Source organism: Amblyomma maculatum, chromosome 10 (genome assembly GCF_055883805.1).
Source record: "Amblyomma maculatum isolate TAMU_Amacu chromosome 10, ASM5588380v1, whole genome shotgun sequence".
Lineage (NCBI taxonomy): Eukaryota > Metazoa > Arthropoda > Arachnida > Ixodida > Ixodidae > Amblyomma > Amblyomma maculatum.
The window spans coordinates 139,790,707-139,862,795 of NC_139353.1; the positions used below are offsets into that span (position 1 = coordinate 139,790,707).

At 47.0% G+C, this 72,089-nt stretch overlaps 2 pseudogenes; both read left to right on the forward strand.

Annotated features, from left to right (window-relative positions):
- The first annotated feature begins 7,137 nt into the window (after nt 1-7,137).
- Nucleotides 7,138-31,655, forward strand: LOC146177565 (uncharacterized; annotated as a pseudogene).
- A 40,135-nt stretch (nt 31,656-71,790) lies between these two features.
- Nucleotides 71,791-72,089, forward strand: part of LOC146177566 (uncharacterized) — an 8,620-nt pseudogene continuing 8,321 nt past the window's right edge.

Here is a 72,089-nt window from a genome sequence, read left to right on the forward strand (position 1 = left end):
AGATGCGTTACAAGAAATTTGATCAGTATTTTGTCGTATTTCATACTGTTTAGGGTTAGAATCGGGATATAGCGTGACTGTACTCTCCTAAAGTTGCAATTGAATTACCCCCCCCCCTCACAATCATTTGCGGTGAAATAACATGCAGAAAATATGCATGAAAGCCGTTTAATTTAGCTGAATATGCGATATGTGTAAGGGAAATGCATGGCATTACCGCACAGCACACATATGCGCTTAATTTTGCAGCAGTGTAGGGTTCATTTGCACTGGCAACTGCACGGCAACGTTTTGCCAGTTTGTGATTGCATTTTTAGTATAGAATGTTCTTGTTCGTGTAGTGGTTTAAAGCTTTTCTGATCTGCCAGACACGTACCAAATAGCGCCATAAGGTGGCTGTAAACAGAAATGGCAAGCGTGAATGGTTTTCACGTCATTGATATAGGGCTAATTTGAATATGGTTCTTATGTTGCCGCCGTCACTTGAATGCTATAAATTGTAACACGAAGTTAAGTTGCTCTATCGAGCGAGTCTTAACGTAATGCCATTAGCGACATTTTGTATAACTGGCAGGCGGGCAGCTTGGTTCAAGTTCATCAGAAACCCAGCCTTACTTGGAAAGACATCGGAAAATCTACGATTGAACACAATCTGCTTGCTTCTTTTTTGACAAATCTGTCTTATTGCGGCCAGGATGGCTGCACTCCTTAGCTGTTCCCACTAACTTCTGTTCAGGTAAATAAAGCATATTGCCGCGAAACCTTCAAAACAGTATTTGTTGTATTTTTAACAGCCGCCGGCATACAGGCTTATCACTCTGATTCTAGACCGCGTATCAGTTCCGTAATCTTTGTTTGTTAATGCTCGATGTCGCCAGTCACACCTTTATCAGTTTTGTTGTAGCGAAAGATGCACCGAGATCTGTCTCGAAGGTTCCGGCCACTCGGGTGTCTTTCCATAATGTTCCAGCCCGTGCTGGTAGCTGTTTGCGACGTTATCTAGATTGTTCTGTGCAGCCTTTAAATTGAGCGTTGACAAGTGTGACGGGCGTTCTTTGTTCGACGATCGACGAGCACGTTTGTTTCTATCGCCGCCGCCGAGTTGCTTAGTTCTTTTGCGGGCGCAAGTCAGCCTAAATAAAGTTTCTTTAGTGCAATCATCGACCCTTCAATTGTGTCGTCGACCTCGTCACCACTACGTGACATCTGGTGGAGGTGCTGCCTTTGGTCCTTCAAGCGAAGACCCAAGCCGTGTTCCTGTCGCTCTGGAAGACCAGCCTACAGGTCACCGAGCCAGCCGCCGACTTCAAGGCCTACAACCCGAACACGGTCTGCTGCCTGACCCCATTCGATCTCGGAAGGCACCGACGCTGACAATGGCCCAGCCTACAGCACCGGTTGTTTTCTTTCAACCCCGGGAGCCCCCCTGCTTCCATGGACTACCGGATGAAGATGCGGGAGATTGGATGGACCTTTTCGACCGTGTGGCAGATTTCAACGGCTCGAATGACGCCGCGAAACTTAGGCAAGTCTACTTTGTTCTTCAAGGACATGCCCGAGTTTGGTTCGAAAATCATGAGGTAACTATAAAGGATTGGGAGACTTTCAAGGAAGCGTTTCTGACTGCCTTTTCAAGCATCGTCCGAAAGGAAAGAGCCCAGGCCCTCCTTCAGTCAAGACTGCAACTTCCTAACGAGTCTGTCCTGGCGTACGTTGAGGAGATGAAGCGTCTCTTTCGCCGCGCCGACCCTAACATGACTGAAGGTGAGAGAGTCAAACTTTTAATGCGAGGCGTCAAAGAATCGCTTTTTGGAAATCTTGTCCGAAATCCACCAAAAACAGTGGCGGAATTTGAAACGGAAGCGTCTGCCATTGTACACCCGGATGCGCCACTACGAGCGGCCACTTCAGCCAGACTACTCAAGCCACTACCCCAGCGCATCTGCAAGTGGAGAGAACCTTCGTGACCTCATCCGGGAGATCGTGGGAGAAGAGCTCCGCAGAATGCAGCCATCATCGCAACAACCCCAGGTGGCGACGCTCGCGGACGTCGTCCGTGAAGAAGTCCAGCAGGCGCTGGGCGTTCCTGAAGCGACGGCTGCGACTGTTCCAGCTCAAGAGGCAACAGCCATGAACTACGCTGGTGCATTACGTCGCCCTCCGCCCCGACGTGATGACTATCCGAGCTCTCGCCGCTACCGGCCTGTTCCTGAAAACCGCCCCTTGGCTCCCGCCCGCCAAGCCTACCAACAACCAACAAGCCCCAGGAAGTGCGACGCATGGAGGACAGCGAACAACCGGCCATTATGCTTCCACTGCGGTGAGGCCGGCCACATTCTGCGGCACTGCCCGTACCGACGAATCGGTCTCCGCGGATTTGCAGTCGACGCTCCACGACCACGCCCAGGTGAGCGACCGCAAGAAATCGACAACTATCTGCGTAGCGGCGAGATTGCGCCACCAAGCCGTCGATTCAGGTCTCCATCGCCGTACGAGGGCCCGCTTTGCGTCGCCAGGGCGTAACTATGATGATAGTGTGCGCGGAAGGTCCCCAAGCCCCCGTAGGGGAAACTAAAGGCAGCAACCTTTGGAGGTGAGGTTGCTCAACGGCGAAAAGACGAAGATCCTCCGCCGCCGACGACCACTAACGACGACGCAACCATTTCATCTCCGCTCCACACGACGACATCGCCGACAACACGACCAGAGTGCAAGCAGACACCGCCGCCCAGCGAAGTAACAACGGTATGCCCCGGCCATGACCTGAAGAAACGACGGAGCCGAGATCGGACACTAAGGCCCACGTGTAATGCAAGGACGCAAACAAGTGACCTTGAAGTTGATATCGACGGTCGCAGAGTCACTGCCCTTGTAGACACCGGAGCTGACTATTCAGTCATCAGTGGACCGTTAGCCTCCCATCTCAAGAAAGTTACAACCGCTTGGGATGGCCCGCTGATTCGCACCGCAGGTGGCAACCTGATTACTTCATCGGGACGATGTACTGCAAGAATAACCATAAATGGGCGTACTTACCCCACCAGCTTCGTGGTCTTGCAGCAGTGTTCCCGCGACGTGATTTTAGGGATGGACTTCTTAAATGAACATAGGGCTATCATCGACCTGCGATCCAAGCTCATCAAGCTCTCTGCAGACAAAGCCATTCATGCTACGACGACGTCGATGCAACACATTCCTCTAAACGTCCTCGATGAAGAATTGACCGTCCCGCCCCGATCAAGCATCGCAGTCTGCGTAGGTAGCGCAAACACCGAAACCGCTGAAGGCATCGTCGAAGGAAATATCCAATTGCTCTTAGAACGAGGTGTCGACATCGCAAGAGGAATCACGAAATTCCGGAGAGGTCGAGCTCAGGTTCTGGTAACAAACTTCACCGAAGAATACCGGCATCTCAACAAGGGCACGACGATCGCTTTTCTCGACGAATTAGCGGACCTCCAAGATGTATTTAGCCTTCCACGACCAAACGCTGGAAGACGCACCGGACCTATTCCCTCAGCCCACATTTGACATCAACCCGGCATTGACCCACAAAAGGAAAGACCAGATTCTCAGTCTGCTTCGAAGCTACGGGGAGTGCTTCTCATCGTCATCGAAGGTACGACAAACACCACTGGCCAAGCATCGCATAATAACGGACGAACACACCCGACCTCTGCGCCAAAGCCCTTATCGTGTATCGCCGCGAGAACGCCAGGCCATTCGCGATCAAGTTGAGGAAATGCTGCGTGATGACGTAATCCAGCCATCGAACAGCCCTTGGGCGGCACCAGTCGTTTTGGTGAAGAAGAAAGATGGCACACTTCGCTTCTGCGTTGATTACCGCCGCTTGAATAGCATAACGAAGAAGGATGTCTACCCGCTTCCCCGCATCGACGACACTCTCGACCGGCTCTGCAATGCAATGTACTTCTCATCGATGGACCTAAAAAGCGGCTATTCGCAAATTGAGGTCGACGAAAGAGATCGCGAGAAGACCGCATTCATCACACCGGACGGACTTTTAGAGTTCAAGGTGATGCCATTTGGCCTCTACTCCGCACCAGCCACATTTCAACGAGTAATGGACACAGTCCTGGCAGGCTTGAAGTGGCAAATTTGTTTGGTATATTTGGACGACGTTGTTGTCTTCTCATCAAACTTTGAAGACCACCTAAAACGACTACAGACTGTGCTGGAAGCCATTAAGTCATCGGGGCTAACGCTAAAAGCAGAGAAATGTCACTTCGCCTACGAAGAACTCCGGTTCCTAGGTCACATCGTTAGCAAGGACGGTATACGCCCAGACCCGGAGAAAACAGCTGCAATCGCACAATTCCCACCGCCTGCCGACAAGAAAGCTGTGCGCCGATTCCTTGGGCTGTGCGCTTATTATCGACGATTTGTCAGAAACTTTTCGCGGATCGCCGAACCGTTGACGCAGCTTACAAAGGCTGACGTACCTTTTAAATGGGAAGCGCCGCAAGGAGAAGCCTTCGACAAACTTAAGCGCCGCCTGCAATGCCCTCCTGTACTTGGCCACTTTGATGAAAACGCCGAGACCAAAATGCACACCGACGCGAGCAGTGTGGGCCTAGGAGCCGTTCTCGTCCAGAAGAGTGCCGGACAGGAGAAAGTAATCGCCTACGCTAGCAGGTCCCTCACAAAAGCCGAAGTCAATTACTCGACGACCGAGAAGGAGTGCCTTGCAGTCATCTGGGCCACTTCTAAGTTTCGTCCCTACCTATACGGCCGACCATTCAAGGTGGTAAGCGACCATCACGCACTCTGCTGGCTGGCTAATTTGAAAGATCCTTCCGGCCGCCTTGCCAGATGGAGCCTACGACTTCCAGAATTTGACATGACTGTTGTCTATAAGTCGGGCCGGAAGCATTCCGACGCAGACTGCTTATCCCGCGCTCCCGTCGATGCTCCCCCGAAAGACAATGACGACGACGCCTTTTTGGGACCGGTAAGCGCCAGCAGTTTCGCAGAACAACAGCGATCAGACCCTGAGCTGAAAGCGTTAGCTGATTACTTGGAAGGAAAGACCGCTTCCCCTCCTGGTGTGTTCAAGCGACATTTATCATCCTTCACGTTAAGCAATGGTCTCCTCGTGAAGAAGAACTTCGCACCCAACAAGACCGCGCAGCTTCTCGTAGTGCCTAAAACCCTTCGGCAAGAAATTCTGCAGGCGTTGCACGATGAGCCCACAGCAGGCCACCTCGGATTTGCGCGCACGTTCCGTCGAATCCAGCAGAAGTATTACTGGCCACGACTGCCTGCCGAAGTTGCCCACTACGTGAAGACGTGTCGTGAGTGCCAACGACGCAAGACGCCGCCGATCAGACCAGCAGGACTACTAAACCCGATACCGCCCCCAATCCTGCCCTTTCAACAAATTGGGATGGATCTCCTCGGCCCCTTTCCATCTTCGTCTGTGGGTCACAAGTGGATCATCGTGGCCACTGACTACCTTACCCGTTACGCCGAAGCAAGAGCGCTACCAAATGGTACCGCGGCAGAAGTCACCAAATTTTTTGTCGAACAATCCTCTTGCGACACGGCGCCCCAGAAGTGCTTATCACGGACAGGGGAACGGCGTTTATGGCAGAGTTGACGCAAGCCATCTTGGAATACAGTCACACAAGCCATCGACGAACAACTGCGTACCATCCCCAGACCAATGGCCTTACGGAGCGCCTGAACAAAATGATCGCGGACATGATCGCTATGTACGTCGACGCTGAACACAAGACCTGGGACGCCATCTTGCCGTACGTGATGTTTGCGTATAACACGGCAGTCCAGGCGACGACCAGAGCGACCCCGTTTAAGCTTGTGTACGGCAGGGAGCCCGCGACGACGCTCGACGCAATGCTGCCGCACATAACCAGCGAAGACAACCTTGACGTCGCCGCCTACCTGCAGCGTGCAGAGGAAGCACGAAGACTCGCACGGCTGCGTATTAAAGACCAACAGCGCACCGACAGCCGACGATACAATTTACGACGACGCCACGCAGAGTACAATCCAGGAGACCAAGTGTGGGTTTAGACACCAATTCGCCGTAGCGGATTAAGTGAAAAGTTGTTGCGTCGATACTTTGGGCCATACAAAATCCTTCGCCGCGTCGGACCACTGGACTATGAAGTCATTTCCGACAGAACGTCAGCATCACAACGGCGACGCGCACGCCCAGAAATTGTGCATGTTGTACGACTGAAGCCATATTACGCGCGTTAAATAATCTGGTGTTTAAACTTTTCAGTATTTATGTTTAAGTTTCTTTGTTTTGGAACATCGAGGCGATGTTTTTTGAAGGGGGGAGTAATGCCGCGAAACCTTCAAAACAGTATTTGTTGTATTTTTAACAGCCGCCGGCATACAGGCTTATCACTCTGATTCTAGACCGCGTATCACGTCCGTAATCTTTGTTTGTTAATGCTCGATGTCGCCAGTCACACCTTTATCAGTTTTGTTGTAGCGAAAGATGCACCGAGATCTGTCTCGAAGGTTCCGGCCACTCGGGTGTCTTTCCATAATGTTCCAGCCCGTGCTGGTAGCTGTTTGCGACGTTATCTAGATTGTTCTGTGCAGCCTTTAAATTGAGCGTTGACAAGTGTGACGGGCATTCTTTGTTCGACGATCGACGAGCACGTTTGTTTCTATCGCCGCCGCCGAGTTGCTTAGTTCTTTTGCGGGCGCAAGTAAGCCTACATAAACAGTTTCTTTAGTGCAATCATCGACCCTTCAATTGTGTCGTCGACCTCGTCACCACTACGTGACAATATTTTTCATGTGGTCAATATGTTCTGCACTTTGCAAATGTGTGAGAGAATGTTAATGAGTGGCAATATACATTGGTTTATAGGTTTTGTGAATATTGAAGCATTGTAAATATCGTATCGAAAGGACCTCCTGCAGAGTTATTTGAACGAATCAAGCAGGTACTGCTGAATAATATAGTAGAAATTAAATGTGACAAATGTCACAAGTATATATATATATATATATATACTATATATACTAGTACAAAGTACCTTTCGTTGTAGTGGTTAAGGTATGGTCACAATGAAGTGAAAATGGACACAAATGTCAGTCCCTTTCTTGTAGCGGGATTGACAGTATTTAGAAATGGCACTGAAAACTCAAGCAGATGGTGAGAAGCATTAGTGACAGTTCAAAAATTACCTGATGTGTTTAAATTTGTTGCTGTGACCACTGATCCAGAACAATTCCATGCATAGAAATCATGCTCCTCCTTTGCTGGTTGGTTTGTTATATGTTGCAGGTGGTGGGTGTGTCAGCAACATCGAAAATATGCCCATTGAAATAGCAGCACTGGAGGGCTTGGAGCTGGGTGAGTTCCCAGTTGTTTGTAATGGTTGAATTTTTAGAAAGCATGCAGTGCTACGCATAATAATCTGTAAACACAGTCACGCTGTAGCCAATCTGGGGCATTATAGTGAGTGTTGCCAGTGATTTCACCATAATAATTGGACTCTAATCTTTGCAACTCAGATGTTTTAAGTAGCAACCATCCTGCTCCTTAGAAGTACAAGCCAGGAATGTTTAAGAGTAGGAAACATGCCCCGCCTTTGCTGGTTTGTTTTATGTCACAAGTGGTGCTCGTGCCAGCAACGTCAAAAATATGTGTACTGAAATAGCAGCACTGGAGGGCCTGGAGCTGGGTGAGTGCCCAGTTGTTTGTAATAGTTGATATTTTATAAAGCATGCAGTGCTACGCATAATAATCTGTAAACACTGTCATGATGTAGCCAACCTGGGGCATTATAGTGAGTGTTGACAGTGATGTCACCAAATTATTGAGACTCTTTATACTTTGCAACAACGATGTTTCAACTAGCAATCATCCTGCTCCCTGGAAGGATAAGCCAGCAGTGTTTAAGAGTAGGAATCATTCCCCGCCTTTGCTGGTTTATGTCGCAGGTGGTGGTGGTGTCAGCAACATCGAAAATATGTCCACTGAGATAGCAGCAGTGCAGGGTCAACACTCAGACCTGGGTGAGTTCGCCATTGTTTGTAATCCTGGAAATTTTATAAAGCATGTGGTGCTATGCATAGTAATCTGCAAACTCAGTCATGATGTAGCCAATCTGGGGCAATTATAGTGAGTGCTGCCAGTGATTTCACCAAATGTTTGGGACTCATTATTCTTTGCAACTGAGATGTTTTAAGTAGCAATCCTCCTGCTCCTTAGAAGGACGAGCCAGGAATGTTTAAGAGTAGGAATAATGCCCGCCTTTGCTGGTTTGTTTTATGTCGCAGGTGGTGTTCGTGCCAGAAACGTCAAAAATATGTCCACTGAAATAGCACCACTGCAGGGTCAACACACAGAGCTGGGTGAGTTCACCATTGTTTGTAATCCTGCTAATTTTATAAAGCATGCGGTGCGATGTACAATACGTCAGCTATTTTCATGCTCAATATATGACATGCTTGCCTTTCTTACCTATCAAAGTCGCCACAAGATGCGGCTTATCCACAAGTATACAAGCATATGAGATAAGTCTTAAGGATACTTGATGGAATGCTTGATAAGTGCAAATAAGCGGTCAGATTTGAAAGCTTCACTGTGTAAAGGACCTGCATACGGAAACAGAATTTTGTGCACAGTGAACAAAATTTAAAGACTATTCTGTGAAAAGTATTCATTTAAATGAATCGTTCCTACTGCTACATGCTACAGTGCCCAATGCAGGCAGTTCATCAGCAGCAGTGATGACACTCTTGTATGAGGTGACAGTGAATAAATACAGAGGAAAAAGTTTTGATGTTGGCGTTGTAAATCTTTATGTTTAATTATGTGCACATCCATCTTCCAGGCAAACAGGACATAGGAATGAGCGATATAACTTCTTCATAGGCTGGGTGGTGCATCTTGAATTTACAAACAGCATGAAGGTGTGCAGCCACAAAAAACAAGCGTGCGCTTATGTCACATTAGGTTATCTTGTGTATTGTGATTGTATGCCTTTGCGCCGATATGTTTTCTAACAGTGAGTGGCGCCAATGGTTTTAGATAATCTTGAGGGGGTTTTGATGGTTAGAACTACGATATTTTTAAACATTGCTAACTCCTAAAAAGTGTAGGAACCATATGCCACATATTCGATTGGTTGGTTCTTGTTGCACATGGTGCATGTGTCAGCACCAACGACGTACACCTGTCCAATAAAGATATGACGCACGAGGACATCCCCACGCAGTGAGATGAGGCTCACTTTCTGAACATTTGTCATTAATAATCACAACATTTAGCGGAGTGGCATAGCAGGTCAGAAAATTGTATGTGCGAAGGTGTCAGCTTCTCGATATGTACAGTTCAGCTTGGAAAGAAACTCCGTGATTGTGTCAGAATACGTGCTTTAGGCAGAAAGTGCGTATTTATAAATTGGTGTGCAGCTACAGATGTTCATTTAAATCCTTACTTGTACCAAAAAGTAAGTTGCAGTGGAGTGCCGCACCAGTGATTGCACCCCTTTTTTCGTGGGACAGTGAACCTGAATAAGACGTGATGAGGAGCATGGGCCTCCAATGGAACTTGGTGAGTTTTCATTTATGCTCAATACCATTACAACAGAAGAAAATTATGCAATGCGAGGCACATAAGGAATTTTCTTGCTTCTTTAAAAACACTGTATTTTGTATTTGCTTTTTAAGTAGACGGAATAACAGCGGATGTTGAGGTTCTGTTGGTTGCAGTGAGGAGGATGCAAGGAACAAGTATCTAGGGGAAAGTATGGATACGTAAAACTGATCATGCATCACTGTGGTTTTTTGAACTGAACTAAAGGAGACGACACTGACCTAATATTGAACTACCTAATTCTCTCGCATTCACATATATACAGACAGATTGTGGCAGGCATACCATATCCCGTTTTCTATCTTCCTTTGGTCATCTGCTTCTCTGTGTACAAGTTCCCGGGCTTCGAATTACAGGCTGCACTGTTTGGAACAGCTTCCTAAGTCAAACTCCGCTGGGTACATGCCGTAAGCTATGATTGGTGCAAAACATGACACCTCATGGCTTTTATATCTGCTTGTAACCATGTAGATTATCCCTCCGCTGTGTGGAATTTGCGAGATGTCGGAATCATTCTAGTTGTCCTGGCCGGCACTCATGATCCAGGCGCGTGTGAATGATACAGTTTGTCTCGGCTGCAGGTTAGCGGGTTTCTTCTGATAACACCTCACTGTCAACCCTGCTGTGTGGTCCTCTTTCAATGGGATCAACCAAGCTGGTCAAACCATATTTGTGATCATCCGTTTGATAAGGTTTTTTAAGTTGCCGTGGCAGTGATTCTTTAATAATTTCGTATTTATTATTCCCTACCTTCTTCATGGCGGTCTTAGTGTGATTCCTAGAACTCATGACTACATAAAGGTCGGCGGTCGTACGGTGACGTGTAGTTTCTTGTTTGCTGACGTTTTACAAAGGTGAAATCTTATATTTTGAAGGGATCGTAGTGTCGCGAGATGCCTTTCATCCGTATACATCTTATCTCTTTTTCTTGCCTGTGTTGTCGGAGTTTATCGTTTCATTCTCGAGTATTCTGAGAAAATTTGGTTCTCATTTTCTGACAGCAAATAAGCTCTGCCAGAAAAAATCCAGTTGTACACTAAGAGTCTGTGGTGTTACAATGTAATTTGGAGAGTATTCGTGTGCGTCTGTCTCCCATTCGTTCCCCTCTGTTGTGGTAGTTCTTACTGCCAACTTCAAAAATGTAAACTTCTCGCTCTTTCTATTGGAATCAGGCCACAGCGGAGGTACTGTGGTGCTAGAATACATTTGCTGCCATGAAGTATGACCTCAGAAGGGAAGAATGGCACTCTGTTGTCAGTCTTGAGCTTCATTGTGAAATGATGAGTGCACATAATGAGAACGGCTTGGGGCTTGAACTGATAGAAGTTAAGCAACAACACTGAATCTTGAATATTATTCTACCATTGCTACGAAGCAGGTCCCACCTTAAAAGAGAATCCACAAAGTCTACTGATAACGACAGCTAATTTCCTGTTGCCAGTTTGGTAATGTAGGCGGGGCTCTGTCTGCTAGGCATGCAAGGCAGTTTTCTTGCTCCATTCACAGAAAATCTGAAGTCTGCTGGCATTGGCGAAGTGAGTGAAAAATCACTGCCATGGCACTGACAGGTGGAAGGTGTCAGCTGACATGGCCAAGCACTATGCCCACTATGTTAGAGGTGCATGACAACAGCGAGTTGCTATAGGACAGAAGGTTATTTCAAATGTTGTGACGATGGTGTTCCCTGGATTTCTACACAGAGACAGGGTCATACCACTAGCAGTCTTCTACACCTGAACGAGAATGGTCATCGACGAGAGGCAAGGGCTGGTCATACATGAAGCGATTCCCCTACGTCATAAATAAACCTGAAACCATAGAGTAAACTACTTTGTTCAAAAGCCATGTCTTTACTTTAAAGCCGAAACCTAAGCATATCCATGCAGACTGCTCTCGCGTACTTCATGTTTAACCACAAGCTAAAGCACATCTAATTTTTTTTCTTTTCCATAAAAGAAGCTTAGTCCTATAGATGTCCACAAGAGGAATCCTTCAGAATAGTTTCAGTTCTCATTTTCATGCCCTCGAAAAGTGCAATTCATTTTGTCCGGCGCGATGTGTTGCAATAGCTAACATTTTGCACATGATGATGAGATACCGCAATGGTACTGTAGCTGAGGAAACTTCAATATTTATCTGCTTGCAACAGTATTTTGACGCAGACAACAGTTGTATTTATGGAAAAAAAGTTTACAATATAATACAATGCAGTCCTGCAAATTCTCGCACTTGTCTAATGATCCTATTACGGTGCAACTAGTTTGTGATTATGCTTTTCATACCTGTATGATGAAAGTGACACTGCAAACGGAGGTGCAGAACTGCTAATTGAAATGATTGTGCATATGAAGTTTTACTTCGCTGAAGATCAAAATACATGTAATTTGTGTCATGGTTGCAGAAAGCGGTTCACCTCAAGACATGGAGAATGCATAGGTCACTGATATGCAGTTCTGTACGATGTAATGTTAAGCAGCGTGATTTGCTTGACTCATGAACACTTAGCTCCATTTGCTTAGCAGAAATGTTAATGCTGCTGATGTTGCTCCCTTTCTTTTGTAGCTGACCACAACTACAGTGGCCCCAAAAACATACTGTCGAGGTATCATCACTGCCATCCTTCTCTGGCTCATCATCCTCTGTGCCACAACCAGGATGTGTTTTTTATCAGTAATGTGTCATGCATGTTTCTCTAACTTGCAAAGGTCATGGAAGTATTGCATGATAGGTTTGAAGGGCGATCAAATACTATAATACATTTGTATGTATATATATATATATATATATATATATATATATATATATATATATATATATATATATATATATATAACTTATAGTTAGTCTAAGGATTATAGTTATTAAATAACCATGCCTGTATGTCTGTCCATAAATTGTGCTTTATCACTGACAGATACAATTAAATTCCAAACTAATTGCTTTTGTGACTTTTACAACTAGTCTAATAGGCCATAACTGCAGAACAATGTTTCCTGTTGGCGTAGTGATTACTAAGTGTCGCCAAAGTGTATTGGTTCAAAAAGAAAATAGTGTGTACTGTGACACTGCACATACAATTTAGCTAGTTTTAGATGTGAACTTGCCGCAATGCAGTACTTTGAGCATGCTTTGGTGAGCGAAATGATATAAACTTTCGCTAAAATGATACTTCAAGGTATATTATGAGGAATATTGACAGTGTGTTCATACATAAAGGCAAAACAGCATCGTATGTCCTCTGTGTGACCTTTAGCAAAAGCTGAAAGGCTGCAGTATGCTTTGTATTACTTTAACACTTGCGCCTTTGGTAACTACTGATGAAGGGTACCAAAACGATAAAAAGAAGGTACCTCTCATCCTGCCATCAACGTCACACTTAACTGTATTATTTCATTCAGTGCAAAGGTATTTATCACATTCCTGGTTCCTCCTTGCAGCGTCCAGTACAAGACTCGGTTCAGAGACCAGTCTCTGTGCAGCCAGCCTCCAGAGGAAATACAGGGCAATAAAGGAACACAACCGGAGACTGCTGCGGTGCAGAAATGAACGTCGCCAACGGACGGTTGCTGAAATCATAAAAGACATCAGCAGTCATGTATCGCCTACAGTCGCCGCACTTTCTGACGCTCAACTGAAACTGAGACACGTGAATCGCTTTGACCATAGTTGGAGTGCAAAAAAAGTCATTTGCTCTAGGGTTTTATTTTCATAGTCCAAAGGGGTACAGATATTGTAGAAATGTCTTCATGCTTCCATCAGAGAGGCCACTTCAACTGTGACTGAAGCGATTGCCCCTAAGAGCAGGATTTACCCCCGAAATTTTCAACCTTATGCAAGGAAGGGTGCTTCATTTTCAAACACTGAGCGCCCTTGCACGATTGTTTTTGACGAAATGCATATTCAACAGGAGTTGTCGTACAACACTTCTTGTGACCAGTTCGAAGGACTGGGAGAGTATTGCGGCAGCCAGGGTGAGCGCCTTTGCAATAAGACGTTGGTATTTATGGCCAGAGGCATTGCAAGGTCATGGAAACATGGAAGCAACCCCTTGGATATTTTTTTTTGCTCACAAGGCTAAGCCTGCTCATGCCCTTAAAGAGTTGCTTATGTTGTGCTACAATTCTCTCTCGGATGCTGGTTTACAGCCAGTTGCTATCATATGTGACCAGAGAAGCCAGAGCCCAAGTTGATTTGCAAGTATTTTAACTCGCGAGAGACCTTATTTGTCCTTTGGTGGCCGAAAACTGTTCCTCTTCGACCTTCTAGCATTTCTTGCTCGCTTATGTGGAGGAAGTCATCGGAGGTTACACCACGCACGGTGTTCAAAGATCTATGGGCGGTGATGGTCATATTGACATCCCCAATGCAGTGGAGGTTTGGAAGTTTTGCATACTGTGTTTCGTCGTTTAATTCAAGCAGTAGGTCTCCGTTTGCTATTTTTGTGACTGTATTTCGGACCAAGGACAGCTGAGAAACATTTTGACACTAGAAATGGGGACAAAGTTCGGGCCGGCTTTCATTCAACTTCGGAGTGCACGATGTGATATTTGGGGAAGCTTTTTTAGGTTTTTGCAGGAATTGTGCAATTTCTTCGGTGCGCCTTTTTTTGTTTAGGCGATCAGTTTTTACAGTAGAAGAAGCATGTAATATGTGTGTTGTTCGGCCAAGGTGCCAGCCGCCCACTATGGAGCCCAACAAGGGGGCAAGAACAGGAACTTGCAACCAAGTCCAGTCCATGCCAGCTGTACACCCCAGCTATAACCAAATATGGCGGTACTCAGGGTGGTACGCCACACAAGGTTAACCCTAGCCGCCTGGAAAAAGAAAAACCAAGAAGAGAGGAGAGGACAGGACAGTTGTAGGAAAGGAGATAGGAAAGTGAAGGATGGAGGGGAGGACAAAAAAAGACGACTGCCGATTTCCCCCGGGTGGGTCAGCCCGGAGGTGCCGTCTACGTGAAGCTGGGGCCAAAGTGGTGTGTTGCCTCCGCCGAGGGGCCTCAAAGGTCCGAACACTCGGCATCGGCTCAACCACCAGGATCCCCTTTTCCCCGGACACGGCGATGCCACGCACGGCTAAGCGTGGGTGCTGGGGTCCGTGGTGTGGCACAGTACACGCAAAGACCTGCTTTAACAGGTGCCCCCTGCGGGCTGAAGACCACATTAAATAATGCAAGGGCGACAACGGAGCCCTGGGGCACTCCTCTGTTTAAGGGGAAGTGACCGAGGGGTTTTCCATGGACACGCACACTGAATGTTCTATTTGTTAGAAAGGCGTGAATGGAGAGGAGAAACCTATGAGGGAGACCAAGAGTTTGTAGGGAGGCAAGAATGCCTGAGTGAAGGATGTTATCATATGCCTTTGTTGTATCTGTAGCGATCACGGTTCTAACAAGATGACTATGTGGAGAGTGGTGAAATACGTCAGCAGCCAAAGTAGCAAGGTCTTCCTCCGTTCCTATTTGCGGGCAGAAGGCGATATGGGATTCTGGATTACTATCATGGGATTCTAACCACCAGGATAAGCGAGTGGCGAAGAATATTTTCGTAAAGCTTGCAGATTGTTGGCGTCAGGGAAATTGGACGAAGGGCCGAGAGAGATACTGGAGGATGACCTGACCGGTATTAAAGACAACCATAAAATGGTTCCACTCGTCCGGAATGACACTAGAATGCCACACGTCATTGAATGCATCAAGCAGGGCCTACCAAGCAGTCCCTTCCAAGTTGCGGAATAAGCAGTTATATATGCCGTCGTGCCCGGAGCAGAGTTAGATTTGAGGCGTTCAATGGAGGCTAGCAACGCTGCCATGGTTAGGTAAGAAGTATTCTCATCAGGGAGTTCGGTAACCGGTAAGCAAGGTGGAGAAGTCGAGGTGGAATCATAGTGGAAAAAACTGTCTGGCCCCCTGTTTTGCAAATGCGTCCTCATCCACATTCATTGCAAGGCGAATGCTATCTGTGTAATCAGAAACTTCACAAGAGCGCTCCATGGCGTGAAACGCTCGCCAAAGTTGTCGATTAACCTGCTTGGAGGACAGGCGCTCAAAACATGCAGCCTAACGTTGCCTTCCTAGACGCTTTTAATACCGCCTCGCACGCGCGGTAGTCCGGTGAAAAGCGGGTATAGCCAATGGGTCGTCGGGGAAAAGAGCTGCATAATGATCCGCCTGGCGACGCAGAGCCTAAAGATTCAGGAGGTGGATGTCCGGGTTTGGCTCGTCTTCATTTGCAGTGGTGGTAATCGTGTGGGACGCAAGAACAGCAGAGTATACAATGCTGATGATGGGGTGAATTCAGATAAGCGATTGTCTGCGCGTACAGAGTCCCATGATGTTATTCGTACGCTACGGCGTATTTTACGCATGCGCGAAGGAGTGAGAGAGACAAAGATAGGACTGTGATCACTACCCCAGGTATCTGGTTCAACAGCCCAACGAGGGCTACCAGGGCCTAACCACCAAGTCAAATCAGGTGAATAAGGCCCACCTCGTGGACGGGTAGATGTATGTGGGTGGTTTAAAAGATGAAGAGAGTTATCTGAAAAGCTGCCCTGGATGTGTGCACCCCTGAGAGAATCCGATGGGGAACCCCACGAGGTGTGTTTGCCGTAAAGTCTCCACCGACTAGGATAGGGATACCCTAGAAGGCAGAACCCAAAAAACGAACCCATCCGAGATTAGGAGATGCCGAATCAGGACGGCCATAAAAGGAAACTAGAATAAGTGGCGTGCGTACAGGCTTAGCTAGGAGTGCTACAACCTCTTGGCGTGTGTTACACCATCGTGAAAGGTCGAGCGGTGCGTGGGGAACTTAACTGTGAATATAAATTGCAGATTTACCTGGGCTGAGAGAATATGGCGATCAGGAATGGAAGGTGAATGGTAAACGCAGAATCCTGAAAGGCGAGGAAGTGAGTTATTCTCTTGAAGTACGAACGCCCACGCCTACAGCTTTTTGTCGCGAACAACGGATGTTCACTTCAGATGCCTTATTCGCAAAGCCTCGACAATTCCACTGCACCAACAGAGACAGTGCGAGGCCGAAGAGCTTCTACGATGAGGGAGGTCACCTGCTCCATAAGGGCTAATATTTTATCCACTATCGCGGTAGTCGCGGTTAACGGGTTGTCTGCACGTGATTGGGGATTGATGCTCATTGGAGGTGATTCATCTCGAGGTATAAGACTTCACGAGGTAGAAGTCTTATCACGAGGTATAAGACTTCTTCGAGAGGGGTGAGAGCGACGCTGTTCTCGGAGCTGGGTGATTTCTTCTAGACGTTGGCGAGCCTCTGCAATGGCACTGTCTAACAGCGTCTTCATCTTCGGCGTCCACATGTGATTGGTGCACTGGCCGTTTTGGTGTACCATTTGATCCACGAGGGTGAGTCGCTAGTGCGTATGAACGATGCTGAGAAGACGTGTGATGAGCAGGTGGGTCAAGTAAAGGAAGTGCAGGGAAGTCGGTTTAGTCACACGTAAGAGCAGCGCAGCGATTACTTGGAGGAATACCTATCTGTTTTTCCAGGCGGCTCGCGCGACGGCCTCGTTCGCTTATATATGGATAAGCGGGGGAGCGCATGTCATGGTCCGCCGATTTGCTGTTTTTAAGGAATGCGAGCACTTGTGAGGGGGAAACGTGACTCTTGGTTGGGGGGGGGGGGGGCTGCAAAATGGCTCGGTGTGGGAGACTGACACTGAGTACGTTTATGTTGCGAGGTCTGTTTGTGTGTTCTAATTTTCCATGTAAAGAATCATGGTTTCACATCGCGCCTTTTCTTCGCTTTGCGAATACTGCGTATTTTCATGGTCTTCATGGCACTGCGTGAAAACACAAAGTGGTTTCGAGTGCAATAAATTCCGGGACACTAGAGCCTTTGTGAGTGTTAAGGGCATCCAAGGAGTGCCCGTCTTATGGGTTAATTGTTACAGCAGCGCAGTGGTGCATCTTGAACTCCGTTTGAAGCACAGTGGACGGGAGCCGGATGGGGACCTTTCATTTCGCGATTTTAAAGTTGAATCTATCGATGATTTCACGCGATGTAAGATAGAAATACTAAGCTAGCGCTATGTTCAATATTCGAAGAAGCCGTTCGCGAAGAGATTCGTGGATATCACGTTTTGGCCATGAATACTTCTCATTCATAGCTGAGATGTGCTTCGACAGAGACAAGCTGGAAATATATAGCGAGCGATTGCCGGCATGATCCTATTGTCGTGCAGAAAACGCGAGCGGTTTCATTATCGCGGCTAAAGCGATAATGAAAAGAAATGTGAAGAGCACGGCGCGTACGCGCTGTGCTTATAATAGTCCATAGTAGAAAAGCTAAGGAATATATGCTTCTCTTTTACCATGAAGATGGATAAGAAAATCTGGCTGGATGGTTAAATACCATCTATTTTTACCGTCCTTGCACGCATACTTTCTACCATGCACAACATGCGCACTGATTAGCGCATGCTCAGACAACGCTTAGCGTTCGCGCACTGTAATAGTAAATTATGGCACCGGGGTAGGCTGAGGCGAACATCATTATATTAGAATTATAATTATCCGCTGCTGCGAAATCTTTGAAAACAGGCGTAGGCGGTAATGGCGGTGCACCTCGCTCTGGGTTCGCGGGCACTGCTTGCAGTACATTGTAGAAAACAGAACAGGAAATACATACGCAATGAACTTGCAGAGAATATGTTTAACGTTGTGTGGCATACATGACGAGAAATTACGCTTCAGTTCACAGAAGTGCGAAGACGCGACGAGGAACGAACAAAAAGGAAATAAAAACAATTCTAGCTAGCATAGATGCAGGGAATTCGCAAACTAGGGAAAGATTACGTATTGTAGCAATTTATGGGACCGATTTACAGAAATGTTCGGTTACCCCTGGGGGCAAACCAGGAACATGAATGATGGGAAGGTCGAGGAAGGCAGTTATCAGCACGTTTCGATGGAAGCAGGGGCGTACACGTCTTTGTCGTCGCTGAACGGCCATCTTTCGTCCAACGCGCTTGAGCTCCGTTCATGCTGCACCTGCACCATGTGGGGACTTTTATTCTGGCATGATCAACATTTCCAAAAGTTGACATAATGCTATGAGAGCTAGTGGTCGCAAATTGTGATTTCTGCTCCGCACGTGGCCTTCCCCGGACGTTTTGACGGTTCACGTTTGCCGGTGCTTCGCCGCCATGTTGGCAACGACCCGAATATCAGAGATATATTGAACTAGAATACTAGTTTACTATAATCAGAGAGAACCCCATTGTTGCACTACTAAAGACGGTGTTCTGTTATTGGATGCGCGAAACTAATTTGATGAACGGCGCCTCGCTACATCGCTTTCCGGCCAATGCTGCGAGGTGAGGCTTTATTATCATTCAGGCGTGCGTTCGAATATGAATACGTCTGAAAGTCGTACGGGCGAGTTGAACTAGGTTTGTCGGGGACGGCATCTCATGAAACGTGTTTCGCTGGAAATTTTTGTTTATCCCATTCGAGCTTGATGTGAGGCTTCGTTCAGATCAAGTAGTACGTCGCCTCCGGTGAAATCGGTAAGCCTCGTTCGCGTTAACCCTAACACGTAGACCCTTTGCAAAACTCTGCAAGTCAGCTTCTCTGCACAGAAAAAACCCCTTCACTATTACAGCCAAACCCGTTTTGGGGGTAGAAGTTGAGTGCAGCGCTGAATACTTCTGTGTCAAGCCTGATGTCATGCATGAACCCGGGGAGCAGAATTCCTTCGCTTTTGAAAACGAGGAGGAAGCATACAGGCGGGGGAGGCGATATATGAATGGCACTTGCGAGGAACTGGCTTCCCAAATGGACTCTAAATACCATAATTGTGGCAGCAACAACAGGCAGAGGAGTGCAGAAAATGGACGTGGCATTATTGTCACAACAAACATCTCCTGCACTGCACCCAACTTTGGCTCTCAAAACAGGTTTGGCAACCATGGTGCAGGGGTTTTTTGTGCAGAGGAGTTGATTTCTGGAATTTTGCAAAAGGTCTATAAAGGTTGCGCTGACGTTAAATTAAACTATCGAGTTTGTATACGTGCGCTAATTGCATGAGGCGAAAATTCGCGGCTACACGCTGCGCGGTGGGCTGAGGGCCGCTAGTTCATTGCCGCTATAGTACCTGTCGGATCAGGTTCTAGATTTTTTTGAAAAATAAAATTTCACGTGTCGCCCGGAAGCAACTCCTAAGGCAGCCAATCGCAGAAGACTTTGGGGTACTGAACCACCGTCGTGGCTTTTTTGATTTGAGCGAAGGACACGCACTCTCCAGGTGAATAGTACATATATGAGCGCATCTGGACAATTCAGTAAAAGCTTGGTGGGATAGTTAAGGAAAAAAGGCAGTAGTGTGGCGATGTATTGGTAAATTTGGAAAGGAGCAGGACTGCTTGCAAGTCTGCGTCACAGTGTTGGCACACCGCAGCGCTGATATTTCTTTTTCAAACGAGATGCGTTACAAGAAATTTGATCAGTATTTTGTCGTATTTCATACTGTTTAGGGTTAGAATCGGGATATAGCGTGACTGTACTCTCCTGAAGTTGCAATTGAATTACCCCCCCCCCCTCACAATCATTTGCGGTAAAATAACGTGCAGAAAATATGCATGAAAGCCGTTTAATTTAGCTGAATATGCGATATGTGTAAGGGAAATGCATGGCATTATCACACAGCACACATATGCGCTTAATTTTGCAGCAGTGTAGGGTTTATTTGCACTGGCAACTGCACGGCAACGTTTGCCAGTTTGTGATTGCATTTTTGTATAGAATGTTCTTGTTCGTGTAATGGTTGCAAGCTTTTCTGATCTTGACAGACACGAACTAAATAGCGCATTAAGGTGGCTGTAAACAGAAATGGCAAGCGTGCATGGTTTTCACTTCATTGATGTAGGGCTAATTTGAATATGGTTCTTATGTTGCCGCCGTCACTTGAATGCATTAAATTGTAACACGAAGTGTAAGTTGCTGGATCGAGCGAGTTTTAACGTAATGCCATTAGCGGCATTTTGTATAACTGGCAGGCGGGCAGCTTGGTTCAATTTCATCAGAAACCCAGCATTACTTGGAAAGACATCGAAAAGCTACGATTGAACACAATCTGTTCGCTTCATTTTGACAAATCTGCCTTATTGCGGCCAAGATTCTCCTTAGCTGTTCCCACTAACTTCTGTTCAGGTAAATAAAGCATATTTTCCATGTGGTCAATATGTTCTGCACTTTGCAAATGTGTGAGAGAAATGTTAATGAGTGGCAATATACATTGGTTTATAACTTTAGTGAATATTGACGCATTGTAAATATCGTATCGAAAGGACCTCCTGCTGAGTTATTTGAACGAATCAAGCAGGTACTGCTGAAAAATATAGTAGAAATTAAATATGGCAAATGTCACAAGTGTATGTATATATATATATATATATATATATATATATATATATATATATATATATATATATATATATATATATATATATATATATATATATTAGTACAAAGTACTTTTCGCTGTAGCGGTTAAGGTATGGTCACAATCAAGTGAGAATGAACACAAGTGTAAGTCCCATTCTTGTAGCGGGATTGACAGTATTTAGAAATTGCACTGAAAACTCAAGCAGACGGCGAAAAGCATTAGTGACAGTTCAAAAATTACCTGGTGTGTTTAAATTTGTTGCTGTGACCACTGATCCAGAACAATTCCTTGCATAGAAATCATGCTCCTCCTTTGCTGGTTGGTTTGTTTTATGTTGCAGGTGGTGGGTGTGTCAGCAACGTCGAAAATATGTCCACTGAAATAGCAGCACTGGAGGGCTTGGAGCTGGGTGAGTTCCCAGTTGTTTGTAATAGTTGACTTTTTAGAAAGCATGCAGTGCTACGCATAATACTCTGTAAACACAGTCACGCTGTAGTTAATCTGGGGCATTATAGTGAGTGTTGCCAGTGATTTCACCATATTAATTGGACTCTAATCTTTGCAACTCAGATGTTTTAACTAGCAATCATCCTGCTCCTTAGAAGGACAAGCCAGGAATGTTTAAGAGTAGGAAACATGCCCCGCCTTTGCTGGTTTGTTTTATGTCGCAAGTGGAGCTCGTGCCAGCAACGTCAAAACTATGTGTACTGAAATAGCAGCACTGGAGGGCCTGGAGCTGGGTGAGTGCCCAGTTGTTTGCAATAGTTGATATTTTATAAAGCATGCAGTGCTACGCATAATAATCTGTAAACACTGTCATGATGTAGCCAACCTGGGGCATTATAGTGAGTGTTGACAGTGATGTCACCAAATTATTGAGACTCTTTATACTTTGCAACAACGATGTTTCAACTAGCAATCATCCTGCTTCTTGGAAGGACAAGCCAGCAGTGTTTAAGAGTAGGAATCATTCCCCGCCTTTGCTGGTTTATGTCGCAGGTGGTGGTGGTGTCAGCAACATCGAAAATATGTCCACTGAGATAGCAGCAGTGCAGGGTCAACACTCAGACCTGGGTGAGTTCGCCATTGTTTGTAATCCTGGAAATTTTATAAAGCATGTGGTGCTATGCATAATAATCTGTAAACTCAGTCATGATGTAGCCAATCTGGGGCAATTATAGTGAGTGCTGCCAGTGATTTCACCAAATGTTTGGGACTCATTATTCTTTGCAACTGAGATGTTTTAAGTAGCAATCCTCCTGCTCCTTAGAAGGACGAGCCAGGAATGTTTATGAGTAGGAATAATGCCCCGCCTTTGCTGGTTTGTTTTATGTCGCAGGTGGTGCTCGTGCCAGAAACGTCGAAAATATGTCCACTGAAATATCACCACTGCAGGGTCAACACACAGAGCTGGGTGAGTTCAGCATTGTTTGTAATCCTGCGAATTTTATAAAGCATGCGGTGCGATGTACAATACGTCAGCTATTTTCATGCTCAATATATGACATGCTTGCCTTTCTTACCTATCAAAGTCACCACAAGATGCGGCTTATCAACAAGTATACAAGCATATGAGATAAGTCTTAAGGATACTTGATGGAATGCTTGATAAGTGCTAATAAACGGTAAGATTTGAAAGCTTCACTGTGTAAAGGACCTGCATACGGAAACAGAATTTTGTGCACAGTGAACAAAATTTAAAGACTATTCTGTGAAAAGTATTCATTTAAATGAATTGTTCCTACTGCTACATGCTACAGTGCCCATTGCAGGCAGTTCATCAGCAGCAGTGATGACACTCTTGTATGAGGTGACAGTGAATAAATACAGAGGAAAAAGTTTTGATGGCGTTGCAAATCTTTGTTTAATTATGTGCACATCCATCTTCCAGGCAAACAGGACAGAGAAATGAGCGATATAACTTCTTCATAGGCTGGGTGGTGCATCTTCAATTTACAAACAGCATGAAAGTGTGCAGCCACAACACACAAGAGTGCGCTTATGTCACATTGTGTTATCTTGTGTATTGTGGTTGTATGCTTTTGCGCCGATATGTTTTCTAACAGTGAGTGGCGCCAATGGTTTTAGGTAATCTTGAGGGGATTTTGATGGTTAGAACTAGGATATTTTTAAACAGTGTTAACGCCTAACAAGTGTAGGAACCATATGCCACATATTCGATTGGTTGGTTCTGGTTGCACATGGTGCATGTGTCAGCACCAACGACGTACACCTGTCCAATAAAGATATGACGCACGAGGACATCCCCACGCAGTGAGATGAGGCTCACTTTCTGAACATTTGTCATTAATTATCACAACATTTAGCGGAGTGGCATAGCATTTCAGAAAATTGTATGTGCGAAGGTGTCGGCTTCTCGATATGTACAGTTCAGCTTGAAAAGAAACTCCGTGATTGTGTCAGAATACGTGCATTAGGCAGAAAGTGCATATTTATAAATTGGTGTGCAGCTACAGATGTTCATTCAAATCCTTGCTTGTACCAAACAAGTATGTTACAGTGGCGTGCAGCACCAGTGATTGCACCCCTTTTTTCGTGGGACAGTGAACGTGAATAAGACGTGATGAGCAGCATGGGCTTGCAATGGAACTTGGTTAGTTTTCATTTATGCTCAGTACCATTACACCAGAAGAAAATTATGCAATGCGAGGCACATAAGGAATTTTCTTGCTTCTTTAAAAACACTGTATTTTGTATTCGCTTTTTAAGTAGACGGAATAACAGCGGATGTTGGCATTCTGTTAGTTGCAGTGAGGAGGATGCACGGAACAAGTAACTAGGGGAAAGTATGGATACATAAAACTGATCATGGATCACTGTGGTTTTTTGAACCGAACTAAAGGAGACGACACTGACCTAATACTGAACTACATAATTCTGTCTGATTCACATATATACAGACAGATTGTGGCAGGCATACCATATCCCGTTTTCTATCTTCCTTTGATCATCTGCTTCTCTGTGTACAAGTTCCCGGGCTTCGAATTACAGGCTGCACTGTTTAGAACAGTTTCCTAAGTCAAACTCCGCTGGGTACACAGGGCAAAATGCATGTCTAGAACGACCGAACTGCGTGCCCTTGGCCGCTCGGAGCTACGTGCGCCACATCTAGCGATAACGCCTGGTTCTAGACGAGCGGAGTGTCGGCATGCGCGGCCAAGCTGATAGCACTGCCTGTCTTTTCGGGGCTCGCAGGCTGCAGCGGCTTTACCTTCTGCTTCAGTCGTCAGAAGCGCTGATGTGCGCTGCCACTCTGCGAAAGCGCATACGCGGCGGAGCGCACGCCACTGGCTTCTCTTTTTTTTACTTTCTTTTTGTGCATTATCAAAGCTCTGGCAGGGAGCATTTCACCGCATCACTCACGCGCCGGTGTACTGCATCGTCATCCTAGCCGCGAGCCTTATATCAGTGATCGAGGTTTGGCAGGCTGCATTTGCCGGCAAATGCCAAAATCGGCATGCCATTACTGAAAGCATACTTGGACCTTAAGTGTGGCGTATACACAAGATCAGATATGCGATAACCCGAATAAAGTTTTCATCCCTACAAGTGAACAGACGAGGTGCGTTAAAGGCATCGACGATGGCGCCGCGACTCACAGTAGACCAAAGGAAAGCCATCACAGAGATGGGCCGGACAATGACCCAAAGAGCTATAGCTCAAGCTACTGGGCGCCTTTAGCCACAGTCAACAGAGTACTGCAGGCATTCCACAAAGAAGGCCGACTTAAGGATGCTGCGCGCGCCCGGCTGCCAAGAGTGACGACGGAAGACAGGCTTGTTGTCGCAGGAGCAGCAGATGATCCGTACCTCAGCGCCAGGGAGCTTCGTGACATGTTCGCTTTGAACGCATCCACTCAGACAATAAGGTGCAGGCTTCATGCAGCAGGTGTGAAAAGTAGAATAGCTTCGCAGAAAACACAACTGAGACAAGCGGATCGGGACACCCGCCTGGAATTCGCGTCTGTGGTGGAAGACTGGACCCCAGACAATTGGAGAGCAGTCGTCTTCAGCGACGAAGCCACTTTTTGCACGCGCTGGGACCAGCAGAAGCGGGTGTAGCGGCCGGAAAAAGCACGGTAGGACTGTAGTCTGTTTCAATGTGCTCGCACGTCTGAGAATATACCCGGAGTTTTTTGTTAGGCTATAAAATTTATATTTTAAAACCAGTGAAAGGTAGGTGAGTGCAGTCTGAGTTGTTAAACTGTATAGCATGGTGGGCATTATGTAGGCAATAGAGATGAAACACGCATAAAGAACTTGAATTAGTATATTTTATTTTCGGCTTCAGGGCGAAACAATCAATCGCAAAATTAAAGGTCGTGAATGCATAATGCGAGCTCAGTTCTTACGTTTTCGGAATCGGCAATGTTTTTTGAAGTATAGAACATCAAAATCACACTTTTAAATGTTCGTTAGGTTACCTTTTCTGCATGGCACACCCACAAAATTGTATCCTTAAGCTAAGATGTGGCGAATTTTAAACCAGGGTGTATATTTTATCATATAAAAGATGTGTGATTGATTTCGGGTTTTATACTGTGCGCTGCGATGCCATATTAAAAATCTACAATGCTGGAAAGCCAGCTTAGCGAGCTCGCGAACGGACATTTTGACGCTCCACATTTTGAACCATAATGGGCTTCAATCTCTTTAATGCGTTGCACTCTTGTCGTTTCCAGTCCTTCACTGCTACCACATCAGGTATCATTAGCTATGACAGCAATTTGATTCCTCTAATAAAACCGGATTTCCCTACCACCATGCAGGGACGAAGAAAAATACAATTGGAATGTGCGCAGCAGCGGCCGTGTTTCAGTCAGCGTGTGGGGAGCCATCACCTATGAAGGACTAGGACCCCTGTACCGCATTCCTGGGCGTATGACGGCAGAAGTCTACGCGGAGGTGGCAGAAACGGTCCTCTTGCCTTATGTGCTTGATGGGCCGTTTCCGGATGGGCTCTATCACATTCAACAAGATGGAGCTTCTGTGCACTCAGCCAAGACTGTCCGAGACCTTTTTGAAAGGCTTGGCGTTATGACCCTTCCATGGCCTGCAAGAAGCCCTGACCTTAACATTATAGAAAACGTGTGGGGACTGATGAAGAAAAGCCTATCCAATAAATCGGGACTCTCCAATTGCAATTCGGACGGGCTGTGGGAAGCCATTGAAAATGAGTGGGGACACCTCCGCAATGACCGCGCTCTCGTCGACTCCCTCTACGAGTCACTGCCGAAGAGGATTGAGATCCTAAAGAAATCGGGGGGAGCCCCTAATCGCTATTAGTTTGCCCTCTCCATCCCCTAATAAACAGTAAACTTGTGGAAAAAATAAAAGAACGTGAAATGAGAAGCCAAGAAGCCAGCAATCTGTTTTCTTTAATGACCAAAGAAGAACAGTGAAATAAAGACAAACCCGCCGCTTACACTTACTTCGCGGCACCTTTAATACTAATTTGCCTTCCTGCAATTGCCGAAGAACGAAAACTGCCAAACCTCGATCACTGATATGTCTCGCGGCTAGGGTGACGATGCAGTACACCGGCGCGTGAATGATGCGGTGAAATGCTCCCTGCCAGAGCTTTGATAGTGCACAAAAAGAAAGTAAAAAAGAAAAGAGAAGCCAGTGGCGTGCGCTCCGCCGCGTATGCGCTTTCGCAGACTGGCAGCGCACATCAGCGCTTCTGACGACTGAAGCAGAAGGTAAAGGCCTGCGAGCCCCGAAATGACAGGCAGTGCTATCAGCTTGGCCGCGCATGCCGACACTCCGCCCGTCTCGAACCAGGCGTTATCGCTAGATGTGGCGCACGTAGCTCCGAGCGGCCCGGAGCACGCAGTTCGGTCGTTCTAGACATGCATTTTGCCCTCTGTACACGCCGGAGGCTATGATTGGTGCAAAACAAGTCACCTCATGGCTTTTATATCTGCTTGTAACCATGTAGATTATCTCTCCGCTGTGTGGTCTTTGAGATATGTCGGAATCATTCTAGTTGTCCTGGCCGGCACTCATGATCCAGGCGCGTGTGAATGATACAGCTTGCCTCGGCTGCAGGTGAGCGGGCTTCTTCTGATAACACCTCACTGTCAGCCCTGCTGTGTGGTCCTCTTTCAATGGGATCAACCAAGCTGGTCAAACCATATTTGTGATAATCCGTTTGATAAGTTTTTTTTTAAGTTGCCGTGGCTGTGATTCTTCTTTAATAATTTCGTATTTATTATTCGCTACCTTCTTCATGGCGGCCTTATTGTGATTCCTTGAACTCATGACTACATAAAGGTCGGGGGTCATACGGTGACTTGTAGTTCCTTGTTTGCTCATGTTTTACATGGGTGAAATCTTCTATTTTGAAGGGAACGTAGTGTCGCGAGATGCCTTTCATCCGTATACATCTTATCTCTTTTTCTTGCCTGTGTTGTCGGAGTTTATCGTGTTATTCTCGAAGTATTCTGGGAAGATTTGGTTCTCATTTTGTGACGGCAAATAAGCTCTGCCAGATAAAATCTAGTTGTACACTAAGCGACTGTGGTCATCATCATCATCAGCCTGATTATACCCACTGCAGGGCGAAGGCCTCTCCCATATTTCTCCACTTAACCCGGTTCTGTGCTAGCTGCATCCACTTGACCCCTGCGAACTTCTAATCTCATCCGCCCACCTAACATTCTGCCGCCCCCTGCTACGCTTTCCTTCCCTTGGAATCCAGTTTGTTACCCTCAGCGACCATCGGTTATCCTCTCTTCGCACTACATGTCCTGCCCATGTCCATTTCTTCTTCTTAATTTGTACTAGAATGTCTGTAACTTGAGTTATTTCTCTGACCCACTCTGCACGCTTTCTATCTCTTAATGTTACCCCTACCATTTTTCGTTCCATAGACCTCTGAGGGTGGTGTTACAGTGTAATTTGGAGAGTATTCATGTGTCTCTGTCTCCCATTCGTTCCCCTCTGTTGTGGCAGTTCTTACTGCCTACTTCATAAATGTAAACTTCTCGCTCTTCCTATTGGCATCAGGCCACAGAGGTACTGTGGTGCTAGAATACATTTGCTGCCATGAAGTATAACCTCAGAAGGGAAGAATGGCACTCTGCTGTCCGTCTTGAGCTCCACTGTGAAATGATGAGTGCACATAATGAGAACGGCTTGGGGTTTGAACTGATAGAAGTTAAGCAACAACACTGAACCTTGAATATTATTCTACCATTGCTACGAAGCAGGTCCCACCTTAAAAGAATATCCACGAAGTCTACTGATAACGACAGCTAATTTCCTGTTGCCAGTTTGGTAATGTAGGCGGGGCTCTGTCTGCTTAGTCTGCTTGGCATTCAAGGCAGTTTTCATGCTCCATTCACAAAAAATCGAAGGCTGCTGGCATTGGCGAAGTGAGTGAAAAATCACTACCATGGCACTGACAGGTGGAAGGTGTCAGCTGACATCGCCAAGCACTATGCCCACTACGTTAGAGGTGCATGACAACAGCGAGTTGATATAGGACAGAAGGTTCTTTTAAATGTTGTGACGATGGTGTGCCCTGGATTTCTACCCAGAGACAGTGTCATACCACTAGAAGCCTTCTACACCGGAACGAGAACGGTCATCGACGAGAGGCAAGGGCTGGTCATACATGAAGCGATTCCCCTACGGCATAAATAAACCTGAAACCATAGAGTAAACTACTTTGTGCAAAAGCCATGTTTTCACTTTAAAGCCGAAACCTAAGCATATCCATGCAGACTGCTCTCGCGTACTTTATGTTTAACCACAAGCTAAAGCACAGCTAATTTTTTTTTCTTTTCCATAAAGGAAGCTTAGTCCTGTAGATGTCCGCAAGAGGAATCCTTCAGAATAATTTCAGTTCTCATTTTCATGCCCTCGAAAAGTGCAAATCATTTTGTCCGGCGCGATGTGTTGCAATAGCTAACATTTTGCACATGATGATGAAATACCGCAATGGTACTGTAGCTGAGGAAACTTCAATATTTATCTGCTTGCAACAGTATTTTGACGCAGACAACAGTTGTATTTATGGAAAAAAAGTTTACAATATAATACAATGCAGTCCTGCAAATTCTCGCACTTGTCTAATGATCCTATTACGTTGCAACTAGTTTGTGATTATGCTTTTCATACCTGTATGATGAAAGTGACACTGAAAACGGAGGTGCAGAACTGCTAATTGAGGTGATTGCGCATATGAAGTTTTACTTCGTTGAAGATCAAAATACATGTAATTTGTGTCATGGTTGCAGAAAGCGGTTCACCTCAAGACATGGAGAATGCATAGGTCACTGATATGCAGTTCTGTACGATGTAATGTTAAGCAGCGTGATTTGCTTGACTCATGAACACTTAGCTCCATTTGCTTGGCAGAAATGTTAATGCTGCTGATGTTGCTCCCTTTCTTTTGTAGCTGACCACAACTACAGTGGCCCCAAAAACATACTGTCGAGGTATCATCACTGCCATCCTTCTCTGGCTCATCATCCTGTGTGCCACAACCAGGATGTGTTTTTTATCAGTAATGTGTCATGCATGTTTCTCTAACTTGCAAAGGTCATGGAAGTATTGCATGATAGGTTTGAAGGGCGATCAAATACCATAATACATTTGTATGTATATATATATATATACATATATATATATATATATATATATATATATATATATATTACTTATAGTTAGTCTAAGGATTATAATTACTAAAAAACCATGCATGTATGTCTGTCCATAAATTGTGCTTTATCACTGACAGATACAATTAAATTCCAAACTAATTGTTTTTGTGACTTTTACAACCAGTCTAATAGGCCATAACTGCAGAACAATGTTTCCGGTTGGCGTAGTGATTACGAAGTGTCGCCAAAGTGTATTGGTTCAAAAAGAAAATAGTGTGTACTGTGACACTGCACATACAATTTAGCTAGTTTTAGATGTGAACTTGCCGCAATGCAGTACTTTGAGCATGCTTTGGTGAGCGAAATGATATAAACTTTCTCTAAAATGATACTTCAAGGTATATTATGAGAAATATTGACAGTGTGTTCATACATAAAGGTAAAACAGCATCGTATGTCCTCTGTGTGACCTTTAGCAAAAGCTGAAAGGCTGCAGTATGCTTTGTATTACTTTTACACTTGCGCCTTTGGTAACTACTGATGAAGGGTACCAAAACGATAAAAAGAAGGTACCTCTCATCCTGCCATCAACGTTGCACTTAACTGTATTATTTCATTCAGTGCAAAGGTATTTATCGCATTACTGGTTCCTCCTTGCAGCGTCCAGTACAAGACTCGGTTCAGAGACCAGTCTCTGTGCAGCCAGCCTCCAGAGGAAATACAGGGCAATAAAGGAACGCAACCGGAGACTGCTGCGGTGCAGAAATGAACGTCGCCAACGAACTGTTGCTGAAATCATAAAAGACATCAGCAGTCATGTATCGCCTACAGTCGCCGCACTTTCTGACGCTCAACTGAAACTGAGACACGTAAATTGCTTTGACCATAGTTGGAGTGCAAAAAAAGTCATTTGCTCTAGGGTTTTATTTTCATAGTCCAAAGGGGTACAGATATTGTAGAAATGTCTTCATGCTTCCATCAGAGAGGCCACTTCAACTGTGACTGAAGCGAGTGCCCCTAAGAGCAGTATTTTCCCCCAAAATTTTCAACCTTATGCAAGGAAGGGTGCTTCATTTTCAAACAATGAGCGCCCTTGCACGATTGTTTTTCACGAAATGCATATTCAACAGGAGTTGTCGAACAACACTTCTTGTGACCAGTTTGAAGGACTGGGAGAGTACTGCGGCAGCCAGGGTGAGCGCCTTTGCAATAAGACTTTGGTATTTATGGCCAGAGGCATTGCAAGGTCATGGAAGCAATCCCTTGGATATTTTTTTTTACACACAAGCCTAAGCCTGCTCAGGCCTTTAAAGAGTTGCTTATGCAGTGCTACAATTCTCTCTTGGATGCTGGTTTACAGCCAGTAGCTGTCATATGGGACCAGAGAAGCCAGAGCCCCAGTCGATTTGCAAGTATTGTAACTCCCGAGAGACCTTATTTGTCCTTTGGTGGCCGAAAGCTGTTCTTCCTCTTCGACGCCCCACATTTGCTGAAGTGTCTACGGAACATGGTTTTCAAGTATGATTTCAAAGTTGTGGGCCCAGGCTAAAAGACAACCATTTCATTCTTACATTTTACTCCAGAATGTCAGTTAAACTAGCTGCATAGGCCTTAGGTAATCACTGCGCAGTGGCAATGTTTGCAGTAGTGACTTTTCAACGCCTACCACCCGAAGCTGTACACACAGCAAGCTTTGTTGAGAAAGTTGACCGCATCTTAGACACCCTTAATAGTTCAAGGAAAAAAGCAAAAACGCCTTATGCTTCCGCTATGTGTGCCGGCTCCCTGCACGAAGCCTTCCTAACTGAGTGTACATCTGTCTTTGAAAGTGTTCAGGTGCTTGGCTGTCGAAGGCAACCACCATGCATTCGAGGATTTTGTTTGACATTAATGTCACTGCTTATGCTGTATGAATAGATTACATCAATCTTCAAATTTGAGTAGAAAATGCCGCATTTTCGGATCAGAACCAAGTCCTGTTATACTTCAGCGCAAAAAGTCCAACTGAATCAGGCTTTGGCAAGCTTCACGTTCCCACAGCTTCATTCACAACTTTTCTAGAAGTTTCTGAACATCTTTTTAAGGCTACTGTTGACAGTCTAGTTTCTCATGGCTCAGTTGGTCAGTCCTTCTGCTGCCTATTCAAAGAGAAATCCTTAAAGTGCCTGACGGTGTGTGATAATGCCGTGTATGTTAATTTGTTTTCGTTGTTTGCACGAGTGCGACTACACTGCTTTGCGAGGAAAAAATTACAGAACTGCGCTGCAGTAGCTCGTGTGAAATGCTGCGGTGCAAGTTCAAAGACTGAGCACTTGAGTATTTGGCCTTTCAACAGAGAGGAAGCCCATTGCTATACAAACATTCAGCAGTAGAACATTGCTGATGTATTTTTGTACGGAATCGAAAAATGTTACAACCGGGAAATGCAATACATAAAAATTGCTGTAGTTGCAAATTGCACACACGCACTGCTGTGGTAGCAATCTAACAAAATTTTGAAGAGTTGTCTATATAATAATGTCATGACTGGTGGCCACATCACACTTTTCAGAAACTAGCACTACCAAGTGGGTCTCGTGATTATTGCTTAAGAGAACATATCATCTGAATAATGCCGCAACAGCCAAGAGAAATTTTGGTCCCGACCACAGCTTAATGTCATCTTCTTAGCCACTGTCGCGCATGTCGACGCACTCTGCCACATTCCTGAAAAAACGAATTATCTGCTCCGGGAGAACATATCTTGCGTTGTGTATATAAATGAAGCCTCACAGCCTTCTATGTAAGCCTTGCCTTTAAGGCTAAGTGTTTTAATGCCTGCACTTCGCATAAGGGACCAGCTACGTGGGAAATAGAAATGGTTCTTAGCCCTTGATATCGGCAGTAACAGAACATTTTAGGCTGTTAGCTAGAGGTAGCAGTGTCGACGTTTTCTGCTTCTCCGTGCATGAATTGCTTGGCAGATAGTAACATGTATTTTTCTGAAAACGCTCAATCCACCCACTTTATGCATCAAATCCATGCATTCCAAGGTTTCCAACTACCTCGCCGGTTTTTACATGCAAAATGCTGTCATCAAAGCTTACAGCTGCAGCTCTGGGTAGCATAAATTATGTAAGCATGGCCTCACCAACATGCATGTATCATGTAAGCAGCACCGTAGTCTTGCTTGCTTTCCTTCTTGAGCGTAGAAGTGTTCGGTACAGTTTTTTTTTGGAGGCATTGGAATTCAGGCTGGATGGCATCGGTACCATATTGTCACGTAGGGGTGACAAGGTCGACGACACAAATGAAGGGTCGATGATTGAACGGAAGAAACTCTTTACTGGGCTCACTTGTGCCCGCAAAAGAAATAAGCAACTCGGCGGCGGCGATAGCAACAAACGCGCTCGTCGGTCGTCGGACAAAGAATGCTCGTCACACTCGTCAACGCTCAATTTAAAGGCTGCACAGAACAATCTAGATAACGTCGCAGACAGCTACCAGCACGGGCTGGAACATTGTGGAAAGACACCCGAGTGGCCGGAACCTTCGAGACACATCTCGGTGCATCTTGCGCTACAACAAAACTGATAAAGGTGCGACTCGCGACATCGAGCATTAACAAACAAAGATTACGGAACTGATACGCGGTCCAGAATCAGAGTGTATGCCGGCGACTGTTAAAAAAACAACAAATACTGTTCTGAAGGTTTCGCGGCATTGCTCCCCTCTTAAAAAAAAACATCCCCTCGATGTTCCAAAACAAAGAAACTTAAACACTGCAAATTTTAAACACCACAGATTCTTTAACGCGCGTAATATGGCTTCAGTCGTACAACATGTACAATTTCTGGGCATGCGCATCAAGGTCAATATACAACTGGTCGCGCAACTTGGAAGAAAACGCGTGCAGCTGCCTACTGCCAGCGGCATCAACTCGATGATGAGGGCTCCTGCGAACTGTGAGGCAAATTACTAGCGCACAGAAAATAAAATCTGCCAGAACTCCAAAGAACTAGAAAGTAAACATAATATTCGCACTCTGGAATGAATGCAGTTTTTGTTCTTGCGTAACAAAAAACGTGTCACATTTTTAATAATATTTTAACTTGTTTCTAACGGCCTCTCTCGGCCACTTATTATCCGCTGCGTAGTTGCCCAAAGCTCAGATATGGCGATATGGCTCAGACCAAAGCTTTTTCATCCGCGGAATGGGTGCGTAATCGGCCCCGGTTCAACGTTCATCGTTGCGTGCTGCGTACAGAGTGGGTTATCTGTAACAAACAGTCAGTATTTCATTTTGCTGGTTGTGGTAGAGCTTTACAGCAAGGCGAAGACTGTCTGTGCTCGATGAGAAACTGATTGCCGCTGCATGTGCGCATTTCCGGACGATGGGACAATGCTGCGTCACAGCTCGGCGGCTCGGCTCGGCCTCCCAGGCACGTCGCAAAAGTGGTGGCTTGTTTTACGGATACACGTCTGCATGAGCGGCGTATCGCAGCATGTTTTAATTGAACGGTGAAGGTGATATTTTATTGCCCCTAAGACGCGTACCGCATTGATCTAAGCCTTCCGTTCCGCTCCATTTGCGGCGTGTTTTGCTTACTGCGTCGTATTACCGCACCAACGTTCGCTGAACGTGCTTTAGCTGTTATTACAGTGATGTTCCTATTGTCAATGGGATGCATAACATGTTAAATGCTTAAGTTGTAAATTTGTAACCTCACATTGACTCCTTTTAGTGGCAAATGAAGCGCGAGTAAAATATGGGAATCATGAACAGGGCGAGATTTATTGGACCGAAGCTATATCTAGATATTTTCATTTCTCAGACGCATTAACTTCTAAATACTAGCAATCCCAATTTGAATTGCTTACCTAAGCTCTTGCAGGTTGGCGTTCTAGCGCTAGCGTTAGTTATTCCGTTCGTTTGTTTTTGTTGTTCTTTGACGCTGATATGTACTGTTTGTTAGCAAGATCTTTCACCCTTTTATGATCTCACCGCGTCTCGTTTGGAGACCTACGCTCAGGAAATTTTGTTATCACGAGGATTTCATAAAGACCGTGACGAATGAGCGGTGGTCGCTCTCCTACACTTAAAGATTTCATTGTCGTGAAGCGTCTATCTAAGTAATCGTGAATTAATAAAGCCTTGCTTTCTATGCAGCACAGCTTCACTCATTTATGCCCTTAGTGAAATGCCTCAAGCCATGTGGTTCTATCCATGTGCTTGCCGACTTCACTTGAAGGCCCTTGTTCACAAACGTGCCCGAAGAAATAAGCCCCAGAATGCGTTTACATGACGCGCGACGAAAGACTAGGCTAACGACGACGGAGGCAGAACGATGCTATGATAAGGTGGTTAAAGATGCCGTAACATTTCAGTTAACGTAAAACTTCACAGTAGAAATCCATGTCAAGTAAAGTTGGCTGAACATTTACGGTGGCCATTTTTCCGCCTTATCCGAGCATCGTTCTGCCTCAGTCGTTGTTGGCCTTGTTTTTCGTTCATAAGTAAAAAGACAATCAAATTCCCCGCCAAAAGTACGTTACTGTAACGTCACAAGCAACGTCATGTGTTTGTTGTGCCTCACAGTTCGCAGGGGGCACTCGGAAACTAAAGCCTCGCTCAGAGTCGACACGCAGGCTTCTATGGGAGTTACGCTACCATTTGTTCTTCTACCATATGCGCGTCGCCGTTGTGATGCTGACGTTCCGTCAGGAATGACTTCATAGTCCAGTGGTTCGACGCGGCGAAGGATTTTGTACGGCCCAAAGTACGACGCAACAACATTTCACTTAATCCGTGACGGCGAATTGGTGTCCAAACCCACACTTGGTCTCCTGGATTGTACTCTGTGTAGCATCGTCGTAAATTGTATCGTCGGCTGTCGGTGCGCTGTTGGTCTTTAATACGCAGCCGTTCGAGTCGTCGGGCTTCCTCTGCACGCTGCAGGTAGGCGGCGACGTCAAGGTTGTCTTCACCGGTTACGTGCAGCAGCATTGCGTCGAGCGTTGTCGTGGGCTCCCTGCCATACACAAGCTTAAACGGGGTCGCTCTGGTTGTCTCCTGGACTGCCGTGTTATACGCGAAGATCACGTAAGGCAAGATGGCGGTGGGTTTGAACTGGCCACGTTCCGCAGTCGAGACGGGCGCCCAAACCACTCGGCCACGACTGCGGTAAATAAGGCACTAGGTCCGAATGTATCGGCTGGGCTACCCCATGCCGCCCATTCACAGGTGCTATCCCACTATTACAGAGCGCGGGGGCTCTCAAGCTGCCCACACGGGTATTTCTTGGGGTACTTGCGGGAAAATGCAACATATTGTTACGGGGATGTACTTAATGTGACGGCACTGCGATGGGCTGAACTCGACGCTAAGACTTCGGTAGCCGTGCAGAATCCAACATCTCAGCGTCGTTCTCTTTTTCAACGCTTCGTCGTGTCCGCGTTCCTTGATCGTCGTCTTTGTCAGTGAGCACATCACTTTGGTCTCTCATTTCCCGGTAACAATATATTCGTAGTCCATTCGGTAAAAATAAAATCAGCCCAATTGGGGCGGCCCATGAAAGGCCGAAGTGGGCCCAATTGGCCGTAGACGAGCTTACCGCTCTGAAACGTCTCCACCTTAACTTTGAGGCACCATTTTATTTATGTAAATCATGTTATACTGGCCACATATTGCCTCTTCTGGAGGTTTCACATAACTGTCCTAAGCATATCCATGCCATGAATAAAGACTATCTGTTTTTACTCTAAAAACTATTAATTATGCAGTATCGACAGAAAATATGCAACAGTAACTGTTCCGCTTTACGAGTATGTACTGAATGATCTCCAAATGTTTCCTGCGGCATTACTATTCTACACGCCGCACTGTAATAATCAGACCAACATGTTGGGGGTGATATGGGCCAGCCCTAATTATTGTAGTGTTGGGAATAAATTTCTCTTATGTTACTGAGTGTCGCACACAAGCAAAACATAGTGCTTAATGTTTCACACTTGATGATAATTGGAAATTGGGCAGCCCTGAAAAAGCCAGATTTAATCCATGAAGGCAGCACGTGGGCCAGCCCAAAAAGGACTGGCTTTCGCAAATCACGCGCCTGTACAATTCACGTATTGGAAGGGTTAATCGACTTAAAAATTTTTACCTTGATCAATGGGATGGCACAGCCTGCACAAACGTGGGACACATTAATGGTTCTGGCATGTTGCCCACATTGGTATACCTGGGCTGAATGCGGGCAGCCTTATTTGGGATGCCCGCACGGATACAGATTGGGACCGATCGCGGCAAAATTGAGCAGCCCACGCGGGGCCCCTCTGAGTACGTGTTCCAAATCCCACAAGGGCTGCCCTCACGGGCGCAACGCGGGCCCGACGTCATAACCCACTTTGTGCTACTTGGGTACACTTCAACTTTTTGTTCTTCGTAATGACATCTTTTGTGTTGTGTTGTGTTGTGTTGGGTTTTATGGCGCATAAGCAACTAAGGCTATCATGCGCCAAGAGCGAGGTTAATGTATGTTCTGGTTGCAAAAGAGGAAATGGATATGTTTAATCTATAGTTTATTTAAAAAGCTTCCTTCTTCTAGGAAACTGAGAACAGATGCTAGGTTTACAAGTGCTCTTTCTCCTAAAAGCAAGGTGGGATGGAATGGGATGGTATGATTGTAAAATATAGTAAAATGTTTTCTCCGTAGTGCCTCAAGTTTTGAGCATGTAATTAGAATGTGGTTTACAGTGAGTATCTCGTCGCATTCTTCACAGGTCGGTTTGTTATGTTTCATTAGCAGAAAGTTATGTGTTAGATGTGTATGTCCAATACGAAGACGGCATACTATCACTTCCATAAAACGTTGTTGATGTGTGCTCGATTGCCATTCTCCTAGTACAGGCTTTATGAGACGCAACTTATTATTTTCTTGGTTGTTCCATCTGGACTGCCATTTATTCATCTGTTTATGTTTTATTAATTTCAAGCAATCACTATGTGGTATGTTTACTTTCTGAATCAATTTGTTGTGGGCAAGTGCAGCACATTTGTCTGCTCTTTCATTGCCGTCAATGCCTACGTGACTAGGGACCCAACAGAACACTATGTTATGTCCTTGTGTCGTGATCATTTTTACATTATGTATTATGTCACCGATTAGAGGCATGGCAGCATTTCTGTGATTTAAAGCCATCAGTACACTCAACGAATCGGTGTAGATGACACTGTTCCCAATGCCTTCATTCACTATTTTTTCTACAGCTGTCAGGATAGCATAGGATTCAGCTGTAAAGATTGATGCGCACTGAGGAAGCCTAATTATTTGTTCCCAGTTCTCTTCAACTACGGCACAGCCAACATAAGTAGAAGTTTTTGATCCATCTGTATAAAACTCTGTATAATTACTGTACTTTTCTTTTATTGTGCGAAATTCTTGTATTATATGCTCTTTAGGAGTTTGGCTTTTGTTGAAGTGTGTTAGAGTGAGATCGCAGACATTTGGAAGTTTGTACCATGGGGGTAGGGGGCTGTTTTTTGGTGCAGTGTCGGGCAAGGTGTCCAGAATTTCTAACTCACTGCAAATGTTTTCGAAACGCATTATCAGTGGCCTCGTCGCTTGTGGTTTATTTGTGAAAATTACTCGTGAGCGGCATGTTGAGACTATTGGATAGCAGAGGTGTTTTTTCTGTGACCTTATTCTAAGGACATAAGCACATGTAAGTGAAGCCCTTCTATCTTTCAGCGGAGGCTCGTTCGTCTCTGCATATAGACTATCAACAGGGGATGTTCTGTAAGCGCCACAAGAAAGGCGTAAACCTAAGTTATGTACCGGGTCCAATTTCCTTAGGTATGATGGTCTAGCTGACCCGTAGACTATGGACCCGTAGTCCAAGCTAGACCGCACAACAGATCGATATATATGTAGAAGACACGCCCTATCAGACCCCCAGTGTTTCCGAGAAAGAACCTTCAGTATGTTTAGAGATTTTATGGCTTTCCTCTTTAGGATGTTTATGTGAGGCAGGAATGTTAGTTTTCTGTCGAACGTTACACCCAAAAATTTATGTTCGCTCTTTACTGGCAACTCAATCCCATTTAAGTGTAACTTGGGATTGATCTGTATACCTCGTTTCAGCGAGAACATTACTGCCACGGTTTTCTGTGGGGAAAATTTGAACCCATTTTTAAAAGCCCATGAGTCTAGTTTATTTAGTGTTAATTGTACTTGTCTTTCACAAATTGATATGTTTGAGGATGTGCAGGCTATTTGAAGGTCGTCGACATACAGCGAGAACATAATGGATTTTGGGATTACCTTGCTGATAGAATTCATTTTTACAATAAACAAAGTTGTACTTAAAATGCACCCCTGAGGTACCCCATTCTCTTGAATAAAGTTCCTCGAGAAGGTGGTACCGAGACGTACTTGAAATGAACGACCTGATAGAAAGTCCTTCAGAACATTTAGCATCTGGCCTCGGATGCCCAAATCTGCTATATCGCGTAGGATCCCGAACCTCCAAGTCGTATCGTATGCCTTTTCCATGTCAAAGAAAACGGCGAGGCAATTTTGTTTATGTATGAACGCTTCCCTGACAGTATTTTCAAGACGCACTAAGTGGTCGGTCGTTGCACACCCTTTTTTAAAACCACACTGATGAACATTAAGAAGTTTATGAGATTCTAAGATGAAAGTTAGTCGGATGTTTAAAACACTTTCAAAACATTTTGCTAAACAGCTGGTCAGAGCTATGGGTCTGTAACTGCCCGCTGAGGTCGGCGGCTTTCCTGGTTTCAGAAACGAAACAATAACGGCTTGTTTCCAAGCCTCCGGGAGTTTACCCAGAGTCCAAATTTTGTTAAAGAATTTCACAAGTGCCTCTACAGAGGATTCGGATAAATGAGCCAGCATTTCGTAATGAATTTCGTCAGGACCAGGCGCAGTCTGTTTTCCAGCAGCAAGGACGTTCTTTACTTCTTGGAGTGTAATAAAACTATTATATGATTCATTTCTGCCACCACTTGTTGTGAGTTTTTGTTTCTCAGCTATGTTTTTGTATTTTAGGAATGTTTCTGTGTAGTGTGACGAACTTGAAACGTGTGCGAAATGTTCGCCTAGTATATTGGCCTGTTCTTCTATGCTAGTCTGAACACCAGGGGCTGTGAGGATGGGAATTGTAAACGGGGAAAAGTTTCCACTGAGTTTACGAACTTGTTCCCACATTTTTTTAGACGTCATTGAGCTATTTATTGACGTGACACACTTCTGCCAGGATTCTTTTTCAGAGTTGCGACGGATGTATCGAGCTTTAGCTTTGGCCTTTTTAAAAGCTGTAAGATTTTCGTGTGTAGGGTACCTTCGGAAAACACCCCATGCTTTATTTTGTCGCTTTTTGGCCTCCTTACATTCCCGAGACCACCACGTCTTGTGTTTTTGTCGCACCACACCTAAGGACTGTGGAATGGCGAGGTGAGCGGCAGTGATAATGCAAGTCGTGAACAACTCATTTATTCTGTCGACACTAAGGGCATCTGTAAAAACTGCTCCTAGATTCGCCTCTACTTTAAAAAGCTCCCAATCTGCTAAGTGAAGTTTCCACCGTTTCGGTTTGGTCGGCATGAGTGATGGTGAGGATGATAAGCTGATTATTGCTGGCAGGTGGTCGCTACTATACGGGTTGTTCAGAACATCCCATTTAAAATCATTAAAAAGGGAAGGTGAACTAAAAGCCAAATCTAAAAAACTCATTTTTCCTGTCCTTGGTGAACAGTACGTGGGCTCACAGGAGTTCAATAAGCAAATGTCTGAACTAAGAATAAAATCCTCGATAAGCTGTCCACGTGTATCACTTTTTTCACTTCCCCACAAAGGAGAGTGTGCATTAAAATCTCCTACTACTAGGTAGGGCTCTGGTAGCTGGCAAAAAAGGTTTTCTAGATCATGGAGTGTTATTTTAAGATTTGGTTGAATATAGACAGAACACACCGTAAGAGTTTTAAAGGCAATTATTCTGGCTGCTACAGCTTCTAAGGGAGTGTTTAATTTCAGTTCTTGAGCTGGAACTCCACTTTGCAATATGATGGCCGCACCACCCGAAAGCCTGCTTGCTTGCTCTCGATCTCGACGGATGACTTGATATTTTTTCAGTATATTCGAGTGCATGCAACCTAAATTTGTTTCCTGTACGCACAGTGCAACTGGCGAGACTGTATCTAGAATGTCTTTTATGTCATTAATATTCTTTAGAAGTCCTCTACAGTTCCACTGTACCAGGAATGCCATCTTTTTTTGTTGAAAGCTTGGAGATTAAGTTAAGTTTTTTCCAGGGCCCGTGATTCGGGCCTTGTCTGTTTTTGTTCGTTCCAAGGAGCTCCGCCGTCTCTGTGACGAAGACGGCAAAGAGCTGTCCTGGCCTATGTCCATTACCTCGTCTGAGGTGCTGGACGAACGTGCCAGAGGCACGTGTTCCTTATTTTTAGACCTTGCCTCGTGGGCAGAGGTCTTGTGGCCCGCCGACCCTGAGGGACGCGTAGCCTGTTTTGGGGGTGGTGGAGGAGCGGGAGCTGCTTCCACCAGGGCAGGGGATGGCACTACCTCAGCCTCGTTTGAGGTCTGGATAGGTGCCGAAGGCCGTTGTGGTGCCCCGCCCTGTCGCACCACATCGGCGAGATTTGGTTTCGCTGTGAACTGAAAAGTGTTCTTGGTTTTGTTGTACTGGGTACGTGCCTCTTTGTATGTGATGTTCTTTGTTGTTTCTAGTGTTATGATCTGCTTTTCTTCTTTCCATTTTTGGCAGGATCGAGAGTATGCGGGGTGATCCCCCTCACAGTTTGCACAGCGTGGGTCTGCGGTGCAGTTATCAGAGTTGTGGTGGTTTGCAGCACATTTCGCACAAGTTCTGCGGCCACGGCAACTTTGCGAACCATGGCCGTATTTCTGGCAGTTGAAGCAACTCCTCGGATTTGGGATGTACGGTCGGACGTTTATTTTGATGTATCCAACTTCAATTGACTCTGGGAGGGTGCAGCTATTGAAAGTCAGAACCAGATGTTTTGTAGGGATCTCCTTGTTATCCTTTCGGATTTTTATTCTGTGAACCGCTATGATGTTTTGGTCTGCTAGTCCTTCTGCCATTTCATCTTCAGTGAGAGCAATGAAGTCTATCTCAGATATTACTCCTTTTACAATGTTCAAGGATCGGTGGGGTGTGATGACGACGGGGATGTCCCCAAGCGACACAATGTTTTTCATGTTGGAGGACTGGCACTTAGTTTAAACTTCTAGCAAGAGGTCACCATTTGCAAGTTTTGATACTTTGTATCCAGGGCCCAGGTCTTTAGTGAGACACTTTGACACTATGAAAGGGGATATTTTTCGAGCGGGTTTTTCTAGCTCTTCGCTATGTATGACATGGAACTTTGGGAAAGTCTCTTTTGTTTTCACAAAGAAATGGCTTGTAGCATCGGTCCGCCCTCGTTTGCTTGGAGGGCGATCATTTGTTTGGGAGAAAGAATCCATGAAAGGGTTTGTGTTTTCGGTAGTTGTGCCTGCCACCCACCATGGAGCCCAACGAGGGGACGGGACAGGAACTTGAAAGAAGTCCTGCCCACGCCAGCAGTACACCGCCACTATAACCAAATATGGGCAACTCAGGGTAGCTACTCCACACAAGGTTAACCCTCGCCGCCAAGAAAAAAGGAAAAACAAGAAATGAGGAGGAGACAGGACAGTGCTGAGAAAAGAGATAGGAAAGTGAAAGATGAAGTGGAGGACAGGAAAAGGCGACTGCCGATTTCCCCCGGGTGGGTCAGCCCGGAGGTGCCGTCTGTGGGAAGCGTGGGCCAAAGTGGTGTGTTGCCTCCGCCGAGGGGCCTTAAAGGTCCAAACACTCGGCATCGGCTCAACCACCAGGATCCCCTTTTCCCCAGACACGGCGATGCCACGCACGGCTAAGCGTGGGTGCTCGGGGTCCGTGGTGTCGCACAAAACACACAAACACCTGCTTTAACAGGTGCCCCCTGCGGGGATAATGACATCTTTTACCGCCGCAACCTTCGCCCTGTAAGACCTCCACTCCTATTCGCCGAGCCCAGCGTCTCCACTCCTCTGTCCTCAGGGAACTACAAGACCTGCAACCGCGGGTCACCTCGGTGTCTCACGAGCGTACGATCGGGTCCAAGCCGCTTCTTTTGGCCCTGTCTATATCGTAGTGTTCGGCGTTACGTTTCCAGCTGTGACCTTTGTCAACGCAGAAAGCGCCAATCCACATTGCCTGCCGGTCTTCTGCAGCCTATCGACGTACCCCTCTCCGATGTCCAGTTCCCGCAACCGCTGGATCGCTGTTGCAAACCACTATGTCACCCGATGCGCTATCACGCGTGCATTACCATCCAGTTGCGCCATCGATGTCGCCGATTTCCTGCTCGAAAATGCCATCCTCCGCCGTGTTCTTCCACGGCAAATACTGACGGACAGCGGCTTCTACTTTTTGTCCCGGGTAGTTGACGACATAATCCGTTCCTGTTCCACACAGCATAATTTCACTACAGCGTACCATCCTCAAACTAATGGGCTTACCGTGCGGCTGAACAGGACCCTCATTGACATGCTACCTATGTACGTCGTACCCGACCATCGTGATTGGGACATTGCCTTGGACTTTGTAACATTTGTTTACAATTCGGTTCGGCATGAAACCACAGACTATTAGCCTTTCTATCTTCTATTTGGTCTACATCCTGCATTGCCATTGGGTACACTGCAGCCGCCATCTTTGGAGTCGACCACGGAGTACGCACGTGACGCTATCGCCCAAGCAACTATGGCCAGCGAACGTCTCACCGCCTCACAGACCTACCAGAAACCTGTTTACGATCGCCGGCATCGCCCAGTTCACTATGTCCGAGGATCCCTCGTTCTCGTGTGGTCTCTTAGGCGCATCGGTCTTTCTGAGAAGCTCCTTCGTCAGTACAACGGCCCTTATAGTGAGCTCCGCCAGGTGACCGAGGCTACATATGAGGTTTCCCCTCTCGATTCTCCGATGTCATCCACCCATCCTGCCGCCGACGTTGTTCACGTAGTTCGCCTCAAGCCCTACTATGCACCTGACCGTATTCTACTTAGCACCGGGACAGTGCTTTCGCCACCGTGGGTTATGTCAAGGGACGGCGAGGACAAAGTGCTGTGCTCGCATGTGGAATGTGGGAAACGCGAGGACGACGAAGTGTCTGCGATTCGTGCTGCGAATCGCTGGCCTGAAGTTGTTTGTTTGGTCAGCTGCCCCTTTGTAAATATCTGTAAATACATCTGCTCTCTGTGTGCGTATATCTAGGCTGCAATATCCATTGTACTCAATGTTTATATTATTTGCATGTTTCTGAATTAAGTGACGTATCTCCTTGTGAAACCCCTGTACGACGCGTGTATGAAGAATAAATAAATAAATTAGCAACCGCACGTTTTGAATACTCATCCATTTTCAAGCTATGGGAGCTCTGCCTCGAAGGAGTAAAAACTGACGCCGAAAAATCAAAGAAAGATTTCATGGAGATTTTCTTTTCGTGAAAAACTCAAACTAGAATGCCCGCTAAGGACTATAGTCTCGGAACAAGGCACTTGACAAGCCACAGTCAGCAAGCTTCTACAGCTACAACACAAGAGCTTGCCACTAGAGGATCCGCTTATGGTCAAAAATTTTATAGAGGCCATCACTGCTTTTCAAACCGTCGACTCCGCCACCTCAGCATTTTTAATAGACGCCGAGGATCTGTTTTATTCCATCCCACACGGAGGCCTTCTAGAAGCAGTTCGGGAAAAGATAGGTAACACAATTGAGATAAGCATTCAAAACTCCTCCGGAATCAGCCCAAACAACTTCATCACTCTCCTTGAATTCTACCTGCATTCGACAGCGATATCCTTTAAGTCTTATGTGCAGAAAGATGGAATTTGCATTGGATCTGCAGTCGCACCGGTACTCTGACATATACCTGTCTTCCATGGACAACCGGTTCAAGAAAATCCTGGCAGGTATGGCAGTACTCAAAATCTTGAGGTACGTTGATGACTACCTAGTTATTCTAGATGCTCCGACAGGATGCAATCTTGATGATTTGGTGCCTGAAATTGTCAGTTTGTTCACCAAATTAATCCAAAGGCCTTACGTTTACTTGGGAACTCCCTCAAGGCAAATGCATCCAGTTCTTGGACATACAGATCACCTTTGGTAATTCTGAATGCCTTCTGTGCTACAAAAACAACCCTGGCACAAAGAAGTCTCCTTTCGTATGAGAGTGCCCACTCTAAACTGATAAAACGTGGCATAGTTACGGATCTTCGAGCAGCGCTCTTCAAACTTTGTCCGAACCTCATGAAAAACAGCTTCGGAAATCAGGTCGCGCGTCTCGAGACAGCAGATTACCCCTACGATGTCATCAGGAGTGTCGCTGTGAGTCTTCTACAGAAGTTAAAAGCAGGGGACCAAAAGCCTTCGAGAACTACAGTTCCCAGACAACGCATGAAGGTTATTCCGTATATTCTCAAAATTTTCCACAACCTAAAGAAGATAGGCCAGAGGCATCATGTAAAGACTCTTTTCTAAGCTCCCAGTCGTCTATCTAGTAATTGCACTGTCCTGTCCAGGAAGCGGGAGTCATGTGAGAAAAAGCATGGAAAAAATATCTCGGTTGCGCCACAAACGTAGTGTACAGTATTCCTGTAACTTGTGGTCGTGTATACATTGGACAAACGGGTAAATGCGTTAACGACAGACTGCGCGAATGACAGGACAGTGCAAAACAGTGAAAGACGCTGCCTGCCAGAGCATGTCGCGACTCATAAATGCGAGACTTCGTTCAGCAGTACCTCGATCCTGGCACATGCAAAAACTATGCTACAGAAATAATAGAAGCAACACATATCAATAACACTGGTGACAAATGCATTAGTACTGCATCTGTCGTACTGCTGGACCAAGAGATCTTATTAGATGGACACGTATGATTTCCGTTTCTTGTCTTACCTTAATTTTGGTGGGTTTTTTACCTAGCCATCGTTTGGTGTTTCGTTAGATAAGCCTTTCCTCACCGCGTTTGGCTTGTTATGGCCTTTCGGCATCTATTTCTTTATTACTTTTTGACACTGCTATTGCAACGGTGAGCAAAACATTTTACACAATGACCGGTTTTGTGTTATTATTTCCTTGACACTGCTTTTGCCAAGAAATGTTATTTGTTGACCGTTCACTTCATGCTTCATCATTTTTTTTATCTGTGTCATGACCTTTTCTTGTATTCGATTATTGTATTGAAGGATATCAGTTTTACACCTTTGCTATCTGGCGGCACACTTGAAGGCGGGATGCTAAATTAGCAGTGCATATATTTGCTTGTTAATCTTGTGTTTGCACAGTGCCGATATTAATGTATCGGCCTTCTCGAAGTTAAACCAGTTGGACGTTGCACTCCGTATATGTCGTATGTATGCCATTTTGTGTCCCGTTTTCTTGGCGCAAGTACACGTAACCTTTCATCCTCGTTGTTGAGAGAAGCGCACATGTGATGCCACATTCCAATTGTTTGCACCCAATATAAGCTTTATATTTACGCATGTTTTGGGTATGACCTCAAATACATTCGCCAGGGTGCTGCAAGTGGCCGATGTGCAGTGAGTGTCTGGGCCGCTGTTACGTCCAAAGGCCTAGGTTCCAATCACTCTGTTGATAACCCCCTAACGGCGGAGAAGTATGCCTACATAGTGCAGCACATCCTCCTCCTGTTTCTTTTATAAGCCCCGTGTGCCAACGGCCCGTTTGCTCTTTACCAGCATGGCAGGAGTCCTGCGCATATGACCCCGTAAGTTCATTTAGCTGATATCTGATTAGTGTTTGTATATTCAGCGCGCCTGCCTAAGATGTGATTCGAGTGATTCACTAATAACAACTAGCCAGTTATTTTCTAGGAAAAACAGACGTGCTAAGTAGAATGACAAATTTTCGCAGCAGTCATTTAAATAAATATTGTGCCGTTTCACCAAGCTAGTCACTATAAGAATTTGCGATATTTAAAATAACTAAAGAGCTTTCTATTGCGCGGCTCAAAGCTTGCGACATTGTTTCTTCTCTGCAACCCAGCAGTGTTAGCCTGACGTTGGAGGACCTGTGCATTCGAGTGCTGCGCTGGCCGCCAAAGGCGGCTGACCTCCATATTGTCACGGTGTTGGTTACTGGGGCTAAGTTAACAGAGCCGGTACAGGTGGAATTGCACGGTCCAAGGTTTAGGTACGTCCTGCGAGTCCGGAGCCGATTCACTTCAACGTCGTTTTCACTCCGAGCGCCCCTTGGCATTCCTCCCTCCTTAAGCATAACGAACACAGTCACACGTGCACAAAAGCGTACAAAAGCAATCTCCCCCCCCCCAAAAAAAAAACGAAGTTTGAAGATGTAGTTTGTCAGTCACCGTGCAAAGTACGGCTTGAATCGTAAGACATGAACTGTCTCTTGACGAGGTAGCCGACGGCCTGTGTGCTCTGATCCATCCGGTAGCACCTCGTAATTGAGCTACTGATGCGTCGCACGATTTCATACGGTCCGAAGTAGCAGCAAATTAGCTTGTCTGAAAGGCCGCGGCATTGAACAGGAGTCCGCACCCGCACCTAGTACCCGGTGTTGTAGGAAGCTTGTCTGTGGCGGAGGTTGTACAGGCGTCAATCCCTGTCCTGTTGCTGGGTGATGTGGACGCGTGCTAGTTGGCATGATTGCTCAGCATCTTGGGTAAACTGCTCGGCGTCAGAACAAAGTTCGGTATCTGTTTGGCAAGGGAGCATTGCGTCCAGCATCGTCCGAACCTCCCTGCCGTAAACGAGGCGAAACGGCGTGAAACGTGTAGTCTCTTGGACTGCCGTATTGTATGCGAACGTAACATATGGTACGATCGCATTCCAATTCTTGTGCTGGGCGTCGACATACATCGCCAGCATATCCGCGATGGTCTTATTAAGATTTTCCATCAGCCCACTGGTCTGCGGATGGTAAGCAGTAGCTTTTTGATGCGCCGTATCGCTGAGATGAAATACTTCGGCCATCATTTTTGAAGTAAAGGCAGTCCCTCTATCAGTAATAATACAGGTAGGAGCACCGTGCCGTAGTATGCTCTGGTGTACAAAGAAATGGGCAACTTCAGATGCTGTACCATTAGGTAACGCTTTGGTCTCGGCATAGCGAGTCAGATAGTCTGTGGCGATGATTATCCAATGGTTGCCACCAGAAGAACGAGGGAAAGGACCGAGAAGGTCCATGTCGACTTGATCAAATTGTGCTCATGGTGGTATTATGGGCATGAGGAGGCCTGCAGGCTTTGATTGCGGAACCTTCCGACGCTGACATTGCCGACAGCGCTTGACATAGCGCTTAACAACAGTGGCAAGGTTGGCCAGTAGAATGTCTGTCGTATCCCCACAGTGGCCACAAGTTGGTTCAACGTGGCAAGCGGTAAGGATTTCCTCTCTCAAAGCTGTGGATACCACGAGGAGGTAGGTTCTCGACTCGGATCTAGAGTTCTGCTTATAAAGCACACCACCTCTCAGATAGAAAGTTGAGAGGCTCCGAGAAAAGCACTTAGGTATGGTGGCTGGCTGACCTTCTAAATAATCAATCAGTGCTCGTATACCTGGATCGGCACACTGCTGATGAGACATATCTAATGCATCAACAGCTCCGACGAAACTGCCAGCGTCGTCCGTGTCTGGTGAAACAATCTCTACAGGCGCACGGGTGAGCGTGTCAGCATCTTCATGCTTATGTCCGGACTTATAAAGAATAGTGAGAACGAGCTCCTTTGGGCGAAGGCCCAATCGCGCCAGGCGACCGCATGGGTCACGCAGGTTGGCCAGCCAACACAAAGAATGGTGGTCAGTGACCACTTTAAATGGGCGACCATAAAGGTAGGGGGCGAAATTTCGCAGCAGCCAAAATAATGGCGAGGCATTCCTTTTCAGTAGTTGAATAGTTCGTCTCTGCGCGGGATGAAGTACGGCTGGCGTAGGCGATGACTCGTTCAACACCCTCAACGTTGCACGAGAACCGCCCCAAGGCCGATGTTACTGGCGTCGGTGTGTATTTCTGTCTCGCCGTGCTCACCGAAATGGGCTAGAACAGGCGGCTATTGGAGACGGAGACGCATCTCGGTAAAAGCAGCTTCTTGTTCGTACGTTCAAACAAAAGGGGTGTCTCCCCAGGTTAGCCGAGTCAGCGGTTCAGCGAGATCAGCGAAGTTATCGATAAAACGCCGGTAGTAACTGCACAAGCCGAGAAATTGGCGAATAGCTTTCTTGTCATGTGGGATCAGAAATTCCGCAACAGTTGCAAACTTGTCAGGGTCGGGCTTCACGCCGGAGGCACTGACGACATGGCCAAGAAATTTAAGCTCTCGGTAGCCAAAGTGGCATTTCTGTGGCTTGTGTCAAGTTAGCGGATCGAAGGGTTTCGAGTACTGACAGCAGGCGCTTAAGATATGCAAATAATTCTGCGAAGACCATCCCGTCATTTAGGTAGACTAGACAACAGTGCCATTCAAGGCCGGCGAGGACAGTGTCCATGATCCGCTGAAATGTGTCCGGCGCGGAACACAGCCCGAAAGGTAGAACTTTAAATTCGTAAAGGCCATCGGGTGTGACGAAGGCAGTCTTCTCACGATCTCGCTCATCGACCTCAATCTGCCAGTAGCCACCACGTTTTAGATCGATGGACGAAAAATACTTTGCACGCCTAAGGCGGTCGGGAGTCGTCAATCCGCGGCAGGGGGTAAACATCCGTCTTGGTTACGGCGTTCAGTTTGCGGTAATCGACGCAAAAACGTAACGTGCCGTCTTTCTTTTTAACTAGAACTACCGGGGAGGACCACGGGCTATTGGAAGGCTGGATAATCTCATCTTAGTGCATTTCCTTAACTTGTGACCTAATAACTTCGCGCTCGGTCGAAGAGGCGCTGTAGGGGTGCTGGCTCAGTGGGCGAACATTATCGAACGTCACGATCTGGTGCTTGGCAATGGGAGTTTGATTCACTTTTGACGACGATGCAAAACACTGTTTCAATTCGAGTAACAATGAAAACAGCTGGTCACACTGGCTGACCGATAGCTCTGAGCTGACATCGAGATTGTCGAGGGATGTGGGCGGTGGCACGGTTCCTGTGGACAAGCATTCGGAGACATCAACAGTAACGATACGTTAGTTTCGGCTATTGCGTCACCATCGTGAAGGGCATTGCATTTGAAATTAACGAAGGTGCTGGTTCGGGGTGGCAGAGTGACACTGTCCTCATAAACTCGAAGCACATTTAGTGGTCGCTTTGCACCGCTGAGGGCCACTGCTTTCTCAGTATTAAACGAGACCTTAGAATTCCGGAGGTCAATAATTGCGCCATATTCACGCAGAAAATCTGCGCCCAGAATCAGATCACGCGAACGGCTTTCAGAACAAGGCAGCTTACCACAAATGTTGACTCTTGAATTTGAACTCTGACCGTGCACATGCCCAAAGGAGTAATCAGATGACCACCCGCAGTGAGAACGTGCGTGCCAGCCACAGAGTCAAAACCTTCTGAGAACGGCGCCAAACTGGCTGCTCAGAATAGAATAATCAGTGCTAGTATCCAACAGGGCTTGAACATGGCGACCATCCAGTACTACGGGTATGTCCAACGAAAGCTGCTCGCGAATGTCAGGCTTCTGAGTCTTTGAGTGCTTTGCGTCGGTGTACGCGGTCTGCTTCACCTGCAATTCGTCGTCGTTGCAGGTACGTTGTTGCAGCGTCCGTTCCACCGGCAATTCGTCGTCGTTGCGGGTGCGTTGTTGCGTCATATGTCCCACCGGCAATTCTTCGTCGTTGCAGGTGTGTCGTTTCGTTGTCGGTTCCACCGGCAATTCGTCGTTGTTGGGGGTGTGTTGTTTCGTTGTCGGTTCCACCGGCAATTTGTCGTGGTGGCGCCAAGGTGGCGTTATGATCGGTAACCGCGAACTTTTCCAATGTCGATGCGTAGTCTTTCTATGTCCGCATCAATGGGGGGTCTCCAGTGCCGCGATGTCCAGTGAGCCTACCCCAGAAGGTCGCTGGTTTCAGTTTTCCCTCTGGGGACTGGGCGATCGGCCCTGCGCTGCCCATGAGGAACTCGTAGCAGATGGCGACGGGCGAGCCCTGGGTGACGGTGATCTAGATTGTCGCAGACGAGACGGAACAATCCGGCGCTGATCATTGACGGAAACTTCAACAGCTCGAGGCCGTTCGCCGTAGCGAGGCAGCGGAGAATCAGCGGAAACCCTTCGAGACCCAGTCGACAGTAGGGACAGCGCCAATAGACATGACCCGGTTCGCCACAGTGAAACCATAACGGCCGTCGGTCGGGGGTACGCCACTAGTCTGCTTTCCGTGTAGGCGGTCGAGAATCTGACGTACTGTATCACGGGGGCTGCTGTTTTCGGTCCACCTACGTTCGCAGGAATCAGGGACGGCGACAACCCTATTGCAAAAACCTGTGCCACTGGGTCCCAGCGCCATACCTGATTATGGTCCCAGTATGACGCTGGAAACTGGGCGCACTGGGACGCGGCATACTGGGACGCTCCGCGCTGGCGGCACTGTTCGCCCGCAGAAAAAAGGCGTGGGATAAAAATTAAAAAGTAAAAAAGTAACGAAACAAGTTCGGTTCATAAAAAACTCAAAAAAGGTAAAAAATGAGTGCACCAAGCGCGCCTCGAACTAAGGCCCTAGGCACACATCAATTACTAGCTTAGCACGTTAACCACTCGGCCACGGCAATTTTTTTTTATTGCATGGAAAAACTTCCGTAAAAAAGGAACAACTCCACTTACTTAAACATCTCCATGTCTAAAGTTACCGTCCACGGCGATTTTCTTTTTTCTTTATTGCCGACTTTGACATTTGAAAGTAAAATCAGAAATACAGTGCATAAAACGCGTAAGCCAGGCTTCGGCAAACACGGATTAAAATTATCTCAGCGACACCAAAACATCAAGCAAGGTAATCCATTCTGGTGGATCAGGGAGTGCACGGTAACACTCTCTTAGTGAAACGACACTTTCAACAAAATGCTCGAGAACAGGACCCACGACAAGATCAGCATGTTCAAATTGCATCCTCGTTTTCCTTATTGAGTGCTGGCCCAGAAGCATAATCAAATCATATGGTATATCCTGTGATGTTTCTATCGGCAAGAACCTTATTCCATATGGATCGAGTGGTAACTGTTTCTTAAGCGTGCGCTGTAAAACATCCCAGTGAAATATTGGGTCCCAGCAGTCAAGAAAAACATGCTCTATTGTTTCAGGTTTTTGCATAAAAAACAATTGGTAATCCAGGGTACGAAGATGCCTTTGCTATGAAGCCATGTCTTAACGGGTAGCGTGTTAGTGCGCAATTTAAAGAAAAACGTTTTGACTGGAGATATTACCGGCATTCTTTTAACTCTTTTAAAGACGTCTTGTCCGGGGCCTCCACGGTATGGCAAACGGTACAATAGCTGGGGAAGCATGACCCGCATTTATTAGGTTGGGACTTCATGTTTCGCAGTCTACAGGCCCATTTCTACCGCTCTAACAATTACAACTTCTTGATCATTGGAGCTTGCTGTCTGCTCTCACGACTTGAAACTAATGTTCTTGGTGCCTATGCGCGCTATTTTGTGCACTGGAATCATTTTAACATGTGGAATTTGACATCGCTGGCAAATTTACCAACGCCGGCTCTTCGGTGGCGCTCTGCTACTATGGGTGTAATTTTCGCTGAACACGGAGATTTGGTACAAACCTGCAAGAAAAAAAGTGCGACCAAGCTTTAATACCGGCAAGCGCCGCAGCGATTACCCTATATTGCGTGTAACTAAACCTTATTTGTATGTAAACATTGCGGGAAGCGTTGCGATGACCGAGGGCTCGGCAGCTTCGTACGCAGAGTAAGAAGGAGCGCAAAAGCTTGACAAACACGCCAAATATTATGCATTACAAGCGCTGTATGTTGTTTTTTCTCTCATTGGCCCATCGCTCGGTAAACTACTCTATTCCTCGTTTTAGTTTTTCTTTCTGCTGTTTATACTGGGCCGTGGTGCAGGCTACGCTCGCCTTCGATCGTGTTAGAGCGCCCTTGAGATCAGCTGTGAAGTTGGTTATGCATGGTAGCCCACATTATTCAATTCCAGCTTTATTAGTGCGTTAATCGTCAGTGTGTCATCAGATAGAGGCGCGGCGCGGTCATGGTCTTTCTCGAAACGCTTGAAACGACCTATCAAAACATGTAAACTCTAGAAAAAAGAGACTGCCTTTGTTTTCTTACAAATGCGCAGACTTCGCAGCAAAAAGCGCTTGCTAGAACCATATATTTCATATGCCCCCCAATGGTCGATTGCGAGTACGCTGTTGCCCTGTTGGCCCCTGAGAGATGCTACTCCGGCTCAGGCCGCAGGCCGCACCGGCTATACTGGGGCACTGGGACTAGTGCGGCCCCAGCGCACATACAGCGCTTCTCCCAGTGCATCGCGGATGCCAGCGACACACCCAGAGTCAAAAGGCTAATCCCAGCGTTTGTATCCCATCCCACCAGTGCAGCCAGCCAGGCGATCTGAGCTTCCGTAAGTTGCAGCAAGATGACGTTTGAACTCACTTCAAGACAGCTACTCTTCATGGTTCTCGAACCACATCCGAGCGCCATCCTCGAGGCTGAAGTATACATTTCGAAGCCGTGCGGCGTCATCCCAGAGATTGGATGTATACTACCCTTTCGTAGTGCTGCAAACAGTCGTCGACGTCTTCGTAGGTGTCCCCGTGAAAGGTCTTTGGGACACAGGTGTTCTGAAACGTCACGTAGGTGGTGGTCGCGCCAGGCATCGCGACGACGTCGCGGCTACCAGTAGTCATGCCGGAGGGGGAAACCTCAGGTGGTAGGCCTCGTTGCTTGCGGCTAGTGCGTGTGAACAGGCGTTTCCTTGAATATATGACCAGCACTCCTGCTTAGCGTAGGGGTACGGGACATCAGACCTGACCGCCACCAGATTTGTCACGCTGTTGGCGACTGGGGCTAGGTTAACAGAGCCGGTACAGGTGGAATTACACAGTCCAAGGTTTAGGTACGTCCTGCGAGTCCGGAGCCGATTCACTTCAACGCCGTTTTCACTCCGAGCGCCGCCTGGCAATATCATAGAAAATCTGGGGGGTCACGAAATACCGAATCATAAAATACAGACTTTGGCGGAGCACCTTCCAGGACAGCAACAAAGAGCTTTTGGATACCATTAAGGAGGGACGGGACAACCTTCGGACCACACCAAGGCTTCTGAAGAGGTTGAAAGGTCTTCACCAAGACGAGTGGGCGATGTCGTGGATTGAAGTGGTGCTTTTACAAAGCACTAGGCAACCCGCGAGCACTGTGTGCGTGCATGTGTTGTTAACATGTAAATTGCAAACGGTTAAGCAGCATTCGAAACATCAATGCACGATGTAGGTCGTCATCTTTATGAGTGAAAGTTAAGTTTGCGGGCTTCACCCAGAAGCAAGATTCCGAAGGGGCGACCAAAGGTCAAGGGGCAGCTTGACGTGGGCAGATTTATGACGGTCGCGCGGGCGACCGCTTCTCGGAAGTGAGCCCAGAACACATGGCAGCGGGCGACGCTTCCGGCCCTGTCCGTCCCGTGCCGCGAGGGAGGCAGAGCAGTGCAAGTAGAAGGCGCCGCGTAAGCGCGTGGTTGCGGGTTCGGCGCTAACTGCGGTGTCTCCCGCTTCGAGTGTAGAGGGCACGGAGGTCATAAACCCCGAAACGCGGCTTGACGCAGGCCTGGGTAGAAGGCGCTGTTGACATGTCTTCCCGGGAAGACGCCTGTGTGTCCCTTTGAATCCGCCGCCCGCGCGCAACCGACCAAAAGCAGGGATCGGAAGGTTTGGGCCTGAGGTTTGCGCGTGTGTTTTTATGTATTTTCGGAAGTGTAACCGTCGACGCCGTTTGTCTTTGTGACTGCCTGGCGCCTCTTGCGTGGGAGGATTTTGGAGAGGGAAACGTAGATGTATGTGTTTGTGTGCGCAACCACTCGCCGCTTAGTGCGTGCTTTGTGTGTGTTTTATTTGACATGCGTAGGAGAGGCGTATATGTGACACAATTATTGGCCAGCCCATTTCAAAAGACTGCATGTTATTGGCCACAGAGTGACTAGTCGTTGATTGGTCAATGGACTAGACTGGAATTTTTAATGCTAAGGAGGGAGTTGGGCTTGGAAGAGAGTTGGGCTCGGAACAGAGTTGTGCTCGGCGAGGGCAGACGGGTTGTTCGAGGAGGGAGGCTAGGCTGACGGAGGGCCCAAGCGATTCCGGCCTAAAGTGTAGCAGAAGGCCAAGGCCTGATTCTGCTAGCCTCTGACCTCTGATCGTACACCCGGTTGCAGTTAGCCCTCTATGTTAGGATGTGGGGTTGTTCGAGGAGGGAGGCTAGGCTGACAGAGGGCCCAAGGGACTCCGGCCTAAAGTGTAGCAGAAGGCCAAGGCCTGATTCTGCTAGCCTCTGACCTCTGATCGTACACCCGGTTGCAGTTAGTCCTCTAAGTTTGGATGTGGGGTTGTTCGAGGAGGGATGCTAGGCTGACAGAGTGCCCAAGGGACTCCGGCCTACAGTGTACCAGAAGGCCAAGGCCTGATTCTGCTAGCCTCTGACCTCTGTTCGTACACCCCGTTGAAGTTAACCCTCTGTTTGACGTCGCACCCGACAACATTATTATTGTAAATACATAGTTTGTAAACAAGTGTAAATAAACGTGTACAGTCCGAGAAGGGAAGTCGTCATCTCCGCACCGCAATGTGTCACTGAGCCACGGACGCAGCGGTGGTCACCAACACCACTCGGTACAAGCGAAGGCAGGAGAAGAAACTGCAAGAACACCTGCTGTACATGGAAGCACATCTATCCCCCATCGATTCCCCAAGCCTTCGCACTTTTGGAAATAACTGGCGCAGTCGAGACAGGATCGGCCCAGCGACTTCCTGCGGAGTGGCGAGAGATCGACGACGCCGCGGACTGATGTACACGGAGGGTGGCACACTACCTCGGTGAGCCAATGCCGACCAGGTAGAAGACAGAAGTCGGGGTGCCCCGTGAATCGACGCTACCGGCTCAGAGAGGCAGCGACAGTGAGGCGACATCCAAGCGAGAGGTCTCAGAAGCCAAGGCTTCATTCACGACAGCGCCGGCGAGAAAGAGGCTGCCGATAAAGTGAGCGGAGCGCTGCAACAAAGAGACGACGGACCCTGTTCTGCGCGGCACCTGCGTGTGGGAACTTCGCAAGCTCGGTGGTTGAACCCCCGACAAAGAGTCAGTTTCTCCGCTCTCACTTTACTTGCCTCAGCGTATGCGCATGAGTCGCAGGATTAATGTAAAGTAACGCACAATGGCTACATTGGGTTGGTGGAGTGATTATGACTGTGCATACGACGGTTGGTATGCGCCGATGTCAGAGGCTGAGCGAATTAAGGAAAAAGAGGAAAGGGAGAGAAGGGAGAAAAGAGTAGTTCAGATCCACGAACGCCTGCGGCAGATAGCCATAGCCAAGGAAGAGCTAAGGCAGGAAAGGAAAAGGCTTGAGGAGGAGCGCTTACGGAGGGCAGCGCGTGAACTACCGGAGTCGGTGCAAATTCAGGCGTACACTCCCGCAAATGGCACTGATCAAACGCTGATCGAGGCGGTCGATAAGGAGAGTGCAGTTGAAGTTCGCGTTGAGGAGACGCGAGTTGTAGAATCAACCGATGTTGAGAGAGAGGAGCAGTCTCATATCCCTGAGGTAGAGGTGTGCTCTACGGAGGCGCCTGTGACATGGAATGTCATTAGCCAAAATGAGCAGGTCAAGTCTTGCGAGGTAGCCGAATGTGCTCACCATGCTAATGACGCGAATGTGAGCAAGGACGCGAAATGCTTGGTTCGCGCGAGCGCTGAACTTGTGTTCCCGACCGAAGCGGCAGAGTGTCAGGCAGGCTGTGTCGAGAGCGCGACAGTCGAAACAGTGATCGCTACACCAGTAGTAGCGTCCAAGGAGCCAGCAGCCGCACAGCTGGATAGACGAGGCGATCCTAACCCAGAAAACACGGGCTCGTGTGAGGATGTAGAAGAGCGCAGTCTTAGGCATGGTCTGAGCGATGGCGATTGAAATTGCGTCCCACGCTTAGAAAACAGCAAAATAGCATTGTCACATGCAGCGATGGACCATGACCAGCGTTGTGACCTCGGTGCGCATCTGCGTAAAGGAAGGACCGCTAAAGCAGAGCCTCCTGAGAACGGGCTTCTTGAGCCAGGCACGATAGTTTCGCGCACACCTTTTGGATGCAATCTTGTTCGGGCTTCCCAGGAAGCGCGTGTGTCGTGCACGCCGGTAGCTAGCGTCTTATGCGATGCAGGAGGGCGGCACAGCCAGAAAGCAGGGCGCGCGCGATTACCTTGCATGCTGCGGCTCGTCTGTGTCGTGCGAGCCGTCGGGGTGTTTGATCCCGGTGGTAAGCGCCGAGAAATGTTCACAGTCTCAACCCACTCAGCCACTGCCAGTTGTGAGAGGCGTAAAGATCCCCTGTGGCTCGACCATGCGCTGAGGCAGTGTTTGGGAGTGGGGAAACGTTGATTGATCCAAGAGACGTTGAGCACGGAGTGGACAGTCATTCCTGCGCGGGACTATGTGTCTTGTGTGAACTCCGGCTTTGTGCTTGATCATGCAGTGATTATTGCTTGATTTGGTTTTGCGTGTGCCCAGCTGTGTCGCCTTGTGTGGCGTATGGTTTAGTTACCGTTTGCGAGTGTGCACACGGGTATTGTCGTTCAGGGCGCGCGCGCCTATGTACGGAGCGATGCACAATTGTTTGCATGCTGCGTTGGTTTGTTTGGTTCGGTGTACGCCACACCAGAATGTCCCCCCCTTCCCCCCCGTTAGAGGAGTTTTATGTTGAGCGTACAGCAAGTGTACGCGCAACATTCTCGATGGGGAGGAGTTAAGTTTGCGGGCTTCGCACAGAAGCAAGATTCCGAAGGGGCGACCAGGGTCATGTGGCAGCTTGACGCGGGTAGATTTATGACGGTCGCGTGGGCGACAGCTTCTCGGAAGTGAGCCCAGAACACATGGCAGCTGGCGACGCTGCCGGCCCTGTCCGTCCCGTGCCGCGAGAGAGGCAGAGCAGTGCAAGTAGACGGCGCAGCGTAAGCGCGTGGTTGTGGGTTCGGCGCTAACTGCGGTGTCTCCCGCTTCGAGTGGAGAGGGCACGGAGGCCATAAATCCCGAAACGCAACGTGACGCAGGCCTGGGTAGAAGGCGCTGTTGACATGTCTTCCCGGGAAGACACCTGTGTGTCCCTTTGAATCCGCCGCCCGCGCGCAACGGACCAAAAGAAGGGATCGGAATGTTTGGGCCTGAGGTTTGCGCATGTGTGTTTTTATGTATTTTCGGAAGTGTAACCGTCGACGCCGTTACACGTCGTCTTTGCGACTGCTTGGCGCCTCTTGCGTGGGAGGATTTTGGAGAGGGAAACGTTGTAGATGTATGTGTTTGTGTGCGCAACCACTCGCCGCTTAGTGCGTGCTTTGTGTGTGTTTTATTTGACATGCGTAGGAGAGGGGTATATGTGACACAATGATTGGCCAGCCCATTTCAAAAGACTGCATGTTATTGGCCACAGAGTGACTAGTCGTTGATTGGTCAACGGACTAGACTGGATTTTTGAACGCTAAGGAGGTAGTTGGGCTTGGAAGAGAGTTGGGCTCGGAACAGAGTTGGGCTCGGAACAGAATAGAAAATGGAAAATGGAAAAGAGTAGGTCGAGAAAGAAAAGTTCAAAAAAGAAATTTAACACTAGGATCAGCTACATAAACATGCAAGGAGGTAGAAAAAGAAAGAAATGGCTAGAGATAGAACAGCAGTTGAAGGATGACAAAATAGGTGTGTACGCTCTTTGCGCGACTCATCTCAGGGATCTAGAAGATCCGCCGTGTATAGAAGGCTACGTCTGGGAAGGTTGCAACAAAACGAGAACGGAAAAAAAAGGGTGGAGGGGTAGGTATGTTGATACACCAGGGAACAACTTGGCAAAGAATTATATCATCTTGTAAAGAACATATCTGGGCTTCAGGAACAATTGCCGGCATAGGGACATGGCTAGGGGTTGTTTATTTAGGAACAGGACATCAATGCAGGCAAGAAAACAAGGATCTTGTTGAATGTCTCAGTGACGATATAAGCCAGTTTGGAAACGGGGCCAATATTATTCTACTAGGGGACATGAACGGCCACATCGACGATCTGGATGGATACACGGATTGTAACGGCAAGCTTATGCTAGATTTCTGTGAGCGATACGATCTAGTTATAGTAAATAGAGAAACAAAATGTGAAGGGCAAATCACGTGGGAATTCCGCAACAGGCAGACGACCATTGACTATTCTCTAATGTCGCAAGAAATTTATAGCAAGGTCACAAAAATGGAAATAGACGAAGAAGGGGAGTGTAGTCTGAGAAGTGATCATATACGTATTAGTCTGCAGATGGGGCCCTTGATGAAAAGAGAAATGGAACTTAGACAAACCGTAAACGCAAAATTAAACGACGATCAAATAGCTCAGATAGCAGCAGACATAGAGGAAGCAATAAAGAAAAGCCCCATGGGAGACTGGGATTATAAACAGGTAGAACTACTCATAAGGAGGAAATTTCAGGAGGTTAAAGTATCAAACCGCTGGAATGGAAAGAGGAAGCCACAGAGCTGGTGGAATAAGGAAATCAGGGAAGCTATTGAACAACGACGGGCTGCTTCAAGGGAACACCGAATGGCAAAGAAAGCACAGGTATCTCAGGAGGAAATCGACTAAAAATGGGAACCATATCGACAAATGAAACTTCAAGTGCAGGCCCTCGTCCAAAGTAAAATAAGACAGTCCACCGATCGCTGCATGGCTGATATACACGATGCCTCTAGAGGCGGAGCAAGAAAATTCTGGAACCATATAAGCTGACTAGGGAAGAAGAATCAAAGAAAGCAGGATCGGATTCAAGATAACGAGGGAAATTGTTTAAAGGGAGATAACGCAGTGAACTACATTACATCAGTTATAGCCGAGTCATTTAAGAGCGACGATAGGGTAATCTCCGCCAATCAGAAAGCAACACTAGGTAGCAGAACACAAAACAGCTTAGAACTGACCAATCTAAACTGGAAAATAGCAGAAAAATTATTCCTAAAAACACATCTGCAGGAATAGATGGAATTCCGATCAAGCTGTTTAATGAACTCGGATCAAAAAGTAAGGAAACGTTGTTAAAAGCTCTGGAAACAGTCATAACGAATAAGCAAATTCCGGACAGCTGGCGGCAGAGTAAAATGAATTTGATTTATAAAGGGAAAGGAGACAGGATGCACATAAAATCCTACAACCGATTACCATAACATCTGTTATGTACAGGTTAGCCATGCAGGCGGTGAAATTAAAGGTGCAAGCATGGTTTGAAAGTAACAAGATGCTCGGAGAACTTCAGAACAGATTTATAAATGATAGGCGCTTAGATGATAGCCTGTTCGTGCTTACCCAATGCATCAAAATATCTAGAGTGGAAAATAGACCTTTGGATTTGGCCTTCCTGGACATAAACGGGGCGTACGACAACGTAAACAGGGAACCCCTGTGGAACATATTAAAGGAAGAAGGTATCGGTTATGAGATAATAGAGTTCCTACAGGAAATATACCGGGATAACAAAGCAGAAATTACGTGGGAAGGGATAAGAAGCACGGAGGATGTCAAAGTATGCAAAGGATTAAGACAAGGCTGTCCTCTATCACCGGTTCTGTTCATGCTTCTTATGATAAACATGGAATGGAGGATACAAGACAGTAACCTAGGTTTTAACCTGTCATATAGATTAGGTGGAAAGGCGGTACAGCAGCGCCTCCCCGGTTTGATGTATATAGACGATATTGTGCTGCTAGCTGAGAGTCTGGACTAATTGCAAACTCTAGTTAAGTATTGTGGAGACGAAGGGGACGCCCTAGGCTTCAGTTTCAGCGCAGTTAAGTAGGTTCTGATGATTTTCAACGGCTCAACTGATAAGGGTCTTAAAATACAAGGCCTTGAAATACCTAGAGTAGCAGAATATAAATATCTGGGGGTATGGGTAAACGCAGGATTGGCATACATTGGAAAGCATGAGCAATCACTTAAGGCCAAAGGGCGAAGGAATGCCGGGATAATGAAGCATAAGGCATTGTGGGGATACAATAGGTATGAGGTTTTGAGGGGTATTTGGAAAGGAATTATGGTGCCCGGACTTATTTTCGCAAGTGAGGTTTTGTGCCTAAAATCAGAGGTACAGTCGACATTAGAAACAAATCAGAGATTCGTTGGACGATTAGCACTAGGTACCCACGGCAAAACTACAAATGAGGCGGTACAGGGAGATATAGGCTGGGCATCTTTCTTAGTACGGGAAGCTCAGAGTAAAATATTATATGAGGAACGCCTCAGAAAATTGGACAGTAACAGATGGGCAGCTAAAATATTTAAGTACCTGTACCTAAAAAGCGTTGACTCATAATGGAGGAAAAGAACTAGGAAACTAACTAGTAGTTATGCTAGTAACAAGGACGGAGAAATAAAGAGCATTAAGCAACAGGTGAAAAACACAGAAGGTAAAAATTGGATAAATTCGACGGGAAAGAACAGAGTGTGGAATTATACCGAAAGAGGAAAATGCAGATCATGAAGGAAGATTTCTTTTATAACTCAAGAGGCAGTACCCTACTTTTTGAGGCTAGATCAGGGTGCCTTAGAACACGCAGCTACAAAAAGAAATTTAACAATGGAGATGACGCATGTGCAGTATGTGTAAGCTCCAGAGAAACAATTGACTATATTATACTCGAATGTAATGGTATCCATCCGAAAGTTGGTGCAGGCGCAATCCCTGTTCGTTTAGAGATAACAGTGGCCGGGTGAATAAACCGGCGGTGGAAACTAGCAAAAAACGACTGGAAGATTGGTGGCTTAAAAGCAGAGAAGCGACATAATGTTAGTAATATAGGAACAAAATTTAATAAATAGAATGATGGTTTAGTTAACCATTTTAAATCTATAATTAAGATATAGGCAGAAAAATGAGCATGATAGCTACTGCTACCACCACGTTTCAAAGGGGGCGCTCCTATATTCCATCCATCCTTCCATCGCTGGGATCTATGGAAGTCTTCGCTCTTTACCAAATCCTCTCTATACGGTCGTACTAACAGCGCCGCTCGTAGTAACTCTCAAACGGCAGCTACTGTGTGGATTGCTATTAGATACAGGCCAACAGCGAACGGTTGCTTTCTCCCGTTCTTTGCAATTTTGTCGCAGTGTGTTATAATCTCTTTTACAGGATGGCGAAATGATTGATTTTTGATCCACCGCTCTCGAACCGCGGCATTCGTGGCTTTTACGAAAGTAGAGCGGGAAGGAAGCGAAGTTATGAGCGCAGCTAAAACTTCCACGCTGTCTTATGCCAACGTGGCTGCGCTGAATGCTACCACCGCCAAAAGCACGTAAGCTTACGTTCTGCAAAAGCGTTTAACGCCCGTAAAGTTGTGCCAATTGACTCGCATGAGCCCTTCCCTTCGCTAGAGCATTTTAACCAAAATGGAAAACATATACGCAACTATAAAACGAATAAAACAAGCGAGGTTTTAAAACAAGGTATTTTTATACCCCGAAAGAACAGCGTGGTTCAGGAAATTTACCGTGTCTTTATTTACAGCGGTGGTCTTGTCCTACTGAAGGCACCCTGCTTTCGCAGCAAAAAGAAAGACGCGCACCGCCATACGCCTTGTATATGGCTGCCTTAGACGAGTGGGCCCATATCCTAGAGGTTGCTGCCAATTCACTGGGAAAAACTCGTCTGCAACCATCTTTTGGTTGTCTTGCATGCCGTTATGTTGTTGGAGTCCAGGGGATTTACGGAAGCGCCAGATAGGCTTACGTGTACAGACTTGCCCCAGCAGTGGAGAGTACCTCGGGGCAACAAAAGGGTGCTGAGTTCAATGCTTGCACTGGTATAAAGTGAAGGAGAGTGGATCCAGCACACCTAGGATTGTGCTGCCAAATAAACGCCGGGTTGCCTCTAGAACTCGACCCCAGCAGGAAGACGCGTAGAGGGCGCTAGCACTGGAAATTCTCGCTTACGACCCTGACAATGAATGCGCCAAGAACCCTCTATTAACAGATGAAGGGGTATCGAAGCAGTTGAGGTTCGTCGCTGTTTCCGCATGATCGCCACAGAGCTAAGGGATGTCCGTGCTACCTTACGTATTTGACGTACTCATTTCCGGGGTGAAAAATGCTAAATGACTTCGGCGGAAATATTACAACTACAACTTTACTATGCTTTCAGGGGTCAACTGAATGAAATCATCCAGCACGCTTCAGTCAAGTAGAGGATGTAAGAAAATGTGTCATTATCGATTTTGTTTAGCTGCCGCATGTGTGGTATTCTTCCAGAACGTTAGCGGCAATTCACGTAGTCCATTTTACACTAGCAGTAGGAACTAAGAGGGGATGCTATTGCATTAGTTGGCCTTTCGAAATGGAGGTGTAGGTGGCAACCGAAGTAGCTAGAGCACAGGAAATGGACACTGGGCAATAAGTGAAAAGTACAACGTGGCAGAAAAAGCAGTGGCGCTGCCTAACGGCGTCTACATTTGGCCAAGTAGTGAAATGACATTTACCGCGGACTAAGGTATTCAGGGTTATTGTAACAGACAGAGAGGTTTCTAAATGCCCTGCAGTCAAGTAAGTCTTTCGGTTGTCATGAATTCAGAATAATTTTTATGACATGTTCTGGGCAATATAATATTCGCTTGGATGGGGGGGGGGGGGGGGGGGTAAAAGTACGTGATTGAAGAGCAAATTTATTTTCTGTGGTTCTAAATCGTTATTCTCTTCAGCTACGGAGACAAAAGCGAAGCTGTGGCTGTTCAGGGCTATGAAGGTGTCCTGAGAAAGGTGAAAAATGTACGTGCTCTTGTGGTCATTTGATGCGGTCTCCTATCAATTCAGGCTTCTCGCGGTTGGGCGCCTCGTCTGACAGTATGGTATACGATCCACAAGAAGGCTCCCACAGAGCCGCTGAAATCTAGGCTCATATAGACAGCGGGATAAGACAGGCAGATTAATATTTTCCAGTTAGCTTGGGGAGACGTGGCATTTAGAAGACACTTCATTGTTATTGAAAGAATAAGGTTCCTCAAAACTCATGGGGGAATGTCGGACGAGAACTGGACGACTTCTACATCATTAGGCTGTTGTCATTACTCTCTGGCGACATCGTCAACTTGGAATAAAGCTTGCGATCTTGAATTTTGTCCCTGTGCATAAATAACGGGAAAAAGCAAGTGGACTCAAGCTGTGAGAAATCTGAGAAAGCGTTTCATATTGCTCGCTATAATAGTCATGTGCTTTTTACAGTGATATACAATTCTCTAAAACATGCTATCTTCGGCATTGAACTTTGACGGATCATGCTGTCCTTATCGGTTATTTCACTGATCTACTTCGCTCGGACCTGCCACTATGCTCTGAAAGTGTGTCTTCGAAGCCCGATCTTCGTACAACTGAATTCGTTCGCTTGCCGCCCGAAGCTGCCATTTATATTCCCATGACCCCAATTCCCACTGTTCCTGATGGGGCCTAGCTTGCTTATCCTCGTTGATATGGTTCTTCAGCGGAACATTCCTCACACCAGCGTCACTGCGAGTCACGCCTGCTTTCCGATTCAGAACTTCGGCCTCGCCGAAGTCTTGCCCGCTAGGCATCGAAATCACCAATCTGTTTCTCTTATCGAATGCACACTATCTGCTGTTACAAAAGAGCTATACCCAGGCATTTTGCCCACCCCCTTTGCTCTAGCCAAGTTTCCATTCCGACCTTAATTGTGGAATGATCGCCACAGATTCGCCACTCGACCATGCATTCTTCACATTTTTGAATTCCCGAAAGGTCATCTGCAATTTCAGTAAGCTCGCTTTTATTCAAGCCTAATTTTCACCCTGTGATCATTCAAAAGTACCAACCGTCACCGTATGCAGCCAAAAAGTAGTACAGTAATACTACAAAAAAAACTGTAGTCTAACGTACGTTTGCCATGTCGTAATTGTGTTGTCCGTTTTGTGTAGTATTTCAGTAGTCTGTGTTGTGTAGTGTGTAGTATTTCTGCAGTCTGTCTTATGTAGGATATTGCATTCCTGTAGTCTGTCTTATGCAGTGTATTGCATTGCTGTAGTCTGTCTTGTGCAGTGTATTGCATTGCTGTAGTCTATCCTATGTATTGTGTTGCATTCCTGTAGTCTCCCTGTTGTAGTCTCCCACTGTGCTGTATTTATGTAGCCTGCTTTGTCAGATAGTGTCGTAATGGGGGAGATAACATGCAGCTGCAGCACAGCAGTCCAGCTTTCTACACTGCAACATCCTTAAAGTATGGTCATTCTCGTAAACACTTTACTTGGCCCAAATATTTTAAATTGATTTGCAAATTTTCTCAGATGATGACGAATGCATCCCTTGTTCTGAAGCAGGCTTTACCCTAGCTGGAGAAAAATACTGAGACTGCATGCCCATAAAATGCACGTTTACATAGGAATAACGCATATGTAGTATCGAATGGTCGGATGACCTCTTCACGAAGCATTTCATCGATATGCTTCCCGATTTCATCGGGAGGTTGAGTTGGCGTTCTGGCGGCGATACATGATAGCCGCTTTGACGAAGAGGCCGAATGTGTTTCTTAGTGATATTGCAGTGCTTTGCCAACGGCGCCTGTAACATCTTCGACGCGGACGAAAAACATTCACTGTAGCTTCTAAGAAGAATGCAAATCAGGGGCCGAATTACAGACGGCTCACACTCACAATCTTTCTATTGGCAAGCGGCAAAACAGTGGGAGAGGCCTTTCCACACGTTATCGACGTCTTTTTTTTACGTCATGAACACGCTTGAAGTGATGACGTCGACTACATGCCAATTGTGAGCGACGCGAGCCGCTCACAATTCATTTGTGAGCGCTCACAAAGTTTGTGAGGCTGTCGAGGCGGTCGTGACGGCGTCGACGCGAACAACGACGAAGGAGGGTGCACGAAGAACCTTTTGATTTGGCCGACGAAGTGTTTGGCGAACGTTCCGCCTCGAGAAGGAAAGAGTGCAATGGCTGTGCGACAAACTCGCTGATGAACTGAGAAGTGTGCGGCCGGGTGCGCTGTCAGTGCGGCGGCAGGTAGTATGTGCGCTGCGTTTTGTCGCCACGGAGGCTACCAAGCCACCGTTGGCAATCAGGCGTACATCGGCCTCGCGCAGCCGACGGTGGGCAAGTGTGCGCGACGGGTGGCGGAGGCTATTTGTAAGGTTGGCGCACAGAGGAATTGAGTGCGGGTCCCTGTACACAACGAGGAGAAGGCAGCGGCGAAGGAAACCTTCCTTCGCCATGGCAGCATCCCCGGCGTTGTCGGTTATGTCGACGGCACGCTCATTGCCATCAGAGCGCCCCGGGGCAATGCTGCACACAAAGCCGCTTTCTGGAGCCGCAAGAGGTACTACGCCCTTAACACCATGATAGTGAGTACACCTTTCTTGATGCACTGCTCGGGTAGTGTGTACCCCGATAGTAGAAGTTAACGAGTAGTACGCTTCTGTTGTACTTGTTTTCAGATCTGTGACGCCAACATGAGGATCACCGCAGTAGACCCCGCTGCCCCGGATCGTGCCACGACGCCTTCACGTGGTGCTACTCCTTACTGCATGGAGAAGTCGAGGCAGGCCTGTTGCGTGACGGCGAGTTTCTTTTGGGTAAGCAGTAAAAGAACCTGTCGGTCTTCGGGCGATGCATTGGACGATGTGAAAAGTTACTCTTTTCCTGTGAAGATATAATAATCAAATACATGTTAAATTACGAGCAGCATGTCTCACGTGCATGAACGTCTTTGGATTGCTTCTATTGAAGTTGAAACACAGGACATACTATATTGTAGAAATGCATTGTATGTCTAGTTTAAGAGAAAACAGTAGAAAGCGTTTGTGTGGTACTTGTTTTGAGAACGAACGTGCCGCATCGCTTACAGCAAATTAAAGATGCAAGGTTGGCCTTGATGCGTTGTTTGCTTAAATATGACATTCGTGCATTGTCTGCATATCCATGGATGTCATGTTTGGCAAAGCCTCACAGTGGGGTACTTAATGTGAATCTTGCGGTGTATAGTGCAGCATGGTACAAGGCTGTTTTGGGCAAATGATGTACTTAACTACATGCCATATTTCAATATGCAGGAGACAGCGACTACCTGTTGGAGCCATTGTTGCTCACTCCAATTCCAGGGCATCCCAGTCCGAGCTCTCCCGAGGGGCTATACAACGCGGCACACGGCTCCATGTGGTCGGTGGTCGAGCTTCGCATAGGCGTGCTTAAAAGCCGCTTCCGGTGCCTGCAAATGTACCGGGCGCTCCACTACCAGCCACAACGTGCAACGTACATCATTGCATCGTGTGCCGCGCTGCATAACCTCTGCTTCGATTGCCCCGTGCCCTTGGATGAGGAGGAGGCAGCTGGCTCTGACAATGGGCCGCCTCTACGTGCCGGCTACTTGGCGGGCTCACGGTCGCGCCATACATACCTGCAAAGCCGTGCGCAGTTGTGTTGTGAGCCTGTTCGCGAGAACACCTTGCACACCTGTGCACGGTAGGTCAGCAACTGCGGCGCCAAGTGCAGCGTAGCAGCCGGACATGATCACCTCCTGTAGCTGGCCAAGTCGTCTGCTTTGCCTCAACCTCGTGTGTGTGCAAGGAAGCCTGCAGTGGCGAAGAAGCACACGCCCACACCAGCTGCTGCTTCCCTGGCAGTGCACGCAGCTGGACTCATCCCATTTCATCCGCGAGTTCGTTGTACAGTGGGTGTATTTCCTCCTTCTCGAGACGTAACATCCGTCGAAACACCTTGTCGAGCAAATCAAAGGGGTCTTCGTACATCCTGCTTCGGTGTGGCCGTCGCGGTGTAAATCGTATCGGTGTGAACTGTGTGTGTGTGATGGAATGAGAGGATGAATAAATGAACAAATCACAAGGCCGGAGCAAACGCTTGTGATGCTTGGTTGATATGCAACCAGTATGCAGCTTTATTTAGCTGCATTTCGTACATCTGCATATGCCGCAGTAAAAGAAACTGTTTACAGTAGCATTGGCAGCAAATGCTATAAACCTTGTGGGCCTCAGCCCTCACTCAGGGGGGTTCGTGAGCCGCCACCCATGCGACAAACGACCGGCAACAACGTGAACAAATGAAACCTCTTTAATTTGAGCAGTCAAAAATAAACTCTATGATGAAAGGCATGGTGAAACGCATGGTGAAAGAAAACAATCTTGCGAGTTGCTGCACAGCACCGTACAAGGAAGCGAGCATCGATAACACGCCACACAACCAGGTGGAAACACAAGAGCCAAGCCGCATGTGGCGAGGCCGGAAAGCGCGTGCGCTGCCGGACAAAAACACGACGCTTCGAAAACGCACACACTCACGTAGAGCCCCCGGCGAACGCCGCTGCCCATGCCGTCCAGCGGGAAAAAAGCCCCCAGCGGCTGTTTGCTCGTCGCTTATCTAGACGCTCGGCGAGTCACGTGCAACGTTACGCGTCAGAGTCCAGGCTGCCTGACATGCGCAGTAGCGTCGGCGCCGGCCGAGTGCGGCCGGCTGCGTTGTTGCATTGATATGCTCCAAAACAGAGGGGCCAAGGGCCCCACAACCTTAATACATTGTACACAAAATGGACTGCACAGACACAGGTAAGATATTAAAAATAACTCTGTTTATTAGAACCCGTAATGATACTCAACAGTTTTCACATATTTTAGATTGAGAGGAGCAAATGATGCAAGGATACCGGAAAATGATTACAAGGCCACACTGCTTACATGTTCGTTACACTTCTAAAGCAGGACAAGTAGCATTGCACATGGAAATGTGCAACGCACAGCATAGAGTTCGCAAATTAAATGGTTATTTTAGCAAATGCATTCTCCGCCATGGCATCGCTACATTCTGTGGACAAAGTAATCAGAGCACGCCGACACAAGTGACACTTTGCAAAACAAAATCGTGCAAGAAAACATTTCCCACCAACCAAAACCACATAATTTCTTGCCCAAGCCGAGCGCGGCAGGTACTAGTTGTGTATTGTGGTACTGGCGTTCCAACTGTGTATCACACTATGGTCACCTCCTGTATTTATGTCTAGCTTGAGCATCACATTTGGCTCTCCATTCGCGTTGCTCAACGTTGCCATGTAAGAAGGTACACGAGAACACTCAGTTCTCTTGGCTCTTTCACATGACTCTCTGCTCTGCTCATATCACTCATCTGTTTTTGCTACAACAAAAGTTTTGCTCCACACTCCTACGGGACGAGGATGTTCTGGCCGATAGGTGTCGATGTAGGGCTGGACAGCGCGTCGATTCCATGCTGTTGGGGGATTCCTGAACTAGGCGCGCCGATTGCGGTAGCGGGAAATGTGGCTCGCGACTCGACATCGGTAGCAAACCGGAACAGGTTGACCAAAAAGGGGCATGTCAGCTGGTTCCTTGGTAGGATGCAACGAATATACAGATGTTAATTACGGGACGATGTAGTTTTCCGGTGATCGGCGTGATGTACGATTGGAGTAAGAGGGAGGGTCATCGGCTCTGATGGTATGGAAATTGTTGGTAGCTCTCGTCAGGTCTTGGTCGCGGGGTGTACCGGTCGTCGCGGCAGGCGATGTCGGTTACATTCGCTGACATCGGTGGGTGCGCACCTCCATAGGTTTGAAGATCATACGTGTCACCTACGAAGCCATTAGGCCGAGCAAGCTGCTCAAGTTGTGACATCTCATCGCTGAACAATTTCACGGGTTGCGCACAGGAGGCTTTGAGATGGTTATTCTTCGATACTAGCCACAGTAGTGACATTTGCGAGCCGTCCAAACCTCGGTGTAATTCGGCAAGTTTTGAGGGTCTCGAATGTCCGGCAGTGTCGGATAACAATAGAGACCGAACTCAAGTCGTCTTTGGCAGTGAGGAAGTGGTAGACTTCTTCTGCAATACCCTTGAGCAGAGGGCCTACTTTATCTTCCTCAGTCATTTTGCGGTCGACGGTTGAGTATAACCTTGATGTAGGTGGTGCAAGTTTCCCCAGCTGTCTGGGCCCTCTGTGCAAGTGTCTGCTCGGCCTGTTTCTTGTTTGCAGCTAGGTAACCGAAACATTCCCTGACTGCTTCGACAAAATTGTCCTAAGTGGTGAGGGCGTCCTCGTGGCTCTCATATAACATCAGCGCGGGTTGCAGCAAAAAGAAGACAACATTCGCCAGTTTAGCCCCCGATTCCCAGCGGTTGTAGCGGCTCATACGTTCACAATGAGTGAGCCAGTCATCAGCATCTTGCCTTGCTTGACCGGCAAAGGAACGAGGCTCACGAAACGGTAGTGTCGCATTCATAGTGGTCGGCCGCACATCGCCAGACGTGGGCAGATGTTTTGGACTGCTCGGTAGTCTGTTGCATGCTTAATAAACGGGCGGAAGACCAGCGAGGTGACGGTTCCTGCGAAGCTCCAGCGGTTGAGGATGCGTCGTTAGTGTAGTCATACCCCGCACCTGACCACGAATTTGTTACGACTGGGGTTTGACGTCGGAGTGCTGAGCAAAATGTCGAGAGGGCAGGGAGCTCAGCTGATCAACGGCTTCGCCCGACAGGAGAGACTCAACATCTTTTCACCTGTCTTCTATGTTTTTCCTCTCCTTCAGCCTTGCTCCAATAATATCACCAAAGGTAGCTATTGAGAACTTACGTGATGCGATCAAACGCACAGAAGATACGGTGCAGGGGCGTCTCGATCACTGCCGACTGTTTGTACAGCATCATAATCCGTGGCAGTATCAAGATGGAACAGAAGACGGAAAGATACTGTGCGCAAGGGGGCGGGGTCGAACACCAGCTGCTTTTCAATGAAGGCGTTAAAGGAAAGACCGTGTGTTCTGCGATGTCAGTTCGTGTCAAATAAAAAACACAAGGGGGCCGAAATTTCCGACATCATCCTACACGACTTCTCTGATAGCCTGATTTCCTTGGGGCTTATGCAACAAACAAAACACTACATATTTATTTAGCAAAACCAGGAGACAGGAAGCGCGCTAACAAGCGCGCTAAACACGACACAAACACGAAAAGCAGATACAACTCACAGATAAGGTAACGGATGTGGACAACCACCTCCTTCATCTTTGGGAAGCGCGGCGCAGCCTCACTAGGAGAAGCCGCCGTCAGAAACATAACAAGAAACTTTGCTTGAGGATTCGCGATCTCACCCAAAATGCGGTTGAGTATGCTGCCCAGCTCACCGACTCTAACTGGGTGGATCGCTGTAACTCTGCTGCTAGACAAATGCCTAGACGCAATAGTTGGAGGCTATTCCGTAACCTCATAGATCCCATTCAGATCCGCACAGAAACACAGAAACATCTGCAATGAGCAATTCATTATTTCAAGGGCAATACGGACCAACTTGCATAGACTACGGGATCAGTATCTGTGTCAAGTTGAAGACACCCGTGGACAGGAATATCTCTATGCCGGCAGAGATAATCCAGATATGTATCGTCCTTTCCAGCTCCATGAGCTGCGGGCAGCTCTTGCTAAAATGAAACGGGGTACCGCTCCCGGCAGGGAGAAGGTCACGGTCAAACTTTTGTCCAACATTCCTGATCCGGCGTCTGCGTCCCTGCTAAAATATATGAACGCTATCTGGAAAGAAGAAACACCCCTCCCCCTTGAATGGAAAACAGCGCTTGTCACTTTCATCCCTAAGCCGGGTAAGCTGATCAATAGCGATCACCTCCGACCTATCTCCCTAATGCCTTGCGCAGACAAGCTCATGGAGACCATGGAGCTCATGGAGACCGCGCGGTAGCGTACAGACGCCACAGACGCACACGCATGGCAGACGCAGCATTCGAAGGTGTAGTTAAAAAGTGTTTACAATATCGGAGGCACACCGTATTGTACCGAGTGTTAACTAAGGTGTGTGGTTGCAATGGAGCCGGTGAGAGTTACCGTGGCCTTTGATTTGCCCGACGAAGCATTCCGTGGGCACTACCGGCTGACTAAGGTTTTGGTGATGTGGTTGTGTGACGAACTGCGCTACGAGATCCAGAGGCAGCGTGTTTATACAAGCACAGTACTGACCGTGGAACAGGAAGTCCTGTGTGCTCTGCGATTTTACGCTACATCCAGCTTTAAGGAACTGGTTGTGAGCGATGAACATCTGGCAGTTAATCAGTCGACCGTCAGTCGCTGTCTTCATGTCATTACCGACGCAATCGTGAGCTGCCT